The sequence below is a fragment of the Carcharodon carcharias genome, chromosome 19 (genome assembly GCF_017639515.1).
Source record: "Carcharodon carcharias isolate sCarCar2 chromosome 19, sCarCar2.pri, whole genome shotgun sequence".
Lineage (NCBI taxonomy): Eukaryota > Metazoa > Chordata > Chondrichthyes > Lamniformes > Lamnidae > Carcharodon > Carcharodon carcharias.
This window is the reverse complement of record NC_054485.1, coordinates 14,669,325-14,741,413: the sequence shown is the minus strand read 5'-3', so window position 1 is coordinate 14,741,413 and position 72,089 is coordinate 14,669,325. Positions and strand designations below refer to the sequence as shown.

At 43.8% G+C, this 72,089-nt stretch overlaps 1 protein-coding gene across 2 annotated transcripts; it reads right to left on the bottom strand.

The window, feature by feature from the left end:
- Window positions 1–25,550: 25,550 nt before the first annotated feature.
- Window positions 25,551–65,282, bottom strand: ptafr (platelet-activating factor receptor). 2 transcript variants are annotated; one of them, XM_041213698.1, is made up of 3 exons: window positions 65,099–65,282; window positions 36,863–37,070; window positions 25,551–30,547 (listed from the first exon to the last, which is right to left on the bottom strand). In XM_041213698.1, the coding sequence occupies exon 3, from the start codon at window positions 30,480–30,482 to the stop codon at window positions 29,418–29,420; it is 1,065 nt and encodes a 354-aa protein (XP_041069632.1). In that variant the 5' UTR covers window positions 30,483–30,547; window positions 36,863–37,070; window positions 65,099–65,282; the 3' UTR covers window positions 25,551–29,417. The 2 variants fall into 2 exon arrangements, with proteins under 2 accessions (XP_041069632.1, XP_041069633.1); XM_041213699.1 differs by lacking the exon at window positions 36,863–37,070.
- Between the last annotated feature and the right edge of the window lie 6,807 nt (window positions 65,283–72,089).

The window sequence follows — 72,089 nt, the reverse complement described above, 5'->3', positions numbered from 1 at the left end:
CGCGGGGCACAGTGGGGGAGCGCGCAGTGAAAGCTCCCTGAGGGCAGAGGGAGCTGAAGGATTTAAATTCAATAAAACAAGTTTTAAAATCCTGAATAAATGCCCGCGGGTCAGAATGAGTCACATTAACATATGGATGCTGAAGTTTGTGTCCAAACATTTTTATCTGTTTTAAAAATTTTAATCTGAGAAACGTCGTCCCGCCCTTGGATGAGGTTTCCTGAAAAATGCAAAGGCTGCCTGGCCGATTTGCCCGCCCGCCAACCATAACGTTGGACAGACAGCAAAAAATTCCAGTTAATTGCTCCGTTCATGGGCTTAACAGGCCTCTTAATTGTCGGCGGGTGCGTTGCCGACTCTCGCACGTGCCCGCTGACCGAAATATCGCTGGAGCGCGCGATGATGTCAGGATGCTCGGATACCAGCGTGCGCTATTTTACACTTGAGCATGTCAGGCGTGGGTCCGCACGCTGAGTGAAAAATTCTGGCCACGGTCTGAACTCCACTTTCCTGTCTGCAACCACACCCCCCCCCACCCCCCATAACCCTTGACTCCCTAATCTATCTAACTCAGCCTTGAATAAATTCAATGACCCGACCTCCGCTGCTCTGTGGGGAAGCGACTTGCACAGACCAACAAACCCTCTGAGATAAAAAAAATTTCTCCTCATCTCGGTCTTAAACATGAGACCTCTTATTCTTAAATTGTGGCCCTGACATCTAGCTTCCCCCGCAAGAGGAAACATTTTCCCGGTATCCACCCGATCAAGATCTTATAGGTTTCACTGCTTCTAATCTCCAGCGGGTACGGGCCCAACGTGTTCAACCTTTCTTCATCAGATAAGCTCTTCATCCCAGGAATTAGTTGAGTAAACCTTCCCTGAGCTGCTTCTAACGCAATTATATCCTTTTTCCGGATATGGAGACCAAAACCATGCATGGTCCTCCAGATGTGGTCTTACCAAGGTCCTGTACCAGCTACAGCAAAACTTCCCTACTTATGTATTCCGTTCCCTTTACAATAAATGCCAATATTCCATTTGCCTTCCTAATCACTTGTTGTATCCGTGTTCTAACCATTTGTGATTCATTTACCAAGACACCAGGATCCTCATGTACCTCCGAGTTCTGCGACTTCTCTCTTTTTAAATACTATACTGCTTTTCTATTCTTCCTGCTGAAGTGGACAAGTTTGCATTTTTCCACATTGTAACCCGTCTGCCAGAAATGAGTGGAGCAGTAAGGTAAAATAAAAACAGAATTACCTGGAAAAAATCAGCAGGTCTGGCAGCATCGGCGGAGAAGAAAAGAGTTGACGTTTCGAGTCCTCATGACCCTTCGACAGAATTAAGTAGAAATAGGAAAGGGGTGAAATAAGCAGTAAGGTATGTTGACCTGAGGAATGCTGTCCAGGACACGCTGAACAAGTCAGAGAGCTTGGCATCTGAACATGTTATGCCACTCACCGAAACAAAAACAGAAATACCTGGAAAAACTCAGCAGGTCTGGCAGCATCGGCGGAGAAGAGCAAAATTGACATTTCGAGTCCTCATGACCCTTCAACAGAACTAAGTAGAAATAGGAAAGGGGTGAAATATAAGCTGGTTTAAGGGGGGGGGGGAAGAAGGGGGCAGAAGTTGTTGGGACAAGCAAGCAGTGATAGGAGCAGATAACCAAAAGATGTCACAGACAAAAGAACAAAGAGGTGTTGAAGGTGGTGATATTATCTAAAAGAATGTGCTAATTAAGATTGGAGAGCAGGACGAGCAAGGTAGCTCTAGTCGGCTGTTGTACTGTCCTGATCTGGATCCTCTTGGCGCACTGTCTCCAGATTGAAGGGAGCACGTTCTGTTGCTCACTACACTTCCACCCATGCCTTCTTGCTTGAAGAGGTTATCCTCTTCCTGTCTCTGGGAGAGCTCACCTCCTGTAATCCCACAGACACCACAGGATCTCCTTGTAAGAGCTAGACACCTGGGAAGCAGCCTCCTCTATCCCTATGGTGGCTGCAACCTCAAAAATCAAAATCTAGGCGAGTTTTTCTGACCCAAATGGTTTCTTCAATTAGAAATCCTTCCTTTGACAGAATGAATGTATCATCCCACTCACCCTCTCTTACGCTGTTTCTCTCTTCACAGACACTGCCTGACCTGCTGGGTATGTCTTGTATTTTCCATTTGCACTTATGAGATATAAACGTTTTATCACACACTGTTCAGTTTTGTTGGAGACACATTTCAAAAAGACCATTTGTAAAGTTCACAAAGGAGGTTAAATCCTTATACTAAAATGTTTCTAAGCTGTCATAGTCAGGCTTTAACAAAAGCGATGACTGCACTTAGCACTCAGAGTTAAGTGGTTAATGAGTTATTGGTTCAATATATCTTGAAGAATGCAATTTGAACAGTTTCTCACTCTAACCACAGGATAGGCGGCAGCTGACGAGCCTCAGTGTAGTAAATAATTGTACAGTTTCATTTCTACAGTTGTCTGTTAACTGCGAACATTCATCTGTTAAGCAACAGCTGAAACCTGCATTTCACCTATCCCTCTCATTCTTTTATTGCTGAACGGCACCATGGTTACGGGCTGATATTTAGGACTTCCTTGAAGTAAGCACGACTTTTCAAATAACCTTCTGATTTATCAGAGAAATATAAGCTTTTAGGTGCTGTGCCATAAATGACAGGATATTGACAAGCAAACTAATCACAAGAATTTCAAAGGATCTCTACGTTATCTCTTCCCTAAGAGTCTTGTTGCCCGGCGATATGAAATCCTCTGGTTTAAATCGTGCTCAGAAATTATTTATTTTCTGCCACATTAACACACATTTAGCGTTTGAGTGTACAGTCATACTCAAGGCTGGCATTTTGTTCCAATGCGGAGAGCTGGTCAAAGGGGCTTCACTGGCAGGGAGGTCTGGTCAGTTAATTCACAACTTAATATAGATTTAATTACAGAATAGAATGTTCATTGGGGAACAACAGCAATGGCAATGTGCATTTAGATGTCACCCCTAATGTAGCAAAACATCCCATGGCACTTCACAGGAGCATTATAAAACAATATTAAACACCAAGCCAAGTAAGGTGATGTGAGAGCACATGGCCAAATGCTTGGTCAAAGAGGTAGGTTTTAAGGATTGTCTTAAAGGAACAAAGTGAAGCAGAGAACCAGCTGGGTTTACAGGGGGAATTCCCAAAGCTTGGGGACAAGGCAACTGATGGCATGGCCACCAGTAGGGAAGGGTTAAAATTGGGGATGTTCAAGAGGCCAGAATTAGATGAGTGCAGATATCTCGGAGGGTTGCGCAGCTAGAGAAGGTTACAGAGATAGGGAGGGGCGAATCCAAGGTGGAATTTGAAAACAAGGTTGAGAATTTTAAAAGAAAGCTTCCGCATGACCAGGAGATAATGCAGCATCAGCGAGCACAGGGGTGATAGGGGATTTGGTGTGAGTAAGGACACAGGCAACAGAGTTTCGGATGACCTCATGTTTACAGAGGGTAGTAAGTGGGAGAGCAGCAATTAGAGTGCGTTGGAATAGTCAAGTCTAGAGGTAACAAAGGCATGAATGAGGGTTTCAGCAGCAAATGAGCTGAGACATGGCCAAAGTTGGACAATGATGTATCAAGAGGAATATTTTTTTTAATTTATTGTTTGATGGGATGTGGCTGTCACTGGCAAGGCCAGCATTTGCTGCCCATCCCCAATTGCCCATGAACTGAGTGGCTTGCTAGGCAATTTCAGAGGGCAGTTAAGAGCCAACCACATTGCTTAGGATCTGGAGTCCCATGTAGGCCAGACCAGGTAAGGATGGCAGATTCCCCTCCCTAAAGGGCGTTAGTGAACCAGGCGGGTTTTTACAACAATCGATGATAATTGTCATGGTCACCATTACTGAGACTAGCTTTACATTCCAGATTTATTAATTGAATTTAAATTGCACCAGATGCCGTGGTGACATTTGAACCCATATCCCCAGAACAATTGCCTGGGCCTCTGGGTTATTCTTCCAGTGATGTTGCCACTTTGCCCCTTCTCCCCCTTTCGGTGAAACATTCATCAGTGACTGGCACTGGAATATCAACCTTAACTTCCCAACTTTCTGAATTGAAGTTGCTTGCAACATGTGACTGCTGGATAAACCAGGCTGTGTATTGGCACATCTGTGTGTTTTGGAGGTTGGGAATGCTACAACTGTGCCTATTGGATGTTTCGCTATTAGTAGCTAGAATTTTAGGGGATTTTGCATTGTGAAAGTAGAGGGGAGTAATTGTTTTTTAGTTGCCCAGTTATGACTTTCAGTTAAATGATCTTCGGCCATGTCAATAAATTTAGCACAGGTTGGGCCCCACACTTATGATTTTGTTGCCTGTTTATTGAAATGCCCAATTTAAAAAGAAAAGGAAATGAAATACTTGCATTTTATTTAACAACTGTAGCCACTATTGTAATTGTTACGACCAAGAGGGAGGTGTTGAATGACCCACCTCTCTTCCCCCTCCTTAATTGGCTGCAACAGTTTTTTGTATGAAATGGATATATTTGCCAATTCAGTGAGTGCTTACCTGTTTTCACCACTGTGATCATAAGAAAAAACAATCGGACAAGTTTTCTTGAGTTTAACAAAGAAAAAGGTTACCTTTATTAAAAATAAACTACGCTCTGACTTTCACATATGCAAACACTCACAGCTCACACACACACTCACACACAACACACACACAGGCACACACACAGACACACACTCACATGCACAGACACACACACACACACACACACAAACACACACACACAGACACACACACAGGCACACACAACAAACACACAGGCACACACATAGACACACACTCACATGCACAGACACACACACACACACACAAACACACACACAGACACACACACAGGCACACACAACACACACACAGGCACACACACAGACACACACTCACGTGCACAGACACACACTCACACGCACAAACACACACACACAGACACACACAAACACACACACAGACACACATACAAGCACACACACAGGCACACACAACACACACACAGGCACACACACAGACACACACTCACATGCACAGACACACTCGCACAAACACACACACACAGACACACACAAACACACACACAGACACACATTCACATGCACAGACACACACACGCATGCACTCACGCACACAAACACACTCACACACACAGACACACACAAACACACACACAGACACACATACAAGCACACACACAGGCACACACAGATATACACACACACAGACGCGCACACAGGCACACAGACACACACACAGTCACACATACAAGCACACGCACAGGCACACACAGACACACACACACACAGTCACACATACAAGCACATACACAGGCACACTCACAGACGCACACACGCACACACACACATGTGCCCATACACACACACATGCGTACACACACACACAAACACAAACACTTACAGATTACAGAGTGGGGAAAGTTAAGTTGATCAAATTAGAGTCCATAAAAAGTAAGAAGGACATACAAATATAAAAACAAAGGACTGCGGAAGGATATACAGTCTGGAGTTTGGTGACTTGACTGGCTTTGGCTGAATTTGATGGTCTCGATGCTTCCAGTTTAAAGATGTAGATGACTGGTTTGGTTGGTCTTCTGAAGATGGCAGTGCTGGGCTAAATTCCCTTAAGAAGTCTCTGTGTGGAGCAGGTGTTTGCCTGGAGGGTCACAGTTAGCAAACAGGTTTGAAGCTTGTGGGTTGGAGAGAGAGGGAGGGAAGAGGGATCCCACTCAGGGCTTCTCTCTCAGTGTCACTGCTGCTTGTCCTCAACACTGCAGAGAAAACAAATGCTTAAACAGACAAAGGATTGGTTTGTCACGTGACCCCCCACCCCACTCCCCCCCACCCCCCCCCACCCCACCCCCCCCAACCCCTCACCGACTGCCATGGGATCCAAATAAGGCCATGGCCAAAGGTAAATTAAGTAGATCATGGGCAGAATTTTTAACTCATCAGGCGGGCACCCGCCAGACCTGAACAAGCTTAAAATGGCACGCGATGACGATGGGCAAGCCTCCCGAAGTAATCACATACTTCAGGCGACATTTCAGTCGGCGGGCGTACACAGGAGTTAGACCCATGCCCACCGTTAATTAATAGGCCAGTTAAGGCCCTTGACAACCCAACTGAAGGCGATTTAGCATTGCCTGTGCGAATTTTCACTCGTCACATGGGCAAAACTGGCAGGTGTGCAGCCACAATTTGCAAAACCTCATCCACAGGCAAGATAAGAAGGGTCAGCAGCACTGTCAGCATGAGTAATTAGGAATTTTGGAGATAACTTGCTGCTGGTGGCTTATCGGTACTTAACAGCTTAATTTCTGATCGAGGCTTCAGGCTTAGCATTTCCACGTGTCATTTCAGGACGCAGTGATGTCTTCCAGGCCCCCTGAGAACTTGGACTGTGCGGACTGTTGGCCGGGGGTCTGTAGCCGAACTGCTGACACAGGCAAAAGCAACGTTTGGCCTGAAGTAACCCGAGTCCAGTCACTGGCCTGAGCTGGCTAGAGCCGGTTTTGAAGTAGCTAAGTTTCTTGAAGAACAAAGGGAATGAGATAAGACGCAAGTCCTTATTTAGGAAAGGAGTAAGGAGGTAATGCTACCTAAGTCTTGGAACAGAGCCAATGAGAATACGCCACAGACTACACAAGCAGGACTAAACCAACGGGAAAGAGACAGATTAAAAACAAAAATACCTGGAAAAACTCAGGAGGTCTGACAGCATCTGCGGAGAGGAGCACAGTTAACGTTTCAAGTCCGAATGACCCTTCAACAGAATTAAGTAAACATAGAAGAGAGGTGAAATATAAGCTGGTTTAAGGGGGGGTGGGACAAGTAGAGCTGGGTAGAGGATCAGTGATAGGTGGAGATAACCAAAAGATGTCCTAGACAAAAGGACAAAGAGGTGTTGAAGGTGGTGATATTATCAAAGGAATGTGCTAATTAAGGGTAGAAAGCAGGACAGACAAGTTACAGATAGCCCTAGTGGGGGTGGGGTGGGGTGAAGGAATCGAAAAAGGCTAAAAGGTAGAGGTAAAACAATGGATGGAAATGCATTTAAAAATAATGGAAATAGGTGAGAAAAGAAAAATCTATTTAAATTATTGGAAAAAAAGGGGGGGATCGGAAAGGGGGTGGGGATGGAGGAGAGAGTTCATGATCTAAAATTGTTGAACTCAATATTCAGTCCGGAAGGCTGTAAAGTGCCTAGTCGGAAGATGAGGTACTGTTCCTCCAGTTTGCGTTGAGCTTCACTGGAACAATGCAGCAGGCCAAGGACAGACATGTGGGCATGAGAGCAGGGTGGAGTGTTGAAATGGCAAAGGACAGGGAGGTCTGGTTAATGCATGAGGACAGACCGAAGGTGTTCTGCAAAGCAGTCACCCAGTCTGCGTTTGGTCTCTCCAATGTAGAGAAAACCGCATTGGGAGCAACGAATGCAGTAGACTAAGTTGAAGGAAATGCAAGTGAAATGCTGCTTCACTTGAAAGGAGTGTTTGGGTCCTTGGACGGTGGGCAGAGAGGAAGTGAAAGGGCAGGTGTTGCATCCTCTGCGGTAGCATGGGAAGATGCCGTGGGAGGGGGTTGAGGAGTAGGGGGTGATGGAGGAGTGGACCAGGGTGTCCCAGAGGGAACTATCCCTATGGAATGCCGCCGGGGGGGGTGAAGGGAAGATGTGTTTGGTGGTGGCATCAAACTAGAGTTGGCAGAAATGGTGGAGGATGATCCTTTGAATGCGGAGGCTGGTGGGGTGATAAGTGAGGACAAGGGGGACCCTATCATGTTTCTGGGAGGGAGAAGGAGGTGTGAAGGCGGATGCGTGGGAGATGGGCCGGACACGGTTGAGGGCCCTGTCAACCATCGTGGGTGGAATACCTCGGTTAAGGAAAAAGGAGGACATGTCAGAGGAACTGTTTTTGAAAGTGGCATCATCAGAACAGATGTGACGGAGGCGAAGGAACTGAGAGAATGGGATGGAGTCCTTACAGGAAGCGGGGTGTGAGGAGCTGTAGTCGAGGTAGCTGGGGGAGTCGGTAGGCTTGTAATGGATATTGGTGGACAGTCTATCACCAGAAATTGAGACAGAGAGGTCAAGGAAGGGAAGGGAAGTGTCAGAGATGGACCATGTGAAAATGATGGAGGGATGGAAATTGGAAGCAAAATTAATAAATTTTTCCAGGTCCAGGCGAGAGAATGAAGCAGCACCGAAGTAATCATCGATGTACCAGAGAAAGAGTTGTGGGAGGGGGCCAGAGTAGGACTGGAACAAGGAATGTTCCACATACCCCATAAAGAGACAGGCATAGCTGGGGCCCATGCGGGTACCCATAGCCACACCTTTTATTTGGAGGAAGTGAGAGGAGTTGAAGGAGAAATTGTTCAGCGTGAGAACAAGTTCAGCCAGACGGAGGAGAGTAGTGGTGGATGGGGATTGTTCAGGCCTCTGTTCGAGGAAGAAGCTAAGGGCCATCAGACCATCCTGGTGGGGGATGGAGGTGTAGTGGGATTGGATGTCCATGGTGAAGAGGAAGCGGTTGGGGCTAGGGAACTGGAAATTGTTGATGTGACGTGAGGTGTCAGAGGAATCACGGATGTAGGTGGGAAGGGACTGGACAAGCGGAGAGAGAATGGAGTCAAGATAGCAAGAAATGAGTTCCGTGGGGCAGGTACAGGCTGACACGATCGGTCTGCCGGGACAGTCCTGTTTGTGGATCTTGGGTAGGAGGTAGAAGCGGGCCATCCGAGGTTGGAAGACTATGAGGTTGGAAGCTGTGAAGGGAAGATCTCCAGAGAAAATGAGGTCAGTAACAGTCCTGGAAACAATGGCTTGATGTTCAGTGATGGGGTCATGGTCCAGGGGGAGGTAGGAGGAAGTGTCTGCAAGTTAACACTCAGCCTCTGCAAGGTAGAGGTCAGTGCGCCAGACAACAACAGCACCACCCTTGTCAGTGGGTTTGATGACAATGTCAGGGTTGGACCTGAGAGAACGGAATGCAGTAAGTTCAGAGAGAGAGAGATTAGAATGGGTGAGAGGAGCAGAGAAATTGAGATGACTAATGTCACGGCGACAGTTCTCAATGAAAAGATCAAGAGACGATAAGAATCCAGAGGGAGGGGTCCAGGTGGAGGGAGAATATTGGAGGTGGGTAAAAGGATTCATTGAATGGGGAGAGGACTCCTGCCCAAATAAGTGAGCCCGGAGATGAAGGCGGCGGATGAAGAGTTCAGCATCGTGCTGAGCCCGAAATTCATTGAGGTGAGGGCGTAAGGGTATGAAACTAAATCCTTTGCTGAGCACTGAACATTCAGCATCGGAGAGGGGGAGGTCAGGGGGTATAGTGAATACACGGCTGGGGCTGGGATTGGAAGATGGGGTGGGGACGGAGGGACAGGCAGGGGTGGAGGGTCCTAGATGGGTGTTGGTGTCGATGAGTTGTTGGAGCTTGCGTTCCTTAGCACCTGAAAGAAAGAGACAAAGTTTCTTGTTGAGACAACACAGCTTGGAGAGATAAGATTTCGGAATAAGAATGAAGGATTTTCGGGCGTGGAAGCAGCGCGAACTCCAGAGACCAACCATCGCAGAAGCGGAAGAACCTACATCAGCAACGTAGAGATGCAAGAGAGAGAGAGAATGGAACGCCTGGCCAGCACAGCTCTCCTTTTCGGGTATTAGCTTTTATATTCTGTGACCACTCAGGGTGTGTCAGAGAAACCTAGTGGGTGTGTATTTAGATCCTAGCTTTGGGTATAAAACTGTATAACCTGCTGTGAACTGCATGTCTATATTTAACCAGACGTATAAGCTATATGTAGATGATCTAACTACGTGAATAAAGCGAATTTAGAGGTAAGAGATAATTGCCTCTTCCCCTCTTTGTACTAAGCCAACAACTGTTACCGGTGACCTCTGGCAACAGGACCCTTCCAGGTATCAGACAGCCTTTCCTCACCCTAGTAATGGGGATTGTGGTCTGTGCTGGAGGCACCTCCTCTGAGGAGGAAGAGAGGGGCAGGAGGCCGGATGTCCCAATGCAGCTTCCACAGGAGGGACCTGTGGGAGGAGAGGCGCAGGCACAAGGGGGGCAGGGCCAGCAGGAAGTCCAAAATAGAATGGGCTGCTGAAGACGCCACTATCCTGTTACCAAGGTTTACAGGCGGTGAAGCAGCTACCTCAATCTGTCCAAGGTGCAATGCCGAAGGAGGCTCCATCTCTCCAGGGAGGCTGGGACCTCCATTTATCAGATGACCAGGCCTGAGATCCTCTCCGACTGTGTGGGTGGAAACCCCACGCCAGTGGCTCTGAAGGTCACAGTGCCCGTCGACTTCTATCCCTCTCCGGCTCTTTCCAGAGGTCCTTAAGACCATAAGATATAGGGGCAGAAATTAGGCCATTCGGCCCATCAAGTCTGCTCTGCCATTCAATCATGGCCGATAACTTTCTTAACCCCAATTTCCTGCCTTCTCCCCGTAACATTTGATCCCCTTACCAAGAACCTATCTTATCTCGGTCTTAAATACACTCAATGACCTGGCCTCCACAGCCTTCTGTGGCAATGAATTCCATAGATTCACCACTCTCTGGCTAAAGAAGTTTCTCCTCATCTCTATTCTAAGAGGTCTTCCCTTTACTCTGAGGCTGTGCCCTCAGGTCCTAGTCTCTCCTACTAATGGAAACATCTACCACACATCCACTCTATCCAGACCTTTCAGTATTCTGTAAGTTTCAATCAGATCTCCCCTCATCCTTCTAAACTCCATCAAGTACAGACCCAGAGTCCTCAAACGTTCCTCATATGTTAAGCCCATTCCTGGGATCATTCTCGTGAACCTCCTCTGGACCCTCTCCAAAGCCAGCACATCCTTCCTGAGATATGGGGCCCAAAATTGCTCATAATATTCTAAATGTGGTCTGACCAGAGCCTTAAAAAACCTCAGCAGCACATCCCTGCTTTTATATTCTAGTCCTCGCAAAATAAATGCCAACATTGCATTTGCCTTCCTAACTACTGACTCAACCTGCAAGTTAACCTGAAGAGAATCCTGGACTAGGACTCCTAAGTCCCTTTGCACTCCAGTGGGGGATCTTTGTGGAGTGTCCCAATCAGCTGTCCACAGTTGCATCAAGCTGGTGACAGAGGCCAGGATTTGCCCATTGGTGATTTGGGGGCGGGGCCCGCTTGCTGAGGGGAACATAACGCAGGATGACGTAGGGAGGAATCCCCGACGTCATCCCAGTCCCTTTAAATTTTCAGCGAAATCAGCTGTCCGCCCGCCGACCTGTCAATGGCCGATTACAAAATGGCGGCGGGCCCCGGTTCAGGGGCAGGGGTCAGCTGCCTGCCCAAGGCCGAGCCAGTGGGGCCCGCACACCATCCAAGGGCTAAGTTCTGCCCAGAAGCTCTGTTCAGGTGGGTATTGACACTCAGCCCAAGCAGCCAGGGCTCACTCCCTTGGCTGGATCCGGCGTTATTGACAGTTGGCTCTCGGACTCTAACACCCCTGAGCTCCACGGGGTGGGGTGGGGGGGCCAGGGTGGGGGGGGGTGGGGGGGGCGGTGTGGGTGGGTTGGGGTGCGGTCAGCCCAAAACAATTCAACACACTGACCCATGACAACACTGCTCACCCTTCCTGAGCAAGTCATTGAAGTTCGTCCTGCACTGTACCCAGGTTGTGGCTGCTCAGCTGGGCTGGAAGTTCCTCCCATGCCCTCTTTGTAAGGTGTGGTGACCTCCTGCTCCCATCTCTGGGGCCAAGGGTCTCCTTTCTGGCAGCCAATGCCTCCAGGAGGGCAGCGAGGCACTCATTGGGAAAACGTGGGGGATTGGGGGGCGGGGAGGGGAGGGGGTGCTGAGTGCCCAGCCGACCTCACCTTCCGCCTGGCCTCCGCATCCTCGTTTGCAGCCATGTCGCTGCTGCCATTCCGACGCGGGCAGCCTCCCTGGGGCTGTCTGCACCGTTTTTGAACCGGCCGCTGGGTCGCCATTCGATCCAGTGGACAACAGGCACCCCCAACCACCCGCCCCTTCTCGGAGGCTCTCCAGACAGCGTTCACACTGGGCATGAAATCGCGGTCCGGCCCTGATCACGGGCGGTGGTCGGCTTCCCGGCTCCCATCTGCCCCCATCGAGCCCACCCAACGAGGGCAAAATTCTGCCCCATGTCTGGGTGGCTCTCCTAACCTGGCTCCCATTGTCCAAGTGATTAGGTTTAATTGGTCATCCCCTACAGTTGAATACCTCATGTGCCTTAATGCCTTGTTAATGGGGCAGGAGGTGCGGGTCCCTCACATTTCCAGGAGATCCTTGTCTTTAATGGGTTTTGAAGACACGTTGGCCGGAATTCTCCAGCCCTTCACACCAGCGGGATCTTCTGGTCTCGCTAATCTGAATGGAAATTTCATTCACTTGCCAGCCCTGCTGCAGGGGATCTCACCACGGGGGTGCTGGAATATGCCAGCCATTGTCTCCATTCCAACAGATTAGAATGTAGAATGTATAATAATGCAAATTAGTGTAGCTAAAACTAAAACAAAAATACCTGGAAAAACCTCAGCAGGTCTGGCAGCATCTGCGGAGAGGAACACAGTTAACGTTTCGAGTCCGAATGACCCTTCAACAGAACTAAGTAAAAATAGAAAAGAGGTGAAATATAAGCTGATTTAAGAGGGGGGTGGGGGGGTAGAGCTGGATAGAGGGTCAGTGATAGGTGGAGATAGCCAAAAGATGTCACAGACATAAGGACAAATAGTTGTTGAAGGTGGTGATATTATCTAAAGGAATGTGCTAATTAAGGGTAGAAAGCAAGTCAAGCAAGGTACAGATAGCCCTAGTGGAGGTGGGGTGGGGTGAAGGAATCGAAAAATGCTAAAAGGTAGAGATAAAACAATGGATGAAATCCATTCAAAAATAATGGAAAGAGGTGCGAAAAGAAAAAATCTATATCAACTATTGGAAAAAAAAGGTTGTGGCGGGGGGGGGAATTAGAAAGGGGGTGGGGTTGGAGGAGAGAATTCATGATCTAAAGTTGTTGAATTCAATATTCAGTCCGGAAGGCTGTAAAGTGCCTAGTCGGAAGATGAGGTGCTGTTCCTCCAGTTTGCGTTGAGCTTCACTGGAACAATGCAGCAGGCCAAGGACGGACATGTGGGCAAAAGAGCAGGGTGGAGTGTTGAAATGGCCAGCGACAGGGAGGTCTGGGTAACCTTGGCTGCAAGCTCAAGTTGCCTTTGGTCTCTGTGTTTAAAGAAGTCTCTGTATTTAAAAGTTCAATTCTGCTTGCCAGCCAGTGGATTAAAAATCATTATTTGACCTGAAGAATGTTTTAGTGACATAATATATTGTATATTAACTCTAAAAGGCTGGTGCTCAAATTTGAAGAGCAATAAGATAAACGCTAGACGGATTATTAACTCATAACTGAAAACATTTTGCTCTTTCATTATCATGTCGAGTCATAATTAATTAACTGGAGAATTTGGAGATTCATGAAAACCAGAAGAGTGCTTGAGAAATGCTGTCGACTGACCCCTATTAAGAAGAATTACTGTATGAAACTTAGGTGCCTTCATTCTTGGGATGCCACAAAGCAATTTGCAGCCAATTACCGTTTGGAAGTGTGATTTGTGCTGTTGTGAAGATAAACATGGCAGCCAATTTGTCCAGAGCAAGGTCCCACTGACAGCAAACGAAATAAATGACCAACTAATCCATTTTGAGTTTAAGGGATGAATGGTGCTCAAGGCACCAGAAGAGGCCACTGGTCTCCCTCAAATGGTGCCCTGGGACATTGCGAGTCAATCTGAACAGGCAAATTGGACCTCAATTCAATGTTTACTTCAAAAATTTAATTTAGCACAATCTCAACCCTGCATTGAAGTTGTTGTTTTAGATCATACGCCCAAGTGCTGGCCGGGTCTTGAACCCACAGTCATCTATCTCGGAGGTGAAAGTATAACTGTGGAGCCGAGCCGACACTTTAAGCGTGCAATATTCTCTATGGCGTTAGTAGCCCGCAGAGAGACTCCTCCAAGCGAACGAGATTAAGGAGAAGAGCATGTCAAGAAGCAGGGCAGAGAGGAAATTTGCGATGGTTAAAATGAAGGGGATGAAAGGCACAGTTAAATTTTCTGAGGGAGATTTTGAAAGCGAGGAGAGAGGTGGCAAAACAGAGGAACTGGAGAATGAGTCACAGCAAGCGGTAACCTCCAACAGTACAACAAGTGATCCAGCATTTAAAGAAGGGAAGAATGTATGTGGGAATGTAAGTCAGGTAAAAAGCACTAAGATAGGGAGGATGTAGCCGTGAAGAGATATAAAAACAAGGGCAGGAATTCTCACTTCACAGGGGCACAGACAGCCAGTTGGACTTGGAGATAAGGAAGGAAGGAAAGAAAGACCTGCAAATGTTTTCCATGACCACAGGATATTCCAAAGTGTTTCACGGTCAATGGCATATTTTTGAAATGTAGTCATCATTGCAGTGTAGGAAACGCAGCGTTCGGTTAGCACACAGCAAGCTTCCACATACAGGGATGTGATGTTGACCAGGTAATCTACTTTTGTGATTAAAGCTTGAGGCTTGGTGGAAGTGAGAGTGTGAGCCACAGAATTTTGGACTGTTCAGTAATATTAAAGACTGATGTTGGTTCGAGCATTAAAGAAGTAAAAGAAGTCTAGCTGACAAAGACAAGGATTAACATTTCCGTGTTTGATAGGGCAACTTTGCAAAGGACTGTTGAAACGTTCTTGGTAACAGAATATCTATAGGGGAGGAAGCAAAACTAAGTGTTCACAATACACCACGCCTCCACATTGTCTGATTTAGCCAGAAATGGCAAGGAGCACGTTGATGGCAGCCTAGGTCAGGATCGCTGCTGATTGAAATCAAACAGAATGGCTTTGGTTTTTCAGGCATTAAACTGAAGAATATTTTGACTCATCAAGGACTTAATGTCAGGCAGGAATTTGTAGAGTGTGTCCACAGCTTTTCGATTGCTGGGACAAGCAGAGAGATAAAATTGGGTGCCATCAGTGTACATGTGGAAGCGGACACCATACTTCCAATTGGTATCAAGGACAAAGGTATTTAAAACTTGGAAATATTTTGAACTGTGAGGAGGATAGTGCTAGATTTCCAGGGGATGTGGACAGGTTGGGAGAAACGGGTGGATCTGTATGGCAGAATTCTCCTAAAAAATCCGGAGTCCCCTCCGAGACCAGAAGTGTTTGTGTCGACAAACATGTGAGACTTTCCCCGCTGCCGAGCTTGCCATCCTGTCCAGGACAGCTGCCCACCCCCTAGAGCTGCCAGCCCCCTGGTTGGGTCGGCGGCTCAGCGGCGCCACCAGGAGCGGTGGTCACCGCTGAGGAAGGCCGCCTGCACCGGGTAGGCCGGAAAAATGCTTAGAAACTGAAAAAATCGGATCGACGGAGGGGAAATCCCTCGGAGCTGAATGCCAGAGCCCCAGGCACCGCCTTCTCTGCCCAGGACCTCCCCCACCCCTCGAAGAAATAAAACTTATTCGACATTCAGCTGGCGGCGTCCCCACCTGTCGGGAGTCAACCCTCAGGGGGAGAAGTACTGACGGCCTGGTGAAATGGCCCTTAATAGGGCATTTCAATATTTTGCCAGGAAGCCTGTTGGAATTCCGGTACCTCCGTTGGTAAAACTCCCCGACAGCAGGGTGTGTTCGGGGTAGCCAAACAAACCCGGCCCTCCCTGATTTTACTGCCTCTCCTCCCACCATCATCCTGCCTCACACAAGCTGGAGAAATTCTCCCCCCCTCACCGACCATAGTAGATGAAATTTAATCCAGTGAAGTGTGGAGTGATATATTTTGGTAGGGAGAATGAGGAGAGGTAATATAATCTAAAGGATACGATTCTAAAATGGATTCAGGAGCAGGGGGACCTGGGGATTATATGTGGACAAATCATTGAAGGTGGCAGGGCAGGTGGAGAAAACAGTTAATAAGACCAATAGGGCACTGGGCTTTATAAATAGAGGTAGCGAGTACAAAAGCAAGGATGCTAATGATCAGCCTTTGCAAAACATTGGTTAGACCACAATTGGAGAATTATTTCCATTCTGGGCACCACATTTTATAATGGATTTGGAAGCAGAAAAGATTTATGAAAACGGTTTCAGGGATGAATCTGGGGTTGTTCTCCTTAAAAGGTTGAGTGGAGAGTTGATAGAGGTTTTCGAAACCATGAGGGATCTGGACAGAGTAGAGAGAGAAATTGTTCCCGTTGGCAGAATGGTTGAGAACTAAGAGGACACCAATTTTAAATGATTAGCAAAAGAATTAAAAGCAATGTGAGGAGGAGCATTTTTACACAGCGAGTGGTTAGGATCTGGAAGTTATTGCTTGAGAGTGTGGTGGAGGCAGATTCAATTGTGAAAAAGGTTGTTTAATCTCTAACTTCTAACCTTCAATCATGGCTTTCGAAAGGAAATTGGATAAGCAGCTGAAGAGAAAAAAATTGGAGGGCTACTGAGCAAGGACAAGGGAGTGGGATCAGCTGAGTTGCTCTTGCAGAGAGACGGCGCAGTTACAATGGGCAGAATGGCCTCCTTCTGTAATGTAACCACGTTATGGTTCTACGACATCACCAATGGGTAGCAAACTCATGGTGAAAAAGGAGGTGGCCCTGGGTAAAACAAATTTGGGCATGTAGGGAAACGAGACACGCTCGTTGTAATCCCTGAGAAGGCAGTTTTATTGTGACAGGTGTAACAATGCTAACAGTTCTGCTGTTGACAGCGGATATCCCACAATCAATACCATCAATGATCAGGCAGCAATTTAAGTGCAAATATATCACAACCAATTGCATCAAAAACCGCAATATGTCACTGGTTCTTAAAGGCTTTAAAATTTTTTTTTTTTAAATGCAGCTATTTGCAGTTACCTTATAGAATGATGTTATAGAGGTATATAAAATATTTACCAGAATGAAGAGAGCAAAGATGAAATATTACTTTCAGGACAAGCGGGCACAAGTTTAATGTATTGAAGGGCAAAGGTAGGACAGGCTCCAGGAAGTAACGTTTCCTTCATCCAAAAGTACTTAACCATTCGAATAGGAAGTGGTTGAGACCAGGATGCTGGACTCACTTTTAAGAAATAACAAGATGTTGTACTGGGGAAGTGGTCAGGTTAGAAGTTAGAAATCAAATGATGACTTTTGTCCTAACCCTTCTTGTGACCTTGTGCAGTAATCAGAAAAACTGGACAAACATAATTAAAGCAAATATTTTATTTTACTTTACAAATTTTTTCCAAAAAATTGATGAACCAGTTTCTCCCGACCTTTAAACTGTATCTTATTTATGGATAAAAATTTGCATGATTTATTATAAGCAGTATAGTTACCATCATGCAGATCTTATGAATTTCTCATAATGATGCCCGTGTGATCGCCTCTTAATTAGTCATTTTGTTGTCCCAAGGTTCGTTGCATCTTTAGGTTGGAATTAAAGGTATCAACAAGCAAAGAGGTTTCTCCTTAATAACCAGTAGTGTCAAAACACTTCATCAAATCTTAAATACCTTCACAGGATAGATGAGCTAGGCCTTAAAAAGACAAATACAAGTTTATGTAGGAGTTTGATGGACAAGCGAATCATTTGGAAACTCAATAGCTGGAGAACACCTCATTTTCTTTCAGTTACTCAATATGAATACATGATGGACAGAATTGCTGAAAGCTTGTACCAGAGTAACAATGCACCTTTGTTCTTGCTCAGAGGTTCCAGGAAATTACAGAATGAGTGACTTATACTATTACCTAATCACGCCATAATTTCCTGGTACTTGTGCAACATTCCACCATTCTCAATAAGAGGAAAGTGCTGTAATCCATTTAATCAGAATTCAACTGGTCTGTGTCCAGCAGCAATGAATCCTGCATATCAATGCCCAATTCATTTCCAATTGTCTTTCTAAGAGGTGTCCATGACCAAGTGCTGCAGACTGGCACATTACAAGGTCGACGACCATGTGCTGAGGGATGCACTAAAGCTTGGGGCAGCCATAACAAAGGTGCACTTGGGAAAAGGCCACCATCTAAGACCTTTCAGCCACAGTACACCGAGGGGCTGGAAACTGGGTAAAGGATTGTATGTTCATGTAAAGAACCTTGTAAATATTAAATGTAATTGTAAGTGGAATGAATAGCATACAGTATAGGAAGAAACTAATTTGGTTTGCACCTTATGCAATGTCAACTTTGAATGGTCATGTAATGTATTTTTGTAATTTTTATGAATTAAGTATATTTTTGGGGGAAAAATTGCTTCCACTTGTCATTATCTTTCAGCAGTCCAGCCTTCCAGCTTTTCTTAGCAAAGCCACACAGGTATCTGGTTGGCCCTTCAGAGAACAAACCAATGCTTTGGCTGCCCAGCTAGTCACACCACTGAAAGTGACCAGCTCTACAGCAATACATAGGCAATCGTCTGGGTGGGTCATAGGGGGGTCAATTGGGATGCTGAAAGATGGGGAATGCATGAAAAATAAAAGAAAGGCTTATATTTATATAGCATCTTTCATGACATCTGGACCATCTCAAAGAGCTTTACATAGAATGAAGTACTTTTGAAGTGTCGTACACTATTGCAATATAGGAAACGCCGCTTGCAATTTGCACACAGCAAGTTCTCAGAAACAGCAATGGCAAAAGACCAGGCCATCTGTTTTGGTGATGTTAATTGCGCAGTGTAAGGATTAACGAAATAGATATACTAGTGTATGACATAAATAATGATGTATCACCGACATCATGGGCAGAATTTTGCCCTTGGGGGCGGGCGGGCCCCACCAGCTCAGCAGCGGGCAGCCGGACTCTGCCGCCGAAATGGGGCCCGCCGCCATATTGAGTGGGCGGGCTAGTTAAGACCCGCCCAGCGGCCTGCCCAATGGGAAGAGTTATGTGATCCCTGAGTGGGGGGTGGGGGGGTGGGGGGAGGGATTCCTCATCTGTCAGAGTGCACATGCGCGTGAAAGAGCGCACTGCTCCCCGAGACCAAGTGCTGTCCTCAGAGAGATTACTGACAGGTTCAAAAAAAACTCCAAAAATAGAAAAATATTAAAATTATTAGCATGTCCCCCTCGCTTGACAATGTCACCCAAGATGGGACATGTTAATAAGAAACGCATAATCTTTATGAAACTTTTTATAAACGGACATGAAACCTCATCCCGCCGATGGATGAGGGTTTCATGTAATTTCAGAAGCCCGCTGGGGCTCCTGGCCTGCCCGCCAGCCTTAAGGTTGGACGGGCAGGGTCTTTAACAATCTTAATGGGCCTGTCAATGGCCTTAATTGGCCATTGACAGGTTGGCGGGCGGACAGCTCATTTCGCTGTCTGTCTGCCTTCCTGAAAATTTAAAGGGACCGGGATGATGTCAGGGCTTCCTCCGAACGTCATCCTGCGTCATTTTCCCATCGGTGAGCGGGCCCCGCCCCCAAATTGCTTACTGGAAAATCCTGGCCCATGTGTTAAACTCAAGAGAGAGAGAAAGAGAGGTTAGAATGCGCCATGCTCAGGAGCAACATGCCTACTCTGTCACCTGTTTAGATGTACTACTGAAAAACCTGCTTTAAGTGCCAGAGTACCACTACAGTCTATGGGAAGATTGGTCATACGTACCAGTAACCAAGAACCACCAAGAGCCCACAGATCACAAAATAGATTTAGGGATAAAAATTGGCCAAAACACCAGGGCTAGCTCTCCTGCTCTTCTTCAAAATAGTGTCATGGGCTCTTTTACATCTGCCTTAGAGGGCAGACAGTGTCCTAGGTTAACATCGCACCCAAAATACAGCAGCTCTGACAGTGCAGCACTCCTTCAAGTGTGCTTTAGACTCCAGAAGTGACAGCATTATCCATGCGACATTAGAAAGCTGCCAACTTTAATCTGAGGGTCAGAAGTGAACAGTCACTGTCAATTCCCCAACATGATTCCACAGGTTTCTTCCCCAGTTTCAGAAGACTTCTATAATTCTATAAAAGAAGTTTACAAACTATATCTCATCATTCATTCCATTGTCCATTCTGGGACCATTGAGGAAATTCAGCTTCCAGCTTTTTATAGAAAAATCCCAAGCTTGTTTGTGAAGAAGACACTGAGACTAAAACGTTTTTGGTAGAGATTGTTTATTGCTTAACACAAAGCTTACTTCTCCAGTCTAACCACATACACACAATGCTGGCTGACTCTTTATATATACATCTGAGTTTAATTAACTAATCACTACCCAACACTGGGTCATCTTATTACATTAAATGACTGGATATTTAACATTCGTCAACAGAACCTCTTAGATACTAACACCAGTTACTAATAACTTAACAAATGTTTGCAAAAGAATTCTTCACTTATCTGCTGCCCTGAAGCAGGAACAAGTTTGTGGCTTCTCTGTTCTATAGTTAGGTGCCACCTGAAGTGTAATTTTAAAAATGACATCAGGTTTCAGGCACTGCAATCTTTTTGCATCTGTCACCATTGATGCTGCTAACTCAGACTGCTGCCACTATAAACAAGAGTGAAGCATTCTACTCAGATATTTCTATTCATTCAGTTTAGATTGTTCAGAATACATTTATAGGGCTTAAAAGCCCTTTATTCTGCACCAATGGACCGGGTCCATGAATAGAGAGATTCTGATAGAGAAAAGAGCCTTTTTCAGTGAATGTAGCCTGATAAATTGTGTTTATATAATATTAAAGCAAAGCAAACAATAAAAGGCAGCTTCAACTGGATGTACAAAGGGAATAGAATGTTAGAAACGCAAAACAAAAAATGCTAAAAGCACACTGCCGACCAGTCAGCATCCAAAGGATAGAGAGTGAGGTTACTGTTTTTGGCAAGCCATTGTTTCAGATACTGACTGACTACTTACATTTTCTCAATGCTTGATGATCTCGTTTCAGATTTCCACCACTCCGTTCATTTTTCATTGCTGTTTCATTTAATTCCATTTCTTTTCCATATTTGGCCGTAAGACATGAGGGACCGAATGGCCTCCTTCTGTGCTGTAACCATTCTGTGATTCTAAGATAATCACTTATAAGCCCAATGAGGAATTCAGAAGGAAGATATTTATCCTGAGAGTGGCTGGAATGTGGAACTCGCTACCACAGGAAGTGGTTGAGGCAAACAGCATTTGAGAGGAAGCTCAAATTATCGCCATGAATAGAGAGGTTCTGATAGAGCAAAGAGAAATGAGGTGAAAAGGAATGGGAGGACATGTTGATGAGGTCAGGAGAAGAGGGGTGAAAAGAGGCTTCTGTGGTGCACAAACACCCGCATGTACCTGTTGGTCTGTTTCTGTGCTGTAAATACTGTTTAAGACTGTGTGACGTTGAAGCAATTCCTTTCACCACTTCACTTGTACCACATTGGCTAACACTGGATTTGTAAAGGGTGAAACCCCATCAAATAGGAGTTGCAGCTGTAATCCACTTTCTGCTTTAAGGCCAATTTCAGCTCACTCTTACACAATGCCAATCTACATCCTTTCATGTGATTCATACCTAAATATAATAATTCTGCCTGTTTCATTTCTGCATCTCTAAGTCACAACAGCCCGCAGGATCAGAAGATAGCTCTCTATCCATTTGCTATAAAAACTCACTGTTTGGCAAATCTGTTAACAATAAAACCTTTTACATATAAGTAGAGAAAGCTGTGCTGCCACACGAGATGGGGACAGAGAGTTTTCCATCATCCCAATGAGTAATTGTGCTTTCTACCAAATTGAAATTTAGACCAGAAACAGGGAGAAGAAATATTGCAGAAGTGAAAGAGTAGATATTTTCCCAATCTAGATGCATATTTTATCTACAATAATGGTGTGTTACAGATCACTCAGGGTGTCCAAGTTGCTGTGGCAACATGCACTTTAACATGCGTGCTGTAGTCTGGAGCTATGGACAGTGACAGTAGAAGCTCCAACATTCTTTCCATCACACGGCTGACCAGGAATTTCTCTTGCTCTTAACACCAGTCATTAGTGTGAGTTGAAAGGTAAAGTTCTGCAGCTTTAATGAGCAGCTTCCAAAGGCTAAAACTATCCTTTGTGCCAGGTGTGAAACAAGATAATGCCTGAACTCCTTGGCACGAAGCTAGCTGATCCCCTAGCTAAGCTAGATACCAAGAACAAATTTAGCAAAGATTTCTGTAGATTTGCCAACTAAACTGGTCATAAACATTTAACTCCATTTTATCTTTCAACTCAGTGTTTAAAATATTGCTGCAAATTGCTCAGTTAAAAGTGCAAGCTGCCTTGTGAAAGGGACTCAAGGTTGATACTTTTTAAAAAATTTTTTATTTGTTCATGGGACATGGGCTTCACTGGCTGGGCCAGCATTTATTGCCCAACCCTAATTGCCCTTGAGAAGGTGGTGGTGAGCTGTATCCTTGAACCGCTGCAGTCCATGTGGTGTAGGTACACCCACAGCGCTGTTAGGGAGGGAGTTCCAGGATTTTGACCCAGCGACAGTGAAGGAACGGCGATATATTTCCAAGTCAGGATGGTTTGTGACTTGCAGGTGGTGGTGTTCCCATCTATCTGCTGCCCTTGTCCCTCAACCTGCCTGTCAACATTATGAATGAAGCTTTCTTTGGCCATCAAGTCCTGCAGGTGGGACTCAAACCTTAGAGGCAGAGGCCCACTGCGCTACGAGATCCCTCCATATGTACAATGCTTGCACAATATTAACTAATAGAATAAATAAAACTTTCACGTATATATTTTATCCATTCTCCCTGCACCCCTGTCCCATTTAAATTGTTAACCTTAGCCTTTAAACATAAGACTACTCATTCGAGGAATGATTTCTTTCTGTCAAGTAGAGAAATAAATATTTGTTTTTTCTTAGTAACGCATCGTCACAGAAATCATATCATTATTAATAACAGGAGCCATTTTAAAGTTAACAATGTCAAAGTGAGGTAGTGGCACAGTGTTGGTGATAATGGGCAGATGTTATCCAATAATGAAATGCTCCAGATAATGTTTTCCCCTTGAAAGGTAATTTATTGTCCCCAGTAGTCATTGCATCCACTGCATAGGTACTACTGTGTCATACAGGCAAAGCTAGAAACCTAGTCTCTGCCTTCTTAACCGATCATAAACCAGGAGGCAAAGGTGGCAGAATTGACTATAGTGTTCCCTGAATGGGGAGACCAGAATGTGCATGCGTGATTGAGTGACTTTAGCAAAGCCTACTACAAATAAATGTATGAAAACGCTTCAGTACTATTATTAATGTTCACACGGTGAGGCTGTATTAGGATTACCAGCAATTGGTCTGTCTCATGTGCGGTGAAAATGGCTGAGAATAGGAAGGAATAGGACATCTCATCACCACCACCAGTCTTAGCCGGCAAACAACTGTGGACTGAAAATAGCGAAGGTTTGCTCCGTGGGTCAGTCAGTTGAAAGGCACATGGGGCTGAATTTTCTCCCAGTCAGCGGGTTGTGCGGGGCTGGGCGGGAGCGAGTGTGAACCCGATCGGGTCCGAGCAGCCATTTTATGCGGGCGGGCCAGTTAAGGCCAGTCCGGTGTGATGCTCACCTGGAAGCGGTGAGCAGGCGGGGGTGGGGGGGGGGGGGTGAGGGGGGTGGTGGGGGGCGAGTTCCCTGAGTCGGGGCCTGCGCCCTATCGTACATTCGCGTGAAAGAACACAGAAATCTCCGTGCCTCAGGGAGATTAGTTTGAGGTTCAAACATTTAAATAAAGAATTGAAAATATTTTAAGGCACGTCCCCTCATATTTTGAAACTTTATTCAATTTATAAACGCTTCATGAAACCTCATCCCGCCAATGTGGATGGGTTTCCATGAAAAATGCGAAGGCCGCCTGGGCTCTTCTCCTGCCCGGCCGACCTTAAGGTTGGACGGGCAGCTCTTTAAGTTGATTTAGTTTTAAACAGACCGTAACAGGCCTTTGACAGCTAGGCAGCAGACACACAGCAGACCCGGTTGCATGCCCACCGAACTGAAAATCTAAATGACACCCGCACCCCCTGCCGCCGCCACCCCCACTCGCCGACAGGAAAATTCTCTCCTTGAACTTCATTCCGTACTACCTCAGCCTTATCTAACGTTTCAGAGGTTTAAGTAGGGACCGTTGCGATTACTTTCTGATTTATATGCTTCTGAACCACACAACCATTTCGGTGTAACAGTCCTTGCAAGAAGCCGCAGGAAACCCTGTTTTCTGAGGAGCAAGGGCTTGGTAACATTGAACATTTGACGTTGAGTCATTCTGATGTTAAGGTGGGAGAAATGTGCAACTTTGATGTGGTCAAGGGCACCAGGATTTTACGCCCCCACCCAAGAGCGGGTTGGCAGATGGGTTTGTATAAAATAGGGTGGTATGGTTGGGGCACCATGCCAGTCACCCACTGCTTCCGCTGGTATTTTGCCAACAGCAGGGTAAGTGTTGGGTGGCCTGTCAATCCTTGGGCCAATTGAAGCCCATAGATTGCCAATTAATGGGTACACTCTGGTGACCTGGCTGCAGGCACAGGATGGGGGGGTGGGGGGTGTAGGGAGGGATCCCTCCTGCCCAGGCATCCTGTGCCCAACAGAGCACCCCTCCCCCCCCACCCCCTTTCTACCCCCATGGTACTCCCTGTTTCCCCCTGCTGCCCTGACAATGGTGCCCCCCCCCCACCCCCCACCAACCCACCTCCCATCCCCTCATCCAGAGCTACCACACAGACTCCAGTCAAACCCCCTCCGCATCTCATCTTGGTCTCTGGAACCAGTGACGATCACTGGGTGGGGGGGAGGCTGGGTGGCACTGGCCATTGCTCCCAGAGAGTGACTGGAATTGGAGAACTACAGACCATCTGATTGGCCAGCAGCTCTCGGAGGCGGGATTTTCCCCCAGCTGAGAGCAGGAGTCTTGTCCTGAGCCAATTAGCGGCTCCAACAGCCATTACATCAGTACGGGGCCTCCCGGTCAGGCAGAGGTGGGCCCTCCCCCGACTTTACAAAATATCAACGTATTTTACTAAGGAACAAAGGAATATCAGATCCATTTTGAACAGTAAAGTACACGAGTCTTTTACACCTCCCAAAGAAAATATTCTGATGGAAGGTCATCGACTTAAAACTTTAAAGAATGACAGAATCGTAGAATGGTTACAGAACAGAAGGAGACCATTCAGCCTGCCAGATCCATGCTGGCCCACTGCAAGAGCAATTTAGCTATAGTTCCACTCACCCGCCCTTTCCCCGTAGCACAGTATTTTTTTCACTTCAGATGCCTATGCAATCCTCTTTTGAAACGGTTCCCCTTTCTGCAGATGTTGACTGACCTGCTGAGTTTTTTTCCAGCATTTTTTGTTTGTAATTAAAGAAAATATTTTGTGATTTATTTACATATTATATATTTTAATTCTCGGGTTTGCTGTTTGCTCTCCTCAGTAATTGCAATGCAAAAATTGATTTGTAAAAATATTTATTCACAAAATTGCAAATTTAAATTAGAACTTACAAATGAAAATTGCTAAGCAATGTTCTTCACAAACCCAATTCATTTACAGAAACACAAAACAATAGTACAGCGAATGAGTGCTGAATTTTATAAAGGAGCTTTTCGGTGCATCGTTGTGCACTGGTCTTCCACCAAGTCGATGTAGGTGCTGCTGCAGTCCCACCTTGGCTTGATGTAGCTTATTCTGCAGGAGCCATCCTCTCCTACCAATGCACTGAGAGAACATTAACTGTAGCTAGCACTCATTTTTCCTGTAGCTGTGGCTTTTTTGCAACCATTTTCCTCAACATGGAAGTGTTGATTTATATTTCATGAAGTCACTGGCTGATTTGCCACATGATACATTGATGTACTGGGATGTTCAGCTGTACACACTTTAGAAGATTGGGCAGGACAGGTTCATTTTATAGATAGTCCGTGAGGTATAGTTCAAACAGGAGGCATCAAAGACCTTGGATAAATTACAGAGATGCTCCAAACACCAAAAACCAGCTTATATTTCACCCCTTCCTTGGATTCACTCAGTTCTGTTGAAGGGTCACGAGGACTCGAAACGTCAACTCTTTTCTTCTCCGCCGATGCTGCCAGACCTGCTGAGTTTTTCCACGTAATTCCGTTTTTGTTCTCCAAACACATGTTTGTCATAGGGAGCGCAATGCTTCACCAGAGTGAGTAAGTTCCACAAAAGCACCTTTAACAATGCCATTCTGAAGCCACTGCCTCCTTTGCAGATGTGCTTATTGGAAAGACAAACAAAAGCTGTTTCATTGTCTTAATGAAATTCGGGAGTCCAATTTAGGCATTAAGTCCTTATAATCCCCCAAAAGAAATTCCACTGCACATCCACTGAGCCAAGCAGAAATCTCCACTGAATGCGTAGACAAGCTCAAAATTTGTACTCAAGCACTTGAACTCGAGTTAATTACAATGAACATTCCCTCACAGGGATTTTTATTCAATAACCTGAATTTCTAACCTGAAGAGAAAGCAAGAAAACATCTTCACAGCTTTAATATGGCAGGACATGATCAACAGTCAGAGATTTGGATTTAGTAGAATCTCAGAGTGGAAAGAAGCCCTTTGGCCTATCTGGCCTATACCAGCTGAGTCATCCAATGTCTGGAAGTTCCAGCCTCTTTCTGCAGATTTTTCCTCTTTACTTATATATCCAATTCATTTTGAAAGTTACTATTGAATCTGTTTTCACCACCCTGAAGGGCCTGCATTGCAGTTAAAGGCAGTGGCTTCACACTCCTGCCAATGTTCTTCCCTTTTTTGAGGAGAGGGTAAGACTGCCTGCGATGCAAGCTTTACCAGAGTCACTGCTTCATTAGCATACGACTGTAGATGGGAATGATTACTGCCAGGTCCCTATCCTCCTGCCAATCTTTTGGCTGCACTATAAAACTATACCCGGCGGTTTTAGGTAAGAACCCGCAAAGCTCAATAAATGATGGCAGCCGTTGCCAAATCTTCATGAGGGTTTTTGAAACACAGCTGTCATATCTCATATAAAATTGTAAATCATAGCTAAATATTCTTTAAAATAAACACAAAAAGGAGGAGGATGTCAGTTCATGTTGTCTTTTTGCCTCTTGAAATAATCTGGCTTCAACACAAAGACAGGAAGCTGAGAAAACTCCCAAGAAAAATAATTCACCTCTAATTAATCTGACAACCTGCCAATTTAGATCACTAGCCTATAAGGAGTATATCAGCCATAGCTTTAAAGCAAAAGCTAGACTAACAATTAAATATCACAAAATCTAGGTTACATCATGGAATGAAATTCAAGCTCTGCATTCTAGATGCTGTGGGTTTTGTGGGAATATGTATCTGACTGGCAGCTTTGTGAATTCAACTGACCGTTACTTAATCTCAAGAAACTCCGATTACTGTTATTAAAATATTTATTAGCCAACATTTTTCAAGTCAATGAACTTGACCTGTCGCCTTCAAGGAAAAACTGTCTGGCTGAATCTCCGAAGATAATAAGATAAACCAAACAATTTAATAATTTGGTGCGGGAAGCGCTAAAAACCAATGTGAGATAAGCAGTTATGGTCACAACACTGGAGTGTTGAGCTGTGATTACTTTCCATTATATGAAAAGTTATCACAGAGCAAAAGCTTCTGTAATCATGTTATGTTTCTGCTCTTATTAGCCTTCTTATATGCTGTCTAATCAATTTGCTACTTAAAGCCTAAAATAAGGTCTAGTCTTTGTGTAACTCTAATATCCATTTATACCAGGGAGGATCCCATGGAAACATGGGATAGAAACAGCTGTTGCCATAACAACAAAAACAGGTTAACAATTTTGGGTGCACAATAATATTTATATTAAAATAACCTTGAGGCCAAAGACCACATACAGGGAGCAGTCTGAAAGGTAGAAATCAAAAATATCCAGAGCGACATGGGTTAAAGAACCAAGAATGTAACCATTTTTTGACCATCAATCTGACAGTTTCCTTTTTCAGAATGCTTCAACTAAGCCCATTCTTAATGTGCTAGGCAACAATTTATTCTAAAAGTTAACAATTCTTTAACTTTTCTCTCTTCTTTCTCCACTTCTTCTGGACAATTGGCTCCTTTCTGGGAGAATGGTGCAATGGATTCTGGACCTTCAGCACCTTCCTCAGTTGGCCACTTTTCATACTTGTCAGGCTCAAATAGTTATTTTCCCATTGGTCAGGGAAGTTTCATAACTGTGCCCAATCTGCAACAAATCCCCCTTCCCCACCCTGTTCCTACCTCAAACCACCACCACAGAAACCCGTATCCACACTTCTGTCATCTCCAGACTTAATTTCTCCACTACTGGCCTCCCTTTCTTCCACAAACTTCAACTTGTCTAAAACTTAATGCATATATTAAATCACTTTCCCACATTGATTTCCTGTCCTCTAATGCATTTGATAGCCTGTCTTCATTTTCAAATTCCTCCATCCCCTCATATCATCTCCATCTCTGCAAGTCTTCTGCTTTATCCTCCATATTCCCTCTCACATCCTTTCACTCTCTGATTCTTGCCTTTTGTGCATCCATTTTCCCCTCATCTCAGCGGCAGAGTTCAAGCACATTGGTCTTGTTGTCTGGGTCTCTCATCCTGAACCTTTAAGCCTCTCCACTGCCCTTTCCATCTTGGAAAAGTGTCTCAAAACTCACCTCATTGACCAAGATGTCAGTTGCCACCCCTAGTCTGACGCCAGGTGGCATGACATCTGTACTTTTCCTCCCTCTTGGTAAAACATGCTGTGAATTTAACACTAAAAGTGCTGTAAATTGTTGTTGAATGCTAAAATGCCACAAAAATCTCTTGTTTAAAAATAATTGAAACTGAACAGCTTATCCATGGCAGAGATGTTATCTCATGATATTAAACAAGACAATGCTCATATTTATCGACAGTGAGGTCAAAACATTTTAAAAAAACATAAAGATAAATTCTACAAGTCAGGAAAAATCAACATTTGTTTTGTCCAATCAGCAACATGATCTTTTTATCTTCATGATAAAAGCAAAATACCACGGATGCTGAAAATCTGAAACAAAAACAAAATGTTGGAAAAGCTCAGCAGGTCTGACAGTATCTGTGGAGAGAGAAAAAAACAAGGTTAATGTGTCAAATCCATATGACTCTTCTTCAGGGCTGACCCTTCAGGCCCTTCTTAATTCACTGCCACTTCTGTTCCGGGAATGCCAACCTTGAAGGAGTGCTGCTCTTCTCTCTGACAGCTCTGAAGAAGAAGCTACAGACGCTGTCAAACTGGCTGAGTTTTTGCAGCATTTTCTGCTTTTGTACCACACTTTATTTGTTGCCTGTGCTCTGCAAAGCTATCTCTCCATCCATATTTGTGTCTGTGGAGATAGTCCTCACACTCCTCCGAGTACTTTTCCATTGACTTAGACGCTGTGTCAAAAATTTCCTGAACTTCTTGGTCAGAAAGCAGTATATGATGGGATCCAGTGTACAATTCAAGCCCATCAAACACAGTGTGACCTGATGGGCATCGTTCACTGCACGTCTGAATTCACAGTCATCCTTCCGCCACAGGTCCAGGACAGTGAGGGTCCAGGGACCGTGCACCAGATGATGGGGGACGAAGCAGATGCAGAAAACGATGATGACTGCACACACCATGCGGAAAGCTTGTCTCTTCACCTTCTCACTCCTGCTCGGTAGGCCCGGTTGTGTCGATAACAGTTTCAGGATACATAGGTTGCAGGCAATAATTATAAGGAAGGCCACGAAGAAAGCTCCAATCAAAATAAAGTGGATGATAACCACAGGCTTGGAAGATTTCTCGCCATATCCTTCAAAGCACCGAGTAACGTTGCCATGTATGTTGGTTCCTTGTTGAAATAGGAAGGGGGTTGCACCGCCAATGATAATAAACCAGATGATTATTGATATAATGAAGCCACGTTTTCTGCCATTATTCTGAACTGTTTCTATGGGATGTGCCACGGCACAGTACCTGTTATAACTGATCACCACAAGAAACGCAATAGAACAGTAGGTATTGATAAAAAATAGGCAGCCAGCCACCCTGCAGGGGATTTCCAAAAAGATCCAATTCCCTTTGGTACTGTAGTACACGATCCAAAAAGGGAGCGTCAGGATAAAAAGTAGATCTGCTATGCTCAGATTCACCATGAAGACTTTAATCTCAGTCAATGTCGTTACTGGGGTCATGAGTTTAAAGACCCACAGCACGTAGAGGTTTCCAATAAGTCCGAGTACGAAGATGAGACTATAGACAATTGGGAAGAGTATGTATCTGAATTTAGCATCAACCTGGCAGCTGCTGTTGCTCGCGTGAGCAAAGCCCACAATGTTTGCATAGGTGGCGTTACCGTCAGTTAGATTCATCACTGAATGGTATAGAAACCAAATCTTGCAGGAAACAATTACGTGTTTACAAATAACACTGAAACCTGAAAAGAAAAAATGATTCAAAGGTTGGCCTTTTTCAAATATGACACAAAATGTATTGATCAGACATCACAGACATTTTCAGGATGGAGCAAGGGTGACAATGTGTCGGGGAGAATTTTTATTTTAAATATTGAGCACCTACATCACATTTTGACTTTATTGACAGCATTCCCAATGAACTGATTTGGTGGTGGGAGCTGTGGGGCAGGAATTAAATTAAGGGGTATGTTTTAAAGCAAAGTGTTTTCCCATAATTTACTTTTTTTTAAGAAAAGATGATTCCATGAAAGATGGTTAAAATCCAGATTTTCCCTAAAGAATGAAGACGATAAGCATTTTGTCCGCCCATCTCAATAATCAAGAAACACCTCACATTTATTATCTTGGTCCTAGGTGCTCAGCAGGAACTGAGTTAAAGTTGTGAACACAAATATGAAAGCAGAAAAACCAAGACACACAGCCTGGCCCCTCCCTATTTCTGTAACCTCCTCCAGCACTTCAACTTCTGCCCCTAAACTTTCCTTTCTTCTCTGACCTTCAATGTCTCTTCCCCTCCACCCACCCCACCCCCCTCCCCACTTCCCTTCATCCAACCATCAACAGTTATACCTTGAATCCTTTATGCCCCATGCTCAGGAATTCTCTCCCTAAGCCCCCTTGCCTCTCCTCCATTGAGACCCTCTTTAAAACCCACCTCTTTGACCAATCATTTGGTCACTCCTCCTGCTGCCTTTTTTGGCTTGGGGTTCAATTTTTCCTTACAACTCAGTGAATCGCCTAGGGACATTTTTTTCTATGTTACAGGTGCAATATAAGTGCAAACTGTTGTTATTACGAGAGGCCAAGCTGCATCTGATTAAATTACATGAGCCAGGTGGTAACTCATGCTCAGTACATTCAATGTTGTTTGGAAAATAAAGCAGATCAGTGATTCGTTGAGCTCCCTTTAGGATGATTACTCTCATGGGCCAGGGCTTTTAGGATTTGGCCACTTAGGGGCCTCAATTGGGGCAAGGGCGGGTGGCTCATCCGAGGCCTTGCCTGCCCCAATGTGAAATCGCTGCAAGGTTGGAACAGGCAAGAACTCAGAGGAAAGCCTGTTCCTTCTACTTCACATTCCCATCCCAGCCCAAAAACAATCCAGCAGGGAGCATGGAATTCAGGCCATCAAATCACCCCATGTGTGGAATCACAATATTAAAATTTGCAGACGGCATAAATGTAGAGATTATGCTGGGAAGAGGATGTCAAAGAACGTAGAAAAATTAACACATCGGGCAGATAGGCGTCAGCTAAGATTTAACGTGGAGAATTTGAGGTGGTACATCTTGGGAACAAATTATGCATGATTTTGAAGTGCACTTAAAGGAAAAGAACAGGAGGATTTAGGAGTTTAAATATACAAATTTCTAAAAGTGAGGAAAGAAAGTGATAAATCTGTGAATGGAATGTGGGATTGTAGCTTTCACCAGGAGGTGTGTAGATTACAGAGGCAAAGGGGTAATGTTAAATTCATTTATTAGGCTGCATTTAGAATATGTCCAGCTGTGGCTCCCCGACTTTAGAAGCACCTCAATGCCACCGAGAAAGTGCAGGAGATTTACCAAAATTAAACCTGGGATGAGAACTTTTGTCTGGGCTGAGATTAGAAAAATTCAGACTCTTTTCCAGTAGAAAAGTGAAGATTAAGGGGGAAACCCAATGAGGCTGCTCAAAATAATCAAAAGTTTTGATGAAGTAAATATGGGGAAAAGAAACTATTGCCATGGCACTGTGGTTCAGTAACTAGAGGACATAGGGTTAAGATCATCACCAGAAGAATAAAGGCGCATATTGGACAAATTTAGTTTCCCGAGACGGTTATTAGGACAAAGAATATCCAGGCAAAAATCATGGAGGGAGCAATAGCTTTTAAAAGGGAAGAGGGTAAAAATTTGGAAAGGTTTGTGGAAAGGGAAGGCGAATGGGACAAAATTGATAGATAATACCTATCTCTCAACCAACATCGGTAAAACAGATTACCTGGTCACCGTCTGATGCTGTTTGTGTAGGAGCTTGCAATGGGCAAACTTGCTGTCATTTAGTCTTCACTGTAAGGGCAATGGACTACAAGGGTAGGGAAGTCTTGCTACAACTGTGCAGGTATTGGTGAGACCACACCCAGAATAAGGAGGGATTTACTTGCATTGGATGCAGCTCAGAGAAGGTTCATTAGGCTGATTCCTGGGATGAAGGGATGGTCTTATGTGGAAAGTTGAGGAGATTGGGTTTATAGTATTGGAGTTTAAAGAATGAGTGATGAGCTTATTGAAGCATGTAAGATTCTGAGGGGGGCTTAAAAGGGTGGAGGTTGAGAGGGTGTTTCCCCTTTTGGAGGAATCTGGAACTAGTTTCAGATAAGAGGTCTCCCCTTTAAGGCAGAGATACAGAGGAATTTCTTCTCTCAGAGGGTTGTTAATCTTTGGAATTGTCTATCCCAGAGAAGAGTGAAGGCTGGATCATTAAGTATATTCCAGGCTGAGTTAGACAGATTTTTGCTCTACAAGGAAGTCAAGCGCTATGAGGGATGCAGGCAGAAAAGTGGAGTTAAGGACAAAATCAGTTCAGCCATGATCTTATTGAATGGTGGAGGAGGTTTAGGGTGGGCGTGGAGGAGTGCAAATGGCCTACTCCTGCTCCTATTTATGATCTTATATTCTTATGCTTCCTATGTAACAATAGTGACAACACTTTAAAAATAACTCATCTTCCGTAAAGCACTTTGGGACATTCTGGGTTTGCGAAAGGCATTATGATAAATGCATATTCATTCTTCACTTCCTTTGTGACAGTCCTGGTATGTCAGGTACATAGCTGTTCTCTATCTGGAACAAAGAAGTAGTTGTTCCTTTATGCATACTGATGGTTATTGATGTTGCAAAATACCCTGTCAGTCACAGTTGGCAGTCACATGTCAGGTACAATCCACTGAACTCAGTCCAGTTGGGGAGGAGATGCTGAGAAGCTAGCTAATGATAGACATCTTATTCACTATCGCATTTGACCCCATGAAAACAGTCCTAAGCCTTTGCTAGTTAACAAAGTGATCAAACCAAAGCTGTTTCACTAATTAAACCACATTAACATTAGCATTTTCTGATTACTAACAATTTAGTTTTCTCTTGAAGAGTACCTATTTGCTCACAGCTGATTTCACCCAATTATCTGACCTGAGTTCAGGAGAGAATATAAAACCTAAGCGATGGAAGCTTAAGCTGCTGTAGCATTATTAAAGACTTAAGCTTCTGTTAAATTAAAACAAAGCTTCATTAGAAGAAGTGAATAGTTGAGATGGAAAGCCTAGGTGAGCGTCCCCCACCTTGGACTATTTTAATTTGTTATATGGAAGGATTCACATTGTAAAACCAAAAATTGGGAACTGCAGCAACCTTAGCACTGCTACAAATTCTCTTACCAAGCCATTGGATTAATCCCCTTCCATGGCCCGTGTCTAATGCTGAACCAGATTGTTTGCCACCTCAGCCTCCTATCTGACTGTGAGCTGAACTTCCAGCCCCACATCTCCTCCAAAACCAACTGCCTACTTCCATCATTACCATATAGTCCAGCTCCACTTTGTATGTTTTATATCTCATAAACTTGGTGCATCATCTATGCATAGATCTATGAGTGCACAAACTTTAAAATGTCTACTCCATGCTTCTAGCTCTAGCTTCCAGTTCTTTCTACAGTCTGTTTACTTTCCTCTGAGTGCACACCCAAACATAACCAATCAAGCTCAGTGAACATCAATAGCAAACTGACTCACATAATCAAACACGGAACAATTGAACGCTACACCCACCCTTGCCTCACCTCATGAGCTATTGAAACTCTCATCCATACCTTTGTTAGCTCCAGATTTGAATATTCCAAAGCTTTCTTTGCCAGCCTCCCATCTTCCACCCTCTGTAAACTTAAGCTCATTCAAACCTCTGCTGCCCTTATCAAATGTCACACTATGCCCCACTCACCACATCACCTCTGTACTCATGGACTTCCATTGGTTCCCAGTTAAACAACACTTCAATTTCTCAGTCTTGTCTTCAAATCCCAACATGTCCTTGCCACTGTTTGTCTCCATAACCTCCTTCAGTCCAAGAACCTACCAAGAACTCTGCACTCCTCCAATACTGGCTTCTTCTGCATCCTTGATTCCCCTCACCCACCATTTGTGGCTGCGCCTTCAGCTGCCTAGGCCCTTAATTCTGGAAGTCCCACCCCAAACCTTTCCACCTCTCTATCTCTCTCTCCTCCAAGCTTTCGTTCATCTATCCTATCATCTTCTTAAATAGCTCAGTGTCTCATTTGTCTGATAATGCTCCTGTGAAGTGTTTTGGGATGTTTTACAATGTGAAAAGCGCTAGCTGTTGTTGTTGTAGAGAAGTAGCACACAAAATGTGAAAGCAATCTTTTCCTCCATTCCCCCACTCTTTTATTGCAGAGGAACACCAAAATCACTTACACTGACACCACCTGAGTGTATGGCAGAAGATCAGGGAGCCAGAAATGACAAAGGGATGTCCCATCAAGGTCGACACCACCTACATGGACTTCAATGCTCACCGAATTTGATTCATCTCCATGAGGGAATTGACACATTGAAAGCTAAGGAACTTGAAAACATCTGCAGCTCTAGAAGGCCTGGGGCCCTAGAACCAGAGAGAGAGAAGAAGTTCCTCTTCATCTCTGTCTTAACTGGGAGACCCCTTATCTGAAACTAGTTCTAGATTCCCCCACAAGGGGAAACATCCTCTCAGCATCTACCCTATCAAGCCCCCATCAGAATGTTGTATGGTTAGGTAAGATCACCTTTCATTCTTCTGAACTCCAATACTTATAGGCCCAATAGTATGGCCTTCTCAACCTTTCCTCATAAGACAATCCCTTCATCCCCAGAATCAACCTAGTGAACCTTCTCTGAATAAGGGGTCTAGAACCAAACCCCCTCCTAAACAAGTCATTCCAGCACAGATATAACACTGGTGCAGTGTAAACATAAGGCCTTAAAGTGTTTTTTTTCAGTCCATGAACACTCAAATGAAAACTAATGCTTCAAAATATACAAATGACAAGTTAAGTAACGTAAAAAAAACCTGTAATTATCTCAAGCACATCAGTTCTTTTTCTCTCACCAATTTCACCTTCTCTGTCTGCCTTCTTCACCCAATTGCACTGACTCACACTGGGGTGCAATGTGAGGTCACATTGCCCACGGATAAAGACCATCCTTTAGCATCTCGTCAAATGGTCTAAGTTGGTCTGTCAAAACAGACTTTCCAGCTGAGCCTGATCCTGGCCCTGTCCAACATCCAAATATATACACTTCACAGAATAATCGAATCTCGTGGAACAGAAGGAGGCCATTTGGTCCATCATACCTGTGCTGGCTCTTTGAAAGAGCTCTCCAATTGGTCCCAGTCACCTCTCACCCCCCACCCCCAGCTTTTTCCCCATAGTCCTACACGTTTTTCCTTTTCCAATTTATCTGATTCTCTTTTGAAAATTCCTATTTACATCTGCTTCCTTTCAAATTCCAGATGACTCTCCTGTAAACTTTGACTGATACTTTTCCCTCCTTAGGCCGGGAGCATTAAGGCGATTGTTGTGTCCTTCCTATGGAGAAAAGCTCATCCCCAACAGTTGCCTTTATAACATTCACTAAATCTTTGCATGCCCATCATCTAACTGAAGATCCCTAATTGCTGGTGCAATGCTTCTATGTTTCTGTGGTAATGTTTTGAAATATTCAAACAAATGCGTTTGGGTGAGGTAATGAGCGAGTTTCGTCTATTGTTTTGAGCTTTGACATACATACAGGTTAAGGTCGATTCCTGACCACTGGAAGGTCACCTGGGGATTTGAAAGGAAGCAGATTTAAATAGGAATTTTCAGAAGGGAATCAGATAAGCTGGAAAAGGAAAAATGTGCAGGACTATGAGGAAAAAGCTGGGGGAAGGTGGTGAGGAAATGTGCCCCTTCTTTCCTCAGGGTGGTGCCTCCTGGAGCATAACAGAACACGACATTCAAAGAAAACCATCTAAATTAAAATGGCTAAATGTTACCATTAAAGATGGTTATCTACTTCTCAATTCAAATTGACATAATCTTTAATACTCACGGCAGCAAAAGATTTTTCCCTAATTGGCTGTCTCTTTACTGTTAAGAAAAATGCTCATTCAATCAACAAATAATTCACTAAATAAAGAGTGCCTTATCACTGTGACTACCAAGTGATGCTCGTTCAGAAACAGCAAGTGATTGAAAATACTTACCCTATTTTAATGACAAAGCTGCAACTCCTAAACTCAGTGTCTTCAGAGATCCTCAAATATTTCCACCACAGTATTAAAGGACTCGAATGAAAGCTACAAACTTCTCGCACAACATCACAGTAGCTGTATTTGTTAATAATGGATGAGGGATTACTTCCTCCTTTGCTGTTCACAAATCGCTTGAGCAATTACATGACACAATACAGATCTGACGAGAGGAAGTAACAAGGAAGGACATTGTGGTTTGAAAGGTTTTTTTTCTTAATTTAGTATTTAAGAGATTCCATTCATTTCTACAATTTAAGTCTGTGTAGTTTTATAAAATCCACCATGTAACAGTAATGCTTCATTTTTAAAGGAATCAAAAATAATGCAATAAGCTTTTCCCTTTGGAGTAACTGATCAGGAGTTTGAAATACAGACACACTTGCTTCTTTCAGAATCTCCTTCTCAGAAAAGAATGAGGACAACTCCCTCTATTGCTTAAGTCTAAAAAAAAGCACCCATAACTCCTTGAAATTTCTTATGAATAAGTTTTGCCCAGGTGATCAGGTGATACGTGTATTTGTGCATATAGGTGACTAAGCAATGCAAGATTGTACATGAAGTAAATGTTATGAGATAACAGGCTGCCCTGCTTGATATTTGATAGTGTAAAAGTGTAGCTGATCTGTGATTGCACATGATTATAAATAACATTCAACAACACTCAAGAAGTTTGAAACTGTCCAGGACAAAGCAACCCCGCTTGATTGGCACCACATCCACAAACATTCACTCCCTCCACCACCGACACACAGTAGCAGCAGTGTGTACCATCCACAAGATGCACTGCAGGAATTCACCAAGGCTCCTTTGACAGCACCTTCCAAACTCACGACCACTACCATCTAGAAGGACAAGGGCAGCAGATAGATGGGAACACCACCAACTGGAAGTTCCCCTCCAAGCCACTCATCATCTGACTTGGAAATATATCGCCATTCCTTCACTTTCACTGGGTCAAAATCCTGGAACTCCATTCCTAACAGCATTGTGGATGTACCTACACCACAGAGAGTGCAGCAATTCAAGAAGGCAGCTCATCACCAGCTCTCAAGGGCAACTAGGGATGGGCAATAAATGCTAGCCCAGCCAGCGACGCCCACATCCCATGAAAGAATTTTTAAAATGAGACAGTCCGTGATAAGGATAAGAAATGCCTGTGATATTGATTATATGGAATTGTATGTGAAACAAATGACAAGGGATTGTGTGTGATTATGAACGATTTAGATAATTAGGAACAGGATGCTAATGTATGATATGGTCTGTGGCAGCTATATCAGGATTAATAAAGTGTGGCAAGGCTACCTCCTCAATTCTTGTCAATGGGCCTGCATGAGGGAGGTGCAAAAATTAGAAATCAGCTGGCATTCCTGGTCCTGATCAATATCCAGGGATTCCTGTTGGAACCGAGGTGTGTTTGTCAGGGATTTTAATTTCCTCTACTTACACTGCTTTTACAGCAGTGGCTAATGCTTTTGTGATACATTGTTACTGAGCTATTTTAATACAAGATAATTATTATCAAAAAAGGCCTTTCAGTTCATCATAATTCACCTGTCTGTCTAGAGAGATCCTAACACCCCAGCATCCCCTGGAGAAATCCTTGCTGTCCTGGCCAATATTTCTTCCTCAGTCAACATCACATAAACAGTTTATCTAATTGCTGTTTGTGGGATCTTGCTTTGTGCAAATTCACTGCTGCATTTCCTACCTTACAACAGCAACTACACTTCAAAAGTCCTAATTTTCTGCAAAGCGCTTTGGTATGTCTTGAGGCTATGAAAGGTATTATATAAGTGCAGGTCTTTCTTTTTCCCAAGAGAAGTCATTATCTAAATGATACCAAATGATGAGTCAGCACCACTGATGGCGATGGCGAAGAAGAAATGAGCGATTAGAAAAGAGAAAAAGATGATAAGCATTGTTGAATTTTCAACACCACCACAAAAACCCTATGGGAGCTCCTCAACATTCACCCCCACATCCATCAATTAACAATCAGCTGCTAGAGGCTAATGCACCCATAACTAGAGGCACTTTTTATGCTAATCCCTCACAACAACTTAAAGTTGTTCTGGGGAGGGGGTTATCTGTAAACAGGACTGCAGCAATGTCAGAGATAAAAACAAAAAAACTGTGGATGCTGGATATCCAAAACAAAAACAGGAACAGAAATACCTGGAAAACCTCAGCAGGTCTGGCAGCATTGGCGGAGAAGAGCACAGTTGACGTTTCGAGTCCTCATGACCCTGCAACAGAATGAGGACTCGAAACGTCAACTGTGCCCTTCTCCGCCGATGCTGCCAGACCTGCTGAGGTTTTCCAGGTATTTCTGTTCCTGTTTTTGTTGTGCAGCAATGTCAGCTTACTTTTTTGAAAAAATTCTCAGAAATGGCATTGAGCTTCTTTCCAAATTCAGGCAGCTTTTGCTGAATTTTAGCCATAGATGCAAAATATCTTTCTGACACAGTGGTTTCTAAATTATCTTGCACCATCACATTTTGCTTCATATAGCTGTCAACTTCTTTCCATTGGGCTAAGTGAAGATGGGTATCATGTGGAGCTAGTGAGATTGCTGAATAGATTACATTATGCTGTGCGAAGTTTGCTCACTAGTTTAATTAATTGTCTCCATTCTGGACACAAGCACGACCCTGAGCTTCTGGCTGCTTATCGTTTCAATTCCCTGACCTCTCGGTCCTTGGCCTTCTATACTGTTCCAATGAAGCTTGAGGAGCAGCATCTCACCTTTCAGTTAGGGACTTTACAGCCTTGCAGGCTTATCAACAAGTTCAACTTTCCAGATTGTAGTCACTGTTCACATTTTTTTCAGACAGCAACTGTTTGTTATGAGTCTACTCAAGTCTACGATAAGGGGAGGTGATAACATAGTGGTATTGTCACTGCACTAGTAGTCTAGAGACCCAGGGTAATGTTCTCAGAACCTGGGTGTGAATCCTGCCACAGCAGATGGTGGAATTTGAATTCAATAAATGACCACGAAACGATTGTTGTAAAAACCCATCTGGTTCACTTATGTCCTTCAGGGAAGGAAACCTACGGTCCTTACCTGAGCCTACATGTGATCAATGTGGTTGATGCTGAAATGGCATAGCAAGCAACTGACAAACACTACAAAGCCACAAAAAAAGAATGAAACCAGACAGACCACCCAGCATCAACCTCAGCACTGGAAATGACAACAGCAACCTCAGCCCTGTCGACCCTGCAAATTCCTCCTTACTAACATCTGGGGGCTTGTGCCAAAATTGGGAGAGCTATCTCACAGACTAGTCAAGCAACAGCCTGACATAGTCATCCTCATGGAATCATACCTCACAGACAATGTCCTAGACACCAGTATCACCATCCCTGGGTATATCGCGGTGGTGGGACAGGACAGCAGAGGTGGTGGCCCAGTGTTTACAGGCAGGAGGCAGTTTCCCTGGGAGTCCTCAACATCGATTCGGGGCCCCATGAAGTCTCATGGCATCAGGTCAAACAGGGGCAAGGAAGCCTCCTGCTGATTAGCATGTCGCCTTCCCCTCAGCTGATGAATCTGTGTTGAACAACACTTGGAGGGAGCACTGAGGCTGGCAAGGGCACAGAATGTACTCTGGGTGGGGGCCTTCAATGCCCATCACCAAGGGTAGCTGGCTGAGTCCTAAAGGACAAAGCTAGACTGGGTCTGGGGCAGGTGGTGAGGGAACCAACAAGAGGGAACAACATACTTGACCTCATCCTCACAACCAGCCTGCTGCAGATGCATCAGTCCATGACAGTATCGGCAGGAATGATCACCGTACAGTCGTTGTGGAGACGAAGTCCTGCCTTCACATTGAGGATACCCTCCATCATGTTGTGTGGCACTGCAACCATGCTAAATGGGGTAGATTTTGAACAGATCTAGCAACTCAAGACTGAGCATCCATGAGGCACTGTGGGCCATCAGCAGCAGCAGAATTTTACTCAAACACAATCTGGAACTTCATGGCCTGGCATATCCCCCACTCTACCATTACCATCAAGCCAGGGAATCAACCCTGGTTCAATGAAGAGTGCAGGAGGGCATGCCAGGAGCAGCACCAGGCTTACCTAAAAATGAGGTGTCAACCTGGTGAAGCTATAACACTGGACTACTTTTGTGCCAAACAGCATAAGCAGCAAGCGATAGACAGGGCTAAGCAATCTCACAACCAATAGATCAGGTCTAAGTCCTGCCACAACCAGTTGTGAATGGTGGTGGACAACTAAACAACTTGCTGGAGGAGGAGGCTCCACAAATATCCCGATCTTCAATGATGGAGGAGCCCAGCACATCGGTGCAAAAGATAAGGCTGAAGCATTTGGTACAATCTTCAGCTAGAAGTGCCGAGTGGATGATCCATCACAGCCTCCTCCGGAGGTCCCCAGCATCATAGGTGCCAGCCTTCAGCCAATTCGATTCGCTCCACGTGATATCAAGAAATGGCTGAAGGCACTGGATACTGCAAAGGTTATGGGCCCTGACAATATTCTGGCAATAGTACTGAAGACTTGTGCTCCAGAACTTGCCCCGCCCCTAGCCAAACTGTCCCAGTACAGCTACAATACTGGCAGTTACCCAGCTATGTGGAAAATTGCCCAGGTATGTCCTGTACACAAAAAGCAGGACAAATCCAATCCGGCCAATTACCGCCCCATCAGTCTACTCTCCAACATCAGGAAAGTAAAGGAAGGGGTCATCAACAGTGCTATCAAGCAGCACTTGCTTAGCAATAATCCGCTCACTGACGCCCAGTTTGAGTTCCATCAGGGCCACTCAGCTCCTGACCTCATTACAGCCTTGGTTCAAACATGGACAAAAGATCTGAATTCCAGAGGTGAGGTGAGAGTGACCGCTCTTGACATCAAGGCAGCATTTGACCGAGTGTGGCATCAAGGAGCCCTCGCAAAACTGGAGTCAATGGGAATCAGGGGCAAAACTCTCCACTGGTTGGAGACATACCTAGCACAAAGGAAGATGGTTGTGGTTGTTGGAGGTCAGTTATTTCAGCTCCAGGACATCACTACAGGAGTTTCTTAGGATAGTGTCCTCGGCCCAACCATCTTCAGCTGCTTCATCAATGACCTTCCTTCCATCATAAGGTCAAAAGTGGGAATGTTCACTGATGATTGCACAATGTTCAGCACCATTCACAATTCCTCAAATACTGAAGCAGTCCATGTCCAAATGCAGCAAGATCTGGACAATATCCAGGCTTGGGCTGACAATTGGCAAGTAACATTCACACCACGCAAGTGTCAGGCAATGACCATCTCCAACAAGAGAGAATCCAACCATTGCCCCTTGATGTTCAATGGCATTACCAACACTGAATCCCCCACTATCAACATCCTGGGGGTTACCATTGATCTGAAACTGAACTGGACTAGCCATATAAATACTGTGGCTATAAAAGCAGGTCAGAGGCTAGGAATAGTGCGATGAGTAACTCACCTCCTGACTCCCCAAAGCCTGTCCACCATCTACAAGGCACAAGTCAGGAGTGTGATGGAATACTTCCCATTTGCCTGGATGAGTGCAGCTCCCGCAACACTTAAGAAGCTTGACACCACTGAGGACAAAGCAGCCCACTTGATTGGCACCACATCCACAAACATTCACTCCCTCCACCACTGACACAGTAGCAGCAGCGTGTACCATCTACAAGATGCACTGCAGGGATTCACCAAGGCTCCTTCGACAGCACGTCCCAAACCCACATCCACTACCATCTAGAAGCACAAGGGCAACAGGTAGATGGGAACACTACCACCTGGAAGTTCCCCTCCAAGTCACTCACCATCCTCACTTCGAAATAGATCGCCGTTCCTTCACTGTCGCTGGGTCAAAATCCTGGAACTCCCTTCCTAACAGCACTGTGGATGTACCTACACCCCATGGGCTGCAACGGTTCAAGAAGGCAGCTCACCACCACCTTCTCAAGGGCAACTAGGGATGGGCAATAAATGCTGGCATAGCCAGCGGCGCCCACATCCCGTGAATGAATTTTTAAAAACTACCCATTTAATTTCTTCCCTTTCACCCTTTCACCGACCTTTTTGTTCTTTCCTCCCCTCCCCAAGCCCTCTTCCTTTGCCTTTGTACATGCTTAAAATCTATTCTACCTGTAACATTTTCCAGCGTTGACAAGAGTCATTGAGCTGAAACGTTAACTCTGTTCCTCTCTCCACAGCTGCTGCCAGACCTGCTGAGTATTTCTAACATGCTTCTCTTTTGATTATGGTTGTTCTGTCTTTGCTGCTCTAGCCACAACCCTCAATTCCCCACTTAATTGCAGCACAGGAACACTATGAGCACAAAGTCTCATAGCTCAGGGAAAACCACCGCCTTCTCAGCATTTCCCAGATCCTGAGGATAAAAGACGATCCACCAAGATGGGGCGGGCTGATGAACCAACCCATTAGGAAATACAGAGCAAGGCGTGCATCTTCCTCGTAAACAAATTTCACGAGGTCTAATGAGGCGTATATACCCTAGCAGCACAAGTCAACTGAAATACAAATAGAGAGCTGTAACACAGGCTGCTGAACCGCTATCTCCCACCGGCCACTAAAAGTCATTTTAACGTTGAACACTGCTATAAGATGTGCTATCAAGTTAGCCACCCGCTATACATCTTTCCCCAATTTGATTTCTATTGTAGGCAACTGGGTAAGCTGTACAACAGGCAACTGGTCAAATATTATTCCTATCATCAAAATTAAAATGATCCCCAACACATTTTCAATACATTTTTGAAGGGTTTTTAAATACAAAACCAAGCATTTGCCTGGACTCTAACTGTTTGCAATCCCATGTATTTGTAATCAATTGATTCAGTATAGTTGCCATTAGCTGCAGAGAAATGATGGACAATGAACACCTCACCCTTTATGTCCCAGTAACTTGATTTATTGTTTACATTCATCCACAGGGCATCACTGACTAGGCCAGCATTTATTACCCATTCCTAACTGCCCTGTTCAGGGGGCATTTCAGAGTCAATCACATTGTTTGGAGTTGACCAGGTAAGGACAGCAGATTTCCAGATGGATTTTTATGACAATGGTTTCATGATCATCATCAAACTTTTAACTCCTTTTCATTGGATCCAAATTCCACCATCTGCCATGGTGGGATTCAAACTCAGGCACCCAGAGCATTACCCTGGGTCTCACGGATTACCAGTCCAGAGACAATACCACTGCACCACCACTTCCCCATGTATGTATGTCACTGTTAAGCTTGCATTAAACCCTTTCCTGTAGCTAAGCGAGACCATGTTACTAACCTCAGCAACTTTGCAATTTTCACAGTATGAGGTTTATCAAAGCAGTTACAGCATTTTATCTTAGTCTTGAAGTGGTCATGTGGAGATGGCAGAAGAAACCTTTCATTGAGCACTTTACAAGGCAGTATATTAGCCTACCAGTCCATCACATTTAAGGTTTCCCATGTTTTTAGTTGTTTCCTATAAATCTTAACACAGAAACAGACTTGTTCTGTCCTGCAGTATAGCTTAATTTCCAATTACATTTCTTGCTCTCAGCCTGAAATGAAAGCATTGCAATATTGCTGGAGTATCCATTATCAGCCTGTGCTCTCCTCTCAGCCAGAGGTAGCATTGCAATGAGGACTATAGTAGCAAACTGGGTGATAACACCCTTCGTACATTTCCAGCAGGTTTTAGTGCTGGTAAATGTCAAGACAGATATTTTACAGTTCAACTGCAGGCCGTCTCCGCAAAGGCACAAATTTCTACTTCACACTTCCTTATGCTGGTTGCCAATTTAATGAGACAAAAAATATCAGCACCACAAGAATCTGTTATAAGTCTCTTGAAACTATTTCTCTCCATGCTGTGCTCTATCTGTTCCTTTCCATTGCTGAACTGGTAAAGACGAACCAAAACTTTATGCAATGGGTTGATGTACCATAATGTACCAGACATGCTTGAACCAGGTCCTCGACTAGAAAACCATACACACTGAGGATTACCTGTGCTAAGGGCACAATCGTCAATCTATAAGAAACATGAGCCCTGATAGGCAGTGGGAAAAGGCTATATTTTCAATCACTACATTTCCTCCCCCTTTAGTTCTTTTTACATTTCCTATTTGCAAAGAGCATTTTAATCCACAACATATACATATATATACCACTTCAGATGATTAAAGATTAAATCTCTGAAGTGGTTTCCTTATTTAGTTAGAGTGTGTAGCTCCACAACTTGAAGTTCTTCCACTGGACTGACATGATCAGGAACCACAGCATCAGATACAACATTAAAAAGTGGCAGTTCAGGGTTACGCAACTCAACAGACATATCGGGTGTGTTTATGCTTGGTCGATCTGTCACCGCAAGGATTAATGGTTCAACGTTAATCACAGGCGGAATAGCTGGTTGTTGGAATGTCCCTATGCTCATAAAACGATCCACATGTTTTCAAGCAATTCGGTCTTCTACTTCCATCTGGAAGGACAAGGGACCAGCTTCGAAGACAATTGTGCCAGGAACCCAACAAGGCCCGCTTCCAAAACTCTGCACGAAAACTGTATCTCCCAGAGTAAATCTTTGAGTTTAGCTATGAATATCATGATTCAATTTTTGATTACTCTGATTCTTCTCTAAGTTTGGAAACAGCAGACTTAACTTCGTACGTAGTTGGTGTTTCAATAATTCCGACCGTGTTGAACCCATAGTTGAATGAGGCACCATATGATAATTGAGAAGAAAGCAGGAAAGACAAGTTTCAAGAGTACTTTCTGATAACCTCTTCATTCCTGATTTGAAAGTTTGCACAGTTCTTTCAGCTAAACCATTTGATGAGGGATTATACAGTGCAGTTTTAATATGTCTGATTCCATTTAAACTCATGAATCTCTGAAACTCTGTACTGGTATAGAATGTACCGTTATCCAAAACGATGACTTCTAGTGGGCCATGTATACTAAAACATTGACACAGCTTTTCAATAGTTGTATTCGATCTTTGTGATCTAACTTCATACACATCCATCCACTTAGAATGCGCATCTACAATCAATAAAAATATGGTACCTAAGAATGGACCTGCATAATCAATATGTAGTCTAACCCAGGGTCAACCAGGCCACTCCCACAGATGCCACGAATGTTGCTGACAATGGAGACAGTGCTTGCTTTCAATATCACTGCCTATGCCTACCACCAGACACAGCTTCGCAGAAGCATTTTCATCTTCAAAATGCCTGGATGTGCATTATGAAGCTCTGTCAAGAGTAGTTCTCTTCCTTGCAAAGGGACAATGACTCTTGATCCCCACAACAAGATTCCATCTTGACAACTTAACTCTGATTTTCAGGCATGGAATGGTCTTATCTCTTCAGACACTCGTGAATTTAACCACCCTTACAAGGCCATGTGCTTTCGACAAAATTGGATTTCTGTTCATCCAATTTCTAATTTGCTTTGCACACACAGGCAAAGAATCCAAGAGATTCAGCACAAGCACAACTTCTTGTGGCACTGGAGCATGTACAATATTATCTGGTAACGGGAGACGACTGATTGTGTCCACGTTTGCAATATGTAAGCCTGGATGGTGCATAAAGGTAAACTCATACAGGGATAATATCAAATCCCAATGTTGAATTCTGGCTGAGGCTATTAGCGGAATGGCCTTATCCTCACTCAATAAACCCTTTAATGTTTTATGTTCCAACACGATGAGGAAATGTTGTCCATGCAGAAACTGTTAGAATTTCTTCACTCCGAATATCACCGATAAACCTTCCTTTTCTAGTTGGGAATAACCTTTCTCGGCTGCAGGAAGGGTTATGGAGAATTACCCAATTAGCCTTTCGGAACCATCTTCTATCCTGTGTGACAACACTGCCCCCGCACAGCAAGGACACGCATCACAGGTTAATATTAATTATTTTGATGGGTCATAATGTACCATTAGACATGATGAATATAACAGCTTCTTAATTTTCACAAAGGCTCCTTCTTGTTGTGAATTCCATGACCAAAGATGATTCTTTTTTAACAATAAGTATATTGCAGCTAACACTGTTGTCAAGTTTGGCAAGAAGCAACTATAAGAGTTGATCATGCCCAGAAAAGCCTTGAGTTCATCCACACTGGACGGAGAGGGCACCTCTTTGATTGCTCTAACTTGCTCTTCTACCAGATGCAACTCATGGCATCCACCCAGTGACACAAGTAAGTAACTTCTGGTCCTTGGAATGTACATTTCTCTTTCTTTAATTGTACACTGGCTTCCAAGAATCTTCTTAACACCTTTTCCAGGTTGGCCAAATTTTCGGCTTCCATTGACCCTGTAATCAGAATATCATCTAGGCATACTACTGCTCGGGGAAGTCCTTGCAAAAGACTCCCCATGGTCCTTTGGAAGATTGCACATGCATACGATACTCCAAAAGGTAGGCACATATACAGGCTTGTTGCTTGTTGATGGTTACATACGCTTTAGATGTGCCATCCAACTCTAGCTGTTGCTATGCATGGCTCGTGTCCAATTTGGTCTGGGAATTGTGTAGTAATCTGAGATGTAGTACGCCTTTGAGACAAGTATTGTAATATAAGATCACATGATCTTAATGTCCAATAGCAGAGTAACGCAGGCTACCTCTCTGTGAGAGTCTTGAATTAGTCACTGCTGAGTGAAGACAGAGTTTTTATGTAGTGAACACATAAGTATAGTTGCAGACTTTAGTTTGTAAATATACAGCATTTGTTTATTCTAACAATGATCTACTGATGTTCTCTGTCTCTGTACCAACTCAGTCACACCAAACAAAGCATGCCACCCGGATCCTTTAGCCCCAACAAACCAAGGGCACTGGGTCCAACAAACTGGCGACGAGAGTAATAGCACAAAAAATCATGGGAAAAAATAAGGTAAAAAGTGAGAAAAACGAAGGAAATCAGAAGAACCAAAATGAGGCCGCACCTCGCAGGGTAGCCGTAAGTTAAAGAAAATTTCCTTCTGAACATCAAATTAATTCCCAAAGTGATGCTGCAATTTGGAAGAGTGGAGCCATTTGATCCAACCTCGGACGACTGGTCTCACGATGTTGAACACCTCACGTCCTTCTTCCAGGCGAGCGACATTGCAGGGGTGGGGAAGAGGTGCGCGATCCTTCTGTCCACGTGTGGGCGTAAGACACGTGGATTCATTCGAAATCTGTGGGTGCCCGCAGTGCCCCAGGCTCCAAAGTTTTTGACCGTTTAGTGAACCTCATGAGGAATCATTACCAGCCCAAGCTGTCGGTGACCATATAAAGGTTTAAATTTAACTCGAGAATTAGAGCTGTGGGGAAGACAGTTGCTTCTTATGTGGAGAGTCTGAAGCAATTAACTGGATACTGTGAATTCAGCACTTCTATCAATGATATGCTCAGTGATCGTTTGGTATAAATGAAAAGGCGGTTCAGAGGAGATTGTTGGCTGAAACAAATCTAGATTTTCCGGAGACTCAGAAGCTATTCGAGGAGCACAAAATGGCACCATCCTCCATGCTGGGCAAGGAGCTTCAGCCAAGAAGAGCGCGAAATTGCAGAGCTTTATTCTGAAGCGGGAAAGCAGCCACCACTAGCAGGCCAATTAAAAAATAAAACTTTGCAGCAAAAGCATGACATCATAGCAACAGAGATGGAAGTAGACAGCCCTGTAATGAAACACAATTTTAAAAGGTTGAATGTTTCTTCTGCCATCGATTTGGACACCTCGCGAGACATTGTGAAGACAGAATCAGGCAGACTGTCAGACAAAGGCAAAAACTCTATGAGATAAACAGCTTTGAAAAGCTTGAAGTAATCGATGCTGATATCTATTCGCTGTATAACTTAAAGGTAGGAAGAACAGAGCCTTGCTGTATAACCCTGAGAGTGAATGAGAAACCTATCAGACTGGAGGTGGATACTGGTGCCACCAACTATGGTGATTGGTGAGCATACTTTAAAATACCTGAATCATGGAGAATGTGAGCTGAATTTAGAAGAAACTGTTGAAAATTTAAAGACTTACACAGGAGAAAACATGCAACTCAAGGGCAGATGAAAAGTCACAGCACACTACAGAGCTCAAACAGTGAGGTTACCCTTGATGATAGTAGCAGGTGAGGGACCTAGTCTCCTCAGGTGAAAATGACTGAAAAAAATTAAATTGGAATGGACTGAAATCTTCCAACGGAGAACTAATGGACTTTCACAGTTGCTACAAAAATGTGACTCAGCTTTCAAGGAAGAACTTGGAAAAATTGAGGGGCTACAAGCAACGGTTCATGTAGATCCAGAGGTAACACCAAGATTGATGAAGGCAAGACCAATACATTATGTAATGTGGGATAAGGTAGACGCTAAACTGGACAGATTAGCAAAACTGGGAGTGATACCACCAGTACAATTTTCAGAGTGGGCAGCTCCAATTGTACCTGTTCCCAAACCTAAGCGAAGCTTTAGCATAGGCGGGGACTATAAACTAACAGTCAATCATGTTGCAAAACTGGATAGACACCCCATACCTAAAATTGAAGATTTATACACTAAACTGGCAGGTGGAAAAGCTTACGTGAAGTTAGATTTGAGTCATGCCTACCATCAATTGGAATTAAAGAAGACATCCTGGAAGTTTGTCACCATAAATGAGGGATTGCATCAATACACACATTTACCATTTGGCGTATCTTCTGCTTATGCAATATTCCAAAGAACCATGAAAAGTTTGTTACTGGGATTGCCCCATGTTGCGGTTTATTTGCAACAATCAGTTGCGGTTCTCATGCCTGGACGCACAGATAAGGAACATTTAATGAATCTGTAGGAAGTTTTGAAACGTTTTTTGCAGGCTGGAGTGAGATTGAGAAGGGAGAAGTGCACATTCCAGGCAAAAGAGGTAACTTACCAAGGTCACAAAGTCAATTCACAAGGCCTACAGAGCCAAAGAGTACATCCAAACTGAAATCATTCTTGGGGATGATCATTTACTATTCTTGATTGACTAATTTATTGACAGAACTGGCACCATTGTATTGTTTGTTCAAGAAAAACCAGAGATGGTCATGGCAAACACCATAAGAAGATGCCTTCACAAAAGTGAAAGTTGTTACAATTTTCTACACCTCTAGTACATTTTGATCCAAAGAAAGAGTTGATATTAACGTGTGATGGATCACCCTGTGGAGTGGGAGCAGCGCTTTCCCATCAAATGGATGATGGATCAGAACAACCTATAAGTTATCTGTCGAGAACACTTAGTACTGCAGAGAAAAAGTGCTCACAAATCGAAAACTGGTGATCATTTTCGGTGTTAAAAACTTTCATCAATATGTACAGGGTCATCATTTTACTATTGTAATGGACCACAAGCCATTATTAGGACTATTCGGTGAAGACAAGGCTATACCCCCTATCGCCTCAGCAAGAGTATAAAGGTGGACACTGATCTTGGCAGTATACGAGTATACTTTAATCCATAGACTTGAAAGTTAAATTGCAAATGCAGATGCACTCAGTCGTTTACCCTTGCAGGTAAAAGATGAGGGTGTTGCAATTCCTCAGGAATTAGTTTTGTTATTGAACTTCCTGGGCTCATCACCGATAAGTGCTAAACAAATTAAAGATTGGACGAACCGAAACCCAGTCTTATCCAAAGTGAGAAATCAAGCTCTTTTTGGCTGGTCACTAAAACAATAATCCAGTGAATTAAAACTGTATTTCCAGAGAAGATGTGAGATAACCAGCCAAGAAGGTATTTTATTATGGGGAGCTTGTGTAGTTGTTCCTCTGAAAGGACGAAGCCATTGTTATCTGAACTTCACAGTGCACATCCCGGAATTTCCAAAATGAAGGCAATAGCATGTAGCTATATGTGGTGGTTAGGAATGGATGGAGAAATAGAAATCCTTGTAAGAAGATGCATGCAGTGTCAACAGGTACAAAAATTACCTGCAACAGCCCCATTACACCCCTGGGAATGGCTAGGAATACCATAGGTACAAGTACACATCGATTATATGGGACTTTTTATGGGAACAATGTTTCTCCTTATCATAGACGCTCATTCAAAATGGATGGACATATACAAAGTTAAGTCACCCACGTCTTCAGCGACAATAAACAAGCTACAACAAAGTTTCGAAATTAATGGGCTGCCCGAAGTGCTAGTATCAGATAACGGAACAGTATTCACAAGTGCTGAATTTAACCGATTTACAAGCCTTCAACGGTTATTGTTCATGTGAAAACACCTTCATACCACCCTTCTTTGATCGAGGCTGAGGCTAATTATGTCAAACTTTGGGGGGGAGGTACAAAGAAGGTAGGAAAATCAGAAAATGCGGCATGATTGTCACCTTCAGGACAGAACATTTAATGTAGGAGAGAAGGTCTCTGTGAAAAATTTTAGAGACGGACCAGCACGATTGTTCAGTGAAACCAGTGCAGTAACGCGACCTCTTTCCTACCAGGTGAAAGTCGAAGATCAAATAATAAGACATGTGGTAGCAGAGAAGCAAAATATCCAGAAGTGATTCCACGAGTGTCCGAGAGTGAATCAACATCTCCTGTTGAAAGAACTCAACCAAGTACAAATGTATTTGAAGGGCCGACTGCACCTGAAAGAGTCGAAGAAACAAATTTACAGGAACTTGCTGTAGAACCTGATGCTCAGATGATTTCAATAAGCGTGACTCCAAAGCAAACTTCTGAAGCTGTAGAGCCTGAGACATTCTACACATATAAAGAAAACCCCCAGAGAGACTGACTTTGTAAATAATTGAACTGTGTAAGTAACTTGATGTGATGAAAAATTGTTAAATGTATTTTTCAGTAAAGGGGGAGGGATGTAGTAATTTGAGATGTAATATACCTTTGAAACAAGTATTGTAATGTAAGGTTACATGATCTTAATGTCCAGTCACAGAGTAGCATGGGCTACCTCTATGTGAGAGAGTCTTGAGTTAGCCACTGATGAGTGAAGACATAGTATTACGTTGTGAGCACAAGTGGAGCTGCAGAGTTTAGTTTGTAAATAAACAGAATGTGTTTATTCTAACAACGACCTCCTGATGTTTTCTGCCTCTGTACCGACTCGGTCACCCCGAACTAAGTATGCAACCCGGATCCTTTAGCCCCAACAAACCAAGGTCATTGGATCCAACAATTTGCCCCCAGCTAGCTCTGTGTAAAAGTCAGCTATCACGGTCAATTTATTGTCCCCACAAATGCATATAGTTTGATCAGGTTTCATCACAGGGACTATGGGCACTGCCCATTCTGAAAGTTGGACCGGCTGGATGATGCCCAGCCTTTCTAACCAGCACAATTCTGCATCCACCTTCTCCTTTAGGGCATAAGACACAGGTCTGACCTTAAAGAAACAGGGTGTTTGCCTGAGAATCTACATATATCTTTGCTTTTAACTTTCCTAATTCGTCACGAAATGCACTGTTGTATTTCCTTAGCAGTTCAGGAACTCATCCTGTTCTCACTTGAAATATTTCCGACCAGTTGAGCTTAATTTTTTGTAACCAGTCTCATCCCAGGAGACTAGGTCCTTCACCTGTCACTATGATCACTGGAAGCTGGGCTGTCTGTTGCCTATAGGACACAAGTACTGGGGCGATGCCCTTTACCTCAATGAATTCTCCAGTGTATGTCTTCAACTGAGCTGTTGTTCGCTGTTCAGTGTCTGGGTACCTTCATTTAGGTAGTTAAGTGTGTGCTCTCTCACCACTGCTGTTGAGGCTCCTGCATCTATCTCCATTATTAGTGGCTTCCCAATCACTTAAATTGTGATGGCTATTGGTTCAGTTTTTATTGCTTTGACATTGTATGGGGAATAGATGTTAGTATCGGCAGCTTCAAGTTCTGTTATATTATTCATTTCAATCATTTTGGTTTGCTGCCTTGTTGGGCTGTTTTGATTTCATCCTGCATTGCTTTATTACGTGCCCTTTCCTATGGCAGTAATGGCATTCTGCCTCCTTGAATCTGTAGGTGTCCAGTACGTGGTCACCCCCACATCAATGACAGCAACTTCGGAGGTGCTGCTGAAAATGCTTCCACCAGGCCTTTTCATTTTTCTGGCTTGCGGAGACTGATTCTCACTTCGCTACTGTGTCTCTGGTTTCCGCACCATGCCCAGCAGTAGGTTCCTGCCCCATCTGGAGAACGGCGCCATAGTGCACATTTTGTAAAGCTCTCGCAGCATTTTCCATGGCTAGCGCTTTGTCCACGGCCCGCTTCAAATCGGCATCGAGCTCTGTGAGTAAACGGCGCTGAATGGCGTCGTCGTGAACTCCACAAACCAATCAGTCCCACAGCATATCATTGAGTGTGTCTCCGAAGTCGCAGTGCTCAGTCAACTGCTTCAACTTCCCTATATAGGTTGCGATGGACCCCTTCCCCCCCAGGCCTTTACTCTGGAGTTAAACTTAAACATCTGCATTATTACAGATACTGGCTCCAATCTCCCATAGACACCTCGTAAGGGTCAATCCTGCCAAAGAGTGGCATGAATGGTGAGTATGCGTTTCTATTTTTCTGAAGAACTGATGTGCTAACATTCACAAGTCGAGGTGCAACGTCGGAGCTACTTTACCCTCGTCACCAAATGTGATGGCTTGGCCAACCAGACAGGTTTCTACTTGAAACCAATGAATTTATTACAAAGATAAAAACAAAAAATAAAAACAAAAAACTGCGGATGCTGGAAATCCAAAACAAAAACAGAATTACCTGGAAAAACTCAGCAGGTCTGGCAGCATCAGCGGAGAAGAAAAGAGTTGACGTTTCGAGTCCTCATGACCCTTCAACAGAGAGAGCTTTTGAGAAGCTATATGCTTGAACCAAGTCCACGACCAGAAAGCCAGGCCCCTGGATTACCCATGCTTAGGGCTCATTCGTCAGAGCCTACAAGAATAAAGACGTGACCCCTGATAGGCAGTAGGAAAAGACTGTACCTTCAATCACTGCACTCCATTTTCGGCCTTTTGAGGAAGCAGCGGTTTACTGGCACCACAGTTTCAGCTCATCTCACTTTGAATGACATTCATGGCTGCAGTCGCACTGTCACTTTTGTGTTACGATGATCTGATGTAACCCTAATGTGACACCTTCCTTGGGACGCCCTCCTCACAAACTAGGTTCTGACACCACATGTAGAGCTGAGGGATAAACCTGGCATCACAGCGGGACTTCCTTTATCAAGTTATGTGGTTTTATATATATATATTTTTTAATACTTTGAGAAGGCAGACACTACTGAAAGTATTTTAAGTTTACCAGCATTGAACAGAATTCTGCATGTTTTGTCTCAATAAACTATAAGCAGCACTATGTAAGGCTGCATCCCAAGTGCATTACAAAGTTTTTGCGATTTTACATTCTCACGAATTCGCTTGCTGCCACAGGCCACTCTACAGGCCAGAGTCGAGTGGGATGCCCAGAATGCATCTACACCTTTCCCCAGTTGGAAGTAAATGAGATTCAATATTGGCCTTCAGACCCATCTGTTCCATCACAAGGAACAATCCTTACACTGACAGCCCTGTCAATCCCTGTTGTCTCCTCATGTTGTTGGCCCTGGCGAGATTCAGTCAGCTCGGGAAACTCAGGCGCTGGCAGTTAAAGCCAGGATGCAGGTCTACCTTCATTCAACTGGGTATTACATCTGTAAATATCAAATCCCCTATAGCCACAGGGATTCCCTCCAAACACACGCTGGTTAAATGCCAAACTGAACAGGAATATGTTGGGTTTCCAGCACGCCAGTATTTTTTAATGTTTAAGCCCTCCACATAGACCAACCCCTGCCCAAACCATGCACCATCCACTTGCAGGTTAAAAGTGCCCCCTCTCATTGAGATAATAGAGAACATATAGGGTTTTAGTGGCAGATAAGCTCTTGTGAGAAAGAAGTAGGGCGATGTTACCATGATGAAAGTCTTTGTGATGGGGACGGTAAGCGGGTGGGAGCTCACCTTGGTTTCTAAAGAGAATGGCTTGAAAAGTCTGGGCTGAATTTTCCTGAGCTGGGAGGCAGAAGGGCTGACAAAATGGTGGGCAAGACATTGGAAGAGGAGACTGACATCTTCTTGCCATCATGCCACAGCACCAGTGGCAGGAAGGTTGGTGGCTAAGATACCCTTTAGGCAATAAATTGAGCCACTTAAGTAGCTACTTAAGGGCCACCTGCTGCCTCCATGGGCATTTTTTCTGCATTGGGAGGTTCCATTGCCATATTGGGAAACCATCAGGTGAAACATGGCAGCCTTCCAAAGGTTCTTGGCATAGCCCCTACTTCATAGCAACTCCATGGTCCATGGTGGGATCCCCCAGTAGAAATGGCAACCCTCACAGCAATAACTACACCACATACACAATGAACTGCTGAGTGCTGGGCCCTGTCTGCCTTACCTCGGTATACCCAACCTACCTGACCTCTTGCCAAGGGCACCCAGCCATTTTGGCTCCCTCTCTCTGGAGCTGCAGCCTCTGCAATGGCCAGCACTGGCAGCGGCACTGACAAGACTGCTGGGCTGCCAATCCTCTTATTTCACAGGTAGCTCCTAGGTGAAGGCCCCCATCCTTAAGTGGATAGCGGGCTTGGTGCTAGCCTCTTAATTGGTGAGCGAAGGAGTTCAGTGATGAGGGAGGTGGTCTATTCTTTTTCTACCTTCCTCAGCTTCCAGTATTTAGTTCTTACTTCAGTACAGATGAAGAAGCTGTTTGAGGAGTAACTGATAAGTTATTCTACTTATAAAAAGCAGTTTATAAAAGTTAAGGTATGCCAAGGCAGCTTGGATGATTGTAATGTGCATCCTGTGACATGTGGGAAGTCATGGGTGCATCACGTGTCCGAGACAAACATATCGGCAGGAAGTATCACTGGCTGCATAACTTGAACAGTGGCTGGAGACATGTGTGCATCCATGAGACAGAGAACTACATGGATAGCACATTTAGGGAGATGATCACACTGCAGGTTAGGAACATGCAGGCACAGAGGGAATGGGTGATGTCCATGCAGTCTAAGAGAACCAGGCAGGTAGTGCAGGAGTTCCCTGAGTTGATCTCACTCACTAACAGGTTTTCCATTTTGGATAATTCCTCAGAGGACTGCAGCAGGAGCCAAGGCCATGGCACCATGAGGAGCTCAGCTACACAGGAGGGGAGAAAGAAGAGAGGAAAAATAGTAAGAACATAAGAACATAAGAACTAGGAGCAGGAGTAGGCAATTCAGCCCCTCGAGCCTGCCCCGCCATTCAGTACGATCGCGGCTGATCTCATTTCGGCCTCAACTCCAATTTCCCGCCCTCTCCCCATAACCTTTCAACCCATTACTAATTAAAAATCTGTCCATCTCCTCCTTAAATTTATTCAGCACCCCAGCATCCACTGCACTCTGAGGTAGTGAATTCCACAGATTCACTACCCTTTGAGAAAAGGGCCTCATCTCTACCACCCCTTAGCCTAAAACTATGGCCTCTCATTCTAGAATGCCGCACAAGGGGAAACATCCGCTCCACGTATACTTTGTCCATCCCCTTTAGCATCTTATATACCTCAATTAGATCTCCTCTCATCCTTCTAAACTCTAGTGAGCATTGGCCTAATCTGCTCAATCTCTCCTCATAAAACAAGCCCCGCATCTCTGGAATCAATCTAGTGAACCTCCTCTGAACCGCCTCCAGTGCAATTACATCCCTCCTCAAGTAAGGGGACCAAAACTGTGCACAGTACTCCAGGTGCAGTCTCACCAATGCCTTGTACAGTTGCAACAACACTTCGCTATTTTTATAGTCTCTTCCTTTAGCAATAAATTCCAAAGTTCCATTTGCCTTCCTTATTACCTGCTGTACCTGCATACTAGCTTTCAGCAATTCATGCACGAGGACAACCAGATCCCTCTGCACTGAAGTTTCCCTCCATTTAAATAATAAGTCACATTTTTATTCTTCCAACCAAAATGGATAACCTCACACTTATCCATGTTAAACTCCATCTGCCAAATTTTGGCCCATTCACCTAACCTGCCCATATCCATTTGTAAATTTCTTATTTCTTCATTGCAACTTACTTTCCCACCTATTTTGGTGTCATCTACAAAATTAGCTATAGTACCTTCTGTCCCTGAATCCAAGTCATTAATACAGCTTGTAGTTGGGGCCCAAGGACCGAACCCTGTGGCACCCCACTAGTTACAGCTTGCCATTCAGAGAAAGACCCATTTATCCCGGCTCTCTGCTTTCTATTGGCTAGCACAATCCTCTATCCAAGCTAATATATGTGTGTGCTCTTATCTTGTGTATTAATCTTTTGTGTGGCACCTTATCAAAGGGCTTCTGGAAGTCCAGATATACTACATCTACAGGATTCCCATTATCCACTTTGCTTGTCACATCTTCAAAGTTCTCTAGCAAATTAGTCAAACACGATTTACGCTTCATAAAACCATGCTGACTCTGATGGATTGCATTTTGACTTTCCAACTGCCCCATCACTAATTCATTAATAATGGATTCCAACAATTTCCCAACGACAGACATTAAACTAACTGGACTATCGTTTCCTGCTTTCTGCCTCCCCCTCTTTTTGAAGAGGGGTGTTATATTAGCATTTTTCCAATCCACTGGAACCTTTCCAGAATCCAGGGAATTTTGGAATATTATAGCCAGTGCATCCACCATCTCCGCTGCCACTTTCTTTAAGACCCTGGGATGTAGGAGATTCGTTAGGGGAGCAGACAGGCATTTCTGCAGCAGTAAACATGACTCCAGGATGGTGCGTTGCCTCCCTGGTGCCAAAGTCAAGGACGTCATGGAGTGGCTACAGGACATTTTTCTGCGGGAGGGCGCACAGCCAGAGGCCATGTTCCACTTTGGTACCAACAGCATAGGTAGGAAGAGGGATGAGGTTGAAAGCAGATTTTAGGGAGTTAGGAAAGAAATTAAAAAACAGGACCTCAAAAGCTGTAATCTCATGACTACTCCCAATGCCCATGTGCTAGTGATATGAATAGGAGGATTGAGCAATTGAACACATGGGCTGGAGAATTTGTATAGGAGGGAGGGCATCAGATTTCTGAGGCATTTGGGACCAGGTCTGGGTCAGGTGGGACACAACAAAGATGGACAGGCTGCATCTTAACAGGACTGGGACTAATATCCTCACAGGAAAGTTCACTAGTGCTGTTGGGAAGATTTAAATTAGATTGGCAGGGGGCTGGGAACCTGAGAGGGAGCTCAGGTTGGAGGGAAGCAAAACTGGCAACAGAAGGTAGAAAAATAGTATGCTAAATTAGAAGGCAGATGAAGTGAAGGCAAGCATCAAATAGGATTATAATGGGGAATAATGTCAAAAAGACAAAGGGACCCCGACCTGAATGCACGCAGCATTCACAATAAGGTAGATGATTTGAAGGCAGAAATAGGGGTAAATTGGTATGATTTAATTTCCATTTCTGAGATGTGTTAACAGGGTGACCAAGATCAGGAACTAAATATTCAAGGATATTCATTATTTAGGAAGGATGGGCAAATAGGAAAATGAGGTGGGGTAGCACTGTTAACAAGGGACAAGATCAATACATTAATGAGAGAGGATCTTAGATCAAAGGATTAAGATGTAGAATCAATTTGGATGGAGCTAAGAAACAACAAGGGGCAGGAAACATTGGTGGTGGTTGTTCATAGGCCACCAAACTGTAGAGGTAACGTGGGGCACAATATAAATTGGGAAATTAGAGCTGCACGTAACATGGGAATTACAGTAATAATGGGAGACTTCCGTTTATACAGAAACTGAGTAAACCTAATTAGCAGTAATGCTGTGGAGGATGAATCCCTGGAGCATGGATGAGATGGGTTGCTGGAGCATTACGTTGAAGAACCAACTAGGGATTGAGCTATTTTAGATTAGCATTATGAAATTAGAAAGGGCTACTTAGTAATCTTGTTGTAAAGGAGCCTTTCGGAAATAGTGACCATAATATGATAGAATTTTATATTAAGTTTGAAAGTGAAATAGTTCATTCTGAAATTAGGGTCTTAAATCTGAACAAAGGAAACAATTAATGTATGGGGGTAAGTTGGCTATAGTAGATTGGGAAAATACACTAAAATAAAGGCAGTAGACAGGCAATGGTGAACATTTAAAGTATTGCAACACATGTAATTCCACTAAAACAAGAGGAAAGGTGAATCAACCGTGACTAACTAAAAAATTTAAAGATTACATTAGATCAAAGGAAGTGGCTTATAATGTTGCAAGAAAATGTGGTAAACCCGAGGATTGGGAGCAATTTAGAATCTAGCAAATGGAGGGCCAAGAAACTGATAAAGATAGGGGAAAACGAATATGAATGCAAGCTAGTGAGAAACATAAATACAGGCTTGCTGATGGTATGTGTCAGGTGGATCAGATCAACAAGGGAAACTTGATCACACAGTCACAATGATATTGCAATTTGCATTTTATTTTGAGTGTGTGCCCTGAGTTCAGTAGTAATAAGTCCACCAAGACTCTAGAGATTTTTTCAAAACTAAATTAAACATTTAGTAACAAAGGAAAAGATTTCAAGCACATACACAGGTCTACAAATTACTACTATAATAACTCCTAAAACTCCTAATTAATCTGGCTTTCAGTTACACGCTTGTTAAGGCAATGGTAAAAAAAAATAGATTTAAACAAATCCAGGCAAGTCAACATAATAGATACAAGCAAAATACTGTGGATGCTGGAAATCTGAAACAAAAACAAAAATTGCTGGAAAAACTCAGCAGGTCTGACAGCATCTGCGGAGAGAAAGATAGAGTTAATGTTTCGAGTCCATGTGACTCTTCTTCAGAACTAAAGAAAAGTAGAAATGTGGTGAAATAGATACTGTTTAAGGGGGTGGGACAGGTGGAGCTGGGTAGAAGGCCAATGATAGGTGGAGGCAAAGGATAGATTGCAAAAGATGTCATAAACAAAAGGTGGAAGGGGTGTTGATGGTGGTGATACTGTCCAAAGGAGGTGCTAATGGTGACATTAAGAGTAGAAAGCAGGATGAGCAAGTGACAGATGACCCTAGTGGAGGTGGGGTGGGGGGAGGGGACAATGTGGGAAATAAGATCGAAAAAGGCCAAAAGGTGGGGATAAAACAATGAATGGAAATTAATTTTAAAAATAATAATAGAAATAGGTGGAAAAAATGTATATATGCAAAAATTGAAAATAAATATTGAAAAAAGGGGATCAAAAAGGGGGTGAGGATGAAGGAAAGAGTTCATGATTTGAAGTTGTTGAACTCAATATTAAGTCCGGAAGGCTGTAAAGTGCCTAATCAGAATATGAGATGCTGTTCCTCCAATTTGCATTGAGCTTCACTGGAACAATGCAGCAGGCCAAGGATGGACATGTGGGCATGAGAGCAGGGTGGTGTGTTGAAATGACAAGCGACAGGGAGGTCTGGGTCATGCTTGCGGACAGACTGAAGGTGTTCCGCAAAGCGGTCACCCTGTCTGCATTTGGTCTCTCCAATGTCGAGGAGACCGCATTGGGAGCAACAAATGCAGTAGACTGAATTGAGGGAAGTGCAAGTGAAATGCTGCTTCACTTGAAAGGAGTGTTTGGGCCCTTGGACGGTGAGGAGGGGGGAAGTATAGGGGCAGGTGTTGCATCTTCTGCAGTTGCATGGGAAGGTATCGTGGGAGGGGGTTGAGATGTAGGGGGTGACGGAGAAGTGGGCCAGGGTGTCCCAGAGGGAACGATCCCTACGGAATGCCGACAGGGGGGTGAAGAGATGATGTGTTTGATGGTGGCATCATGCTGGAGTTGGCCGAAATGGCGGAGGATGATCCTTTGAATGCGGAGGCTGGTGGGGTGATAAGTGAGGACAAGGGGGACCCTATCATGTTTCTGGGAGTGAGGAGAAGGCGTGAGGGCGGATGTGTGGGAGATGGGCCGGACACAGTTGAGGGCCCTGTCAACCACCATTGATTGGAAACCTCGGTTAAGGAAAAAGGAGAACATGTCAGAGGAACTGTTTTTGAAAGTAGCATCATCAGAACAGATGCGACGGAGGCGAAGGAACTGAGAGAATAGGATGGAGTCCTTACAGGAAGCTGTAGTCGAGGTAGCTGTGGGAGTCGGTAGGCTTGTAATGGATATGGGTGGACAGTCTATCACCAGAGATTGAGACTGAGAGGTCAAGGGAGGGAAGGGAAGTGTCAGAGTTGGACTGTGAAAATGATGGAGGGGTGGAAATTGGAAGCAAAATTAATAATATTTTCCAGATCCAGGCTAGAGAACGAAGCAGCACCAAAGCAGTCATCGATGTACCGAAGAAAGAGTTGTGAGAGGGGGTTGGAGTAGGATTGGAACAAGGAATGTTCCACATACCTCATAAAGAGACAGGCATAGCTGGGGCCCATGTGGGTACCCATAGCCACACCTTTTATTTGGAGGGAATGAGACAAGTTTAAGGAGAAATTGTTCAGTGAGAGAATAAATTCAGCCAGGCGGAGGAGAGTGGTGGTGGATGGGGATTGTTCGGACCTCTGTTCAAGAAAGAAGCGGAAAGCCCTCAGACCATCCTGGTGGGGATAGAGACATAAAGAGATTGAACGTCCATGGTGAAGAGGTGGCGGTTGGGGCCAGGGAACTGGAAATTGTTGATATGATGTAGGGCATCAGAGGAATCATGGATGTAGATGAGAAGAGGCTGAACAAGGGGAGAGAGAACAGAGTCAAAATAGGAAGAAATGAGTTCCATAGGGCAGGAACAGGCTGACATGATCGGTCTACCGGGACAGTCCCGTTTGTAGATTTTGGGGACAACGTAGAAGTGGGCCGTCCGAGGTTGGGAGACTATGAGGTTGGAAGCTGTGGAGGGAAGATCTCCAGAAGAGATGAGGTCAGTGACAGTCCTGGAAACAATGGTTTGACGTTCGGTGGTGGAGTCATGTTCCAGGGGGAGGTAGGAGGAAGGGTTTGCGAGTTGGCGCTCAGCCTCTGTGAGGTAGCGGTCAGTGCGCCAGGTAACAACAGCACCACCCTTGTCAGCAGGTTTGATAACAAAGTCAATGTTGGACCTGAGGGAACGGAATGCGGCAAGTTCAGGAGGAGACAGGCTGGAGTGGGTCAGAGGAGCAGAGAAATTGAGACGACTAATGTCACGCTGACAGTTCTCAATGAAAAGATCAAGAGCAGGTAGGAGGCCAGAGGGAGCGATCCAGGTGGAGGGAGAATACTGGAGGTGGGTGAAAGGATCCGTTGAAAGGGGGGAGGACTCCTGCCCAAAGAAGTGAGCACGGAGACGAAGGCTGCAGGAGAAGAGTTCAGCATCGTGCCGAGCCCAGAATTCATTGAGGTGAGGGTGTAAGGGTATGAAACAGAATCCTTTGCTGAGCACTGAACGATCAGCATCAGAAGGGGGAAGGTCAGGAGGTATGGTGAATACAAGGTCGGGGCTGGGATTAGATGATGGGATGGGGTCAGAAGGGCAGGAAGTAGTGGAGGGTCCTGGATGGGCGTTGGTATCAATGAGTTGTTGGATTTTGCATTGCTTAGCACCTGAAAGAAAGATAAAGTTTCTTGTTAAGGCATCGGATGAGACGAAGAATAAAATGAAACAGGGGGCCAGGACAGCTTAGAAATAGGGCGAGTTGGTGCTGCTAGAGGGAAAGGTCGAGTATGTTCATATAGCAGTGCATGGTATTGAGTGTGGATCTCAGGATGCGGTGAGAACAGCAGTCCGAGGAGTGTTGTATGTCTCAGAGATACCTGTAATCCTGGATGAATTCAAAACATGAGGGATGGAACTTCAGTTGGAATCTACTTGGGGTAAGTGAGAGACGGAGACAGTCATTGAGGAAGGAAATATGTCTGTGAAAGCGGGTTTTAGTTAACAACTTGTCAAACACCAGGAGGGAAATGGAAATCAATGAAGGTGAACAAGGACAAACAGACAAGTGGAAATCCTCTCAGAGGGAAGAGCAATATTTCTTCAAGGTAGGCATTCCTGGAAGAGAAGTGGCAGTCAATTAAACATTAAGATAAAAGCAAAATACTGCGGATGCTGGAAAGCTAAAACAAAAGCAAAAATTGCTGGAAAAATTCAGCAGGTCTGACAGCATCTATGGAGAGAAAGATAGAGTTAACGTTTCAAGTCCGTATGACTCTTCATCAGAACCAAAAAGAAGTAGAAATGTGGTGAAATTTAAACTGATAAGTGGGGGGTGAAGCAAGTGAAGCTGGATAGAAGGCCAGCGATAGGTGGAGGCAAAGGAGAGATAGCAAAAGATGTCATAAACAAAAAGTCAAAGTCAACACAATACCCTGGGCAGTAGAATTTAAAGTGGCTTTTCCTAGCTTCAGTTTCTGTGGATAGCAGCTTAATACACAGCTCCTGGAGGCTTTTCACACTTCTGGTAGATCTTATAATGCCTTCCTCTCTGACACCTTGCCTCTTCTAATTTAGACATGTTTAACCCTTTTAATACAAATTCCAATGTTCCTATATGTCTTTGGAACTTTACTTTTCTCATAATATAAATCTTTTCATCGTGCTAATATTATCAGTTACCTTTGGGAAAAATAAACACAATGCTTAGCCTAGCTTCTCTGGCTAGGTGTAACATCAAACTGCCCTGATTTATCTAAAAATGCGAATTTTCCTCACCTCACATTCTAAGACTTCAGCTATGTTTATGTATTTAGCATTTTAAAGCTAGCTTCTTTTGATGAGTCAAAGCCTCCAGACCAGCTGTCTCCAATTCAATTAAATCCCACACACGCACACACACACACACATAGACACAGAAACTAGCCACACCCCGCTATTAACCTACACTTACAATAAATCACAATAATATTATGAGTTTTTTTTTGATGGGCTGTAAAATCTTCTTTAGGTATGTGAAAAGGAAAAGATTAACAAGGACAAATATGGGTCCATTACAGGCAGAGACAGGAGAAATTATAATGAAGAAAAGGGAAAGGGTGGAGAAACTAAACAATTCCTTTGTACCTATCTTCATGGAGGAAGATACAGAAAATCTCCCAGAAATACTAGGCAACCAAGGGGCTTGTGAAAATGAGGAACTAAAAGAAATTAGTATTAATAAAGAGGTTGCACTCAAAAAATTAATTGGATTAAAGGTTGATAAATCCTGACAGGGCCATAACTTTCTGCCTATAAGTTGTGAGGAGGATGCAAGGAGGCTTTATGGGGTCTTGACAGGCTAAATGAACGGGCAGGAATGAGGCAGATGAAATATAATGTGAATTAGTGTGAAGTTACCCACTTTGGTGGAAAAAACAGAAATGCAGATTATTCCTTAAATGGTGAGATGTCGGGAAGTTTTAGTGTCCAAAGGAACCTGGACGTCCTTGTTCATGTGTCAGTAAAAGCTAGCATGCAGGCACTGCAAGAAATTAGGAAGCCAAATGGTAAGTTGGCCTTCATTGCAGGGGTATTTGAGTACAGGAGTAAAGATGTCTTGCTGCAATTGTATAGAGCCTTTGGTGATACCACATCTGGAGTATGGCATATAGTTTTGGTCTAAGGAAGGATATACTTGCCAGGGCGGGAGTGCAGTGGAGGCTCACCAGACTGATCCCTGGGATGGCAGGATTGTCTTATGAAGAGCTATTGAGGAAACTGGGCCTGTATTGTCTGGAGTTTAGGAGAATGAGAGGTGATCTTATTGAAACTTACAAAATTCTCACAGGGCATGACAGGGTATTTGTAAATAGGTTGTTTCCCCTGGCTGGTGAGGCTAGAACCAGGGGACACAGAATAAGGGGCAGGCCATTTAAGACTGAGATGAGGAGGAATTCCTTCACTCAGGGGGCAGTGAGCCTTGGGAATTCCTTACCCCAGGGGGCTGTGGAAGCTCAATCGTTGAGCACGTTCAAGACAGAAATCGATAACTTTCTGGGCACGAATGACATCAAGGGACATGGGGATAGCATGGGAAAGTGGTGTTGAGGTAGATGATTGGCCATGATCTAACTGAATAGCAGAGCAGGTTCAATGAGCTGAATGGCCTACTCCTGCTCCTATGCCCCTATGTTCCTATATTCTAAGAGTAAATGAAGCCCAAGAGCCAGTTTGCATCAGAGGAGCCCAGGAACTCAGAAGATAAGACTTTTTTAAATGGTTACCGTTTCTTGGTGGCAGAGAGCACTGGATTGCTCATAAGCAGAGCAGGACCTTACAGCAGGGATTCCAGCAGTGCAGCAAAGCAGTCAAGTCCCTGATCTGGAGGGAAACGATGGGACTAAGGAAAATTCTGTTGCTTTCTCGCAGACTTTGAGCTTCCTTCTGCTTTTGTAGTTCACAGAGTAATGACAATATAAAGTCTTGACTTGAAAAACAGCTTTGAGGTGTAGGTTTCTAGACACTCTCATTTGAAGATCTTATCACCAACTTACGTACGTGTCTCAACGTATCCAATTTTGAATCGAGTCCCAGAACTATATTTAAATGTCATCACTGTTACACATTCCCCCTGCCCACGTAGGTTTCAATATCAAAACCAATGCAGCTGTAACATTGGGAACACCCACAGACAAAACCTGATCGGTCACATTGTAAACGTGACATGGTTTAACATGTAACATTTTGTGCATAATTATGACAGAGATAAAATGCAACCGCAAAACTCTGTCACAACTCCTATGTAGTGCACTAACTTACATGTTATTGTAATGTAACAGCAGGTTTTCCTCCAAGTATCTCTCCTAAAGGCACTGACCTACTCTTGTATCTGATGAGCGGTGAGGATTTAGCACTGCCTAATAGGGCGGAGGGTGCAAGATTTCTCAGTAACCTTTGTCACGATTTCAGTAGAGACCAGCAACATTTTTTTAAAGTATACGAAATTCAGAATCCTGATTATTTACTAAAAGAATGAAGCCACAAGGTTCCACAGTTTAAAGCAAAAAAATGTTTTTATTTTGCAAGAGTCAACAAAGCAAACACTAAATACTATCTATCCTAAACTCTAACATCCAGAATCAATATGAGAAACATTAACATTAGCAAAAAACACAGAATCTCTCATACCTTCAAAAGGGCATTGGATGAATACCTGAATGAGAAAAAAATGCAGCAATATAGAATAAGGGCTTGGACATTTGACTAATTGTATTACCTTTCAAAAGAGCTGGTGCAGATGCGATGGGCCAAATGGCCTCCTGTGCTGCACTATTCTATGATTCTATCATTTGCTAAAGTACAGCTCCCCCAGATGCCAGAAACTGTTTACCCATGTGGCTATTTATTCTGTCCAAAACTGGAAAGTGAAAGCCAGCAAGTTATTTAGCTATGGGAATAATGTGGGGTCGCTGCAGCCAAAGATGATCTTGCTGTTATCCAATGGGCGCAGCCCATATTTCTAGTGCAAGCCCAGGACTTATTACAATAATGTAAGGCCCTGGTGAGACCACACATGAAGTATTTTGTACAGTCTTGATCTCCTTAGAGGGTATGCAACAAAGATTCATTGGACTGCTTCCTGAGATGAGGGGGTTGTCCTATGAGGAAAGATTGAGTAGACTAGGCTTAAATTCCATCGCATTTTGGAAATTGAGAGATGACCTCATTGAAACATAAAATTCTTAAGGGGCTTGACAGGGTAGATGCTGGGAGGATGACGCCCCCCCCCCCCCCTTCCCCCCACCCCCACCCCCACCCCGGTCAGTGTATCCAAACCAGGTGTCGGTTTCAGAATAAGGGGTCAGCCATTTAGAACTGAGATGAGGAGAAATTTCTCCAATCAAAGGACTGTCAATCTGGAATTCTGTACTGCTCCATCAGTGAGTATTTTTAAGACAAGAGATTGATAGAATTTTAGATGCCAAGGGGATTAAGGGACTTGGGGGTACTGCAGGAAGATTGATTTGAGGTAGAACATCAACCATGATCTGATTGGGACGGGTGAGCAGTTTTGTGGCGCCAAATGCCTCAAGGCAAAAGTATACCAGCTGAACCATGGCTGTCACAGGCACGCAGTTGTAGGAGAGACACGGTTTTTGCTATGACTCTTTATCAAAATACAGTTCTTATGCTGGATGTATGCACATAGAACAAAGGGTCTTAAAAGAAGTGGCTAGTGAGATAGTTGATGCATGGGTTTTAATTTTCCAAAACTCCCTAAATTCGGGGAAGGTCCCATTAGATTGGAAGATAGCAAATGTAACTCCACTATTCTAAAAGGGAGGGAGACAGAAAGCAGGAAACTACAGGCCAGTTAGCTTGTCATATGGAAAATGTTAGAAGCTATTATTAAAGGAGTTATAACAGGGCAGTCGGATAAGTTCAAGGTAATCAGGCAGAGTCAACATGGTTTTGTGAAAGGGAAATCATGTTTAACCAACTTATTGGAGTTCTTTCAGGAATTAACATGTGCTGTGGATAAAGGGAAACAGAATGCATTTGATAAAGTGCCATATCAGAGGTTATTTCGTAAAATAAAAGCTTATGGTATAGGGGTAACATATCGGCATGGATAGAAGATTGGCTGGCTAACAGGAAGCAGAGAGTCGGCAGAGGGTCTTTTTCAGGCTGGCAAGATGTAACAAGTGATGTGCCACAGGGATCAGTGCTGGTACCTCAACTGTTTACAGTTTATATAAATGACTTGAATGAAGAGATGGTTGCCAAATTTGCTGATAGCATAATGATGGATAAGTAGGAAAATAAGTAGTGAGGAGAGCCTAAGGAGGCTACAAAAGATAGCGATAGGTTAAATGAGTGGGCAAAGATCTGACAAATGAAGTATAATGTGGCAAAATATGAAATTGTCAATTTTGGTAGGAAGAATAAAAGCAAAGCATATTATCTAAATGGTGAGAGATTGTAGAGCTCTGAGATACAGAGGGATTTGGGTGTCTTAGTGCATGAATCACTAAAAGTTAGTATGCAAATAATTAGGAAACTAATAGAATGTTATCATTTATTGTGAAGGGAATTGAATACACAAGTAGGGAGGTTATGCTTCAGTTATACAGAGCACTAGTGAAACCACATTTGGAGTACTGTGTACAGTATTGGCCACCTTATATAAGCAAGAATATAAATGCATTGAATGTAGTCCAGAGAAGGTTTACCAAACTAATAATTGGAATGGGCAGGTTCTCTTATGAGGAAAGGTTGGACAGGTTAGGCTTGTATCCACTGGAGTTTAGAAGAGTAAGAGGTGACTTGATTGAAACATATAAGATCCTGTGGGGTCTTGACAGGGTGGATGTGGAGAGGATGTTTCCTCTTGTGGGAGAACCTAAAACTAGGGGGTCATTGTTTAAAAATAAGGGTCACCCACTTAAAATGGAGATGAGGTGAAATATTTTCTCTCAGAGGACCGTGAGTCATGGAACTCTCTTCATGAACAGGTGATGGAAGTGGAGTCTTTGAAAATTTTTAAGGAAGAGGTGGATAGATTCAGGCTAAGCAAAGGGGGTGATAGGTTATCGGGCGTAGGCGAGATGCAGGTTTGAGGTTACTATCAGATCAGCCATGATCTTATTAAATGGCAGAGCAGGTTCGAGGGGCTGAAAGGCCGCCTCCTGCTCCTTGTTCGTATGTGCGTGTCTACCATTTTTGCAACATCCACTGCTTTTTTTCAGACCTGTAAGTGCGGGGATTTAAAGATTATTCTCACTCTTTTCACCATCCAAATTCTTTGTACCTTCTTGTGTTCTTTTAATATCTTTCCATTGCCTAGATCTTTTACTTTTCAACCTTATATTAAGCATGAAACAAGTAACATAATTGACAATGAAAGCATCCAAATTTTTATCCGTTCTTTCTTCTGCCTTCCTGAGCAGAACCTTTTATCAATTTCATGCTTTTCTTTTCAACAGTTTACAGGTCATTTAACCCATTCACTTCCGTATCTCTGATTAGGATATCTTATGTTTATTTCTCCCCTTCCTGTAAATATTTACAGATGCTGACAATTTTGTTGCATCTCTGGCATTTTCCCTGTGCGTCACAGATTTCTGGTATTTAAAGATTTGCCCACCTGCACATACTTTCACAATGCATGGAAGTTTTTGGGAGTGGTTGTTCCAGGAAATCACCCTGAACTGTCTAACAATAGCACACCTTGATCTTAGTGACAGAGAAAACCTCTGGCACTGAATGAAGTCATTCAACCCATTGTGTCTGTGCTCGCTGAAAAAAAGAGATACCAGCCTAATCTCATTTTCCAATTCTTGCCGTAGCCCTGAAGGTTACAGCATTTCAAGTGCATATCCAAGTGTCTTTTAAATGCAGTCATGGTTTTTACCAACAATACTTTTTCAGGCAGTGCGTTCCAGATCCCCATCACCTTCTGGGTGAAAACATTTCTTCTCAATTCTCCTATATTCTCTCTGCCAATCACTTTAAACCGATGTCTCCTGGTTATTGAGCAATAGGTCCTTCCTATCCACTCTATCTAGGTCCCTCATAATTTTATACACTTCAATTAAAACTCCCCTCAGCTTCCTCTGTTCCGAACAGGACAGCTCCTTTACTTTCTTGTAGTTAAAATTTTCCATTCCCAGCAAAATCTTCATAAATCTCCTCTCTGTCCTTTCTAATGCAATCACATCTTTCTTGTAAGGTCCTTGCAACAGAGCAATCTGGTTCTATTTTCCTCTATTGCTATTTCCCACATCATATCACTAGCTTTGCTTCACTGGGGTGGGGGCAGAGTTTGGGTCTCCATCCTATGCCTCCCACTGAGCAAGTCATGAAGATCATAAACGCAACAGGTGAGCGTTCTGATCTTTATTCAGTTAATAAGTGAAGCCAGGATCAAATATGCTTCTATTGCTCGTGGCTCATATACCATAGTACAAGTTCCCCAGCAACCTGAGTCACAATAACCCTTTCAAGAACCCATCCTGAAGTGTGTTATCTTCGAATGGAACTAAGACCAAAAGGGAGAAGTACATGGTCAAATGAATAGGGACCTCTGTGACCACCTATCTGGAAATTCCAAGATTTTCCATGAACTGTGACAGAAAAAGGACCCTCCCACACATCACTGAACTTGTTGCACCGCATAATAATCATCAGATAAACAACATCTTTGAGAATAAAGGGATGTAGGTTACTTCATTGTTCTTCACCATGAGGAAACCAGAAATCCCACTTTGTACAAACACAAGGGCATTTTTTCTTCTAGCCACTTTTTGCCACACAACCTGGTTTTACAAATAAGTGCCAGGTTAAAAGTCATGCTCCACAACATGGTCATCAGCCCGTTTATGTTACAACAACAAACTGTGCAAGTGAGGAGCCTCAGAAAGAAAGGACTAAATGAAGAGATATGTGGGTAAGGTGTTGGGCATAGTTAATAGGTCTTATTAGAGTATTCATAGTCTTAGGTAGTTCAACAGTAAGTATTTATTAACTACTTGAAATTATATACATAGGTACAGTAAAGGTCCAAGCTGGGATCTGTCTCCATGCTTGCTTTGACACACAGCTCTGTCCAACACTATACTGAGCCCTAGGTGTGGGTTATGTGTTCTCTTACATCACTGTGTGGGAGGTACTGTACTCAGTCCCACGTAAATCCTTTATGTGCCAGACCCTTATACTACAATGTGAACAGAAATTAGTGATAGGTTGAAAGAATTATGAACAACATTGAAGGCTTATTCATAAAATTCCTCATATTTACTGCCTTCACAACAGATGTTAAGGTTTTGTATTCATTTCAGCAGCACACATACTCAAATTGGAACAGTACAGAGCAAATTAACAGATTCTTAGATCAGAAAAATATCACCGTTTCATTCTGAAATTATGTACAACTGCTGGTTGCTCTTCTTTTCTAAGAAAAACTTACCTCAGTAAATAATCTTATAACATGCATTTGGCCACCATAAATCCAAGGATTAACTTTTGGTTCTCAGTGAAACAGGCAATCAGGTTGGAGGAGATGGCCCTCACTGGTTCTCTCAGCAGTCAGTGTGTGCTGTAAGTCATGTTCTATGAGGCCTAAAGTTCCCTCAACCAAAACAGAGGACAGCTTCACTTAGCATTAAAAAAAACATGTACATCTGTGATTCCCTGATTTTCTAATGAGAGAATTGACTGTGGTCAGAAAACCCAACCGACTGGTTAATGTTCTTCGGAAAAGGGAAGCTATGATCCCCCACCTTGACTGATCTACATGTGCCTTCAACGAATCTCAAGTGACATCTGATCTCTAATGCCCCCAAAAGATCAGTTGTGCAATTAAAAAAACGAGCATTACAAACACTCTATTCACATTTCGTTTTATCACATTTTGGAAACATTTTTTTTAAATCAGTTGCTTGCAAAAAAAGGAACTTGGTTATCAAGGTCAAGGTTCAACTATAAACAACACAATCTAATTTAGGGATAAATCTCACCTACCTTTTATTGTGTTGAAGTTATACGCTAGAATGGGGCCAGGGGATTTCAGGATTACTGGAATGATCATTTCCAGATAAAAGTTTTCAGAGTAATCATCAGTGGGTGAATAAGTGCCTTTGAGGCAATTGGTGCTGGATTTGTTTCCTGGTTTGTGGTGAATTGCCAGATCATTGATTGGTCAATGATGCATTGCATTCAACAGCAGCTTGGTCAAAAAGGGAGGTTTTAAGGGGTATCTTAAAAGAGTAAAGTGAGGTACAAAAACAAGAGGGTAGAGCTTAGGGCCTAGGCAACTGAAGGCACAGCCACTGAAGGTGGATCAATTAAAGTCAGTGATGTTCAAGGGGCTAGAACTAGAAGGTCGCTCATCTCCAGAGCAATTAGTGATAGGGAACAAATGCTGGCCTAGCCAGTGTTGCCCATATCCTGTTAAAGAATAAATAAAAGAAAATCTCAAAGAGCCCTGGGGCTGAAGAGATTACAGAGAAAGGGAAAGGTGAGACCATGGAGGGATTTGAAAACAAGGATGGGAGCTTTAAAATCAAGGCATTGATTGAATAGGAACCAATGCAGGTCACTGAGCACAGGGGTGATAGGTGAATGGGGCTTGATGTGAATTAAGACACAGGCAGCAAAGTTTTGGATAACCTCAAGTTTACAGAGGACAGAATGTGAGAGAGCATTCAGCCATGGTTTCCTCTCCTGATCATTGCATGGTGATTCCTGCTGAGAGTGCATGTATAGATGCTGGCT

Bases quoted from the DNA above. Each gene is read 5' to 3' on its own strand.
- ptafr (XM_041213698.1), bottom strand. From the start codon at position 30,482: ATGAATCTAACTGACGGTAACGCCACCTATGCAAACATTGTGGGCTTT.